Source organism: Adelges cooleyi, unplaced genomic scaffold (genome assembly GCF_023614345.1).
Source record: "Adelges cooleyi isolate 19-005CV unplaced genomic scaffold, UGA_ACOO_1.1 ACOO_flye_CR_arks_rails_tigmint_CR_PRNA_376, whole genome shotgun sequence".
NCBI lineage: Eukaryota > Metazoa > Arthropoda > Insecta > Hemiptera > Adelgidae > Adelges > Adelges cooleyi.
Window position 1 is genome coordinate 3286497 of NW_026096053.1, and position 72089 is coordinate 3358585.

Sequence of the window (72089 nt, forward strand, 5' to 3'; positions counted from 1 at the left end):
ATTATTATGTACTACCGACTCGATCTGATTAGGTATACAATGTGTATAGCGTAAAGTAGCGAGGGAAATTATTATATGATAGATATCTAAAGTCTGTCGGTAAATGCGTGACGCACGCTGCTCTAGTCGGTTGTGAGTGTGACCGGATGGGCAATTAGCATAACGCACGGTTTTTCGATTTTAAGTCGAAAAAGTAGGACTCGAAGGGTTGTGAGAAAACATTGACCAGCGCCACAATACTAATTTTCTAAAACGAAATGCAATAATGAAACTTTTAGTGTAACAAAAACTACATTTTCCATGTTTAGGTCACCTAAATGTTTTTATTTGTATTATCTTATAGTAGTCGGGCCATAAGTCTATAATAATTATAGTTAAGCTAACAATATCAAAAATTATATCATCTTTAAACATATAATTCTTCACCAGAGATTTTTAGATTACCTAAAAACTTCCTTAGTGGTGGTCGATTGAAGACGTTAAAATTTTTTATCAGGTTATCTACGATTTCGGTACAACCATCAGACTACATACTTCTCTATGGAATATTTTCTCGGTTAATTTGATTCTGGTTTTGTCAAGTTTAGTGAAAAAGAGTTAACTTATATATTTTTTTACGGATGTTAAATAATAACCAACCCCCTTAAGGTAACTCATTTGCATATTATATAGCACCCTGGGCGATAGTCGCTTATATGTCTGCCATAACTTCCGCGTGTCCTGATAATTTTACCCACAAGGCACAACAGTAATTATAAACGCTATTATACGCCCAAGACACTTGACTTGTTTTTGTTTTGAAATCGCGTGCGCCGTTATCTAGTATTTAAATCGTTACTCCCCCGTTCAAAACAGCTTGAGGGTAATCCATGTGTATCGTGTAAATTAGATTTCGGTAAAAACCCGAAATGGGCGACTAATCGATTGACGGCAGTGGTCTTACAAAGAAATTTGACGGTTAACAACATGTACTTTGTACAACGCAATAAAATTAAATAAAGTAGAAACACTTGTTAAAATATGTAAAATACTCCGCTGTTGTTTATTTCTATACAAATAATTAAACTTAAAAAAATTATCAAGGACATGCAAAAATAATTATAGATTTATTTATTTATGTAATTTCGTATAGGTACATATGATTATGAATGCTAGAACTCGTTGAAAGAATTTATATGGAGGCAGCATTCAACAGTGTTGAAAAGTTCTGGATTTTAAAATCAATCAAGACTAGTGTTGTTATTAGTTATTAAGTAATTGTTATGGGAACATTATTGTGGTTGGCTCTTTCACGGACCGATCAAGTAGGTAGTTAGTACATGCTTAAAAGTGTACAAATACTGTGCAAACAACCGGAAGTGAAAAGAGATCGGAAAAAGGGAGTGGGCAAAACAGAAATAATTAAAAAACTAATTGCTGGGGAGTGAACACGATACGTTCTCGCACCCTAATAGCGGTGACGCATCTTTTGGAACCAATCCATGCAGTCTTATGTAAAAGGCGCAGCGAGGTCTACAGGCACAATATTGTGCACGTTGCACCCTATCGTTATGTACATTATAGCAGATACATATAGACATTCATCTTGTAGTTTGTCGATTGGTAATACTATTTATCCCATACTTATATTACCTGACACATGTTTACTGTGAGCTCTTGGCTCGGATAGTTCCAAAGACACGTTATATCGAATTTTTTTCTGTAATTATTAACTTTTCTATAAAGAATACTGTGCTCGTCTGGAGATCCAAAATACTCCTAAACGATTATAGGTGTTATTATATAGTAATTCAAATCTAACGGGCATTGGTTGTACGGCTTAGGGTTGATCGACGCAATGTCCACCGAATATTATCACAGATTATATGAAAATCTGTGATATTATCATAAGTATATATAAAAAATACATATATATCCATATATGTTTTTTTTTATTATTTAGATAATACAAATATACTGAATTAATAATTAAAAAAATATATATTAAATATAATTATTTAATATTATTATAATAGTTTAATATAATTATTAAAAAATTATATTAAACTACAAATGACATTATTCGAATTTGAACAAAAAACATTTTTGTTGTGCCATGACGACATTTCTTAAACAACTGAACCGATTTATTCACGTAGCAAGTCTATTGATCAGAAATCAAACCTGAAAAGTACTTTGTTGGTTCAAAAATTAAAAAAACTCACCCATTCCCCTTAAAATCTAAAATAGAGACCCTTGTGTAAAACGACATAAAGTAAAGTGTCTCCAAAATGGAAAACTACCGAATTGCAACCGTTTCCAGAGAAAACGAGTGTCTTAATCTTGATGAATCACTCTGTATAACACTATTGTGCTGACGGCATAGGAGCAAATCGATCGGAAACGAAATGTTTTCCCTGTTCCCACCAACGACAACAACTACAACGCCAAGGTTCACGGGTGGATACTTTCAATGGTCCTTTCTCTATCCGCTATTCTTCTCCTGCACAACAATCGTACACACACATTCACACATACACACTTAACTATAAGATGATAAACGAATCGGTCGTTTATCCGAAACCCTTTAGCCCGAAAAACTAAATCTGATATCCAATCGTTTTCTGCGCCAAAAACGATTTTTAGTTATTTATTTTTCCTCTCTTTGCCCGCACCGTATACCTACTATGTTTGTACAGCGGTTGTGATTTATTCCCTAGTAAATTTTCTTGTTTCTTTCATATGTTATTTAGTGTATGTCCGCGAGCGCCACGAAAACGTTAAATCTATGTTATATTTATGTTGGATTTTAAATTGGAAAAGAAAAATAGAGCAGAAAACCGTCAATACCGATTGTTACTACTGTTACTATATTTTATTATAATGTCGAATAGCCGACTAGAATATTTTAGAATTTAAGCTCTACATAATAGGGCTGGGGGTGGGGTTGAGATTCTAAATACCTTATATTTAGTGCTACATTTATTTTCATTTCCATAAATCTCTTACTAAAAAATAAGTGTAAGTATTTTGAAAAGCGTTAATTTTAAGTTTTAAAGGTTTTCATTATCTCAAGCCACAAATGCTGTTAATATTTATAGGTATTACTTTACGGAGTACTAGGAAAACACAAAAAACATTTTGCGGTAAACGTTGTTTATCGAACGTGGTCGTGACGTTGCTTTCAACTGCTTACTGCAGTAAATATTTAGTCCGTTTTATGAGCGTTTCAACCCCAACACACTTGCTAAGTAGTTAGTATACTTATAATTTATGGGAGGCAAGCGAATAAATCACAGATCGACGGTTGTCTTCGAAATGCGATTATTGGAAAACGTTTTAAACCAGAAAACGCGTTGTACTTGATTTCTTCTTAGTAATGTTCCATCCGACTTAACCGCATTAGTGACATGCCCTCATCCCCACGACTACCCCCACTAGCTAAAACATATAATATTGTTTGTTAGAATTGTGTTTTCTGTTGTTAGAGTATAAGAACAAATCAGCTATAACAACAATGAGAAAACACATTGAAAACCCAATAAGCGATACGCACAAACGATTTATTTTATGACTACGAACCTATAATATATTTTTCAAATAGAAACTACAAAAAAATTGTGTGGCTATACAGCAGCATTTTATTACTCTTTTTTGTTATATACATATATTTTACATTTCTTTTCATTTCTTTTTTAGTCAACTACACAGTTTCTTGTTGAAAATATCGGTATACAGTGAAACAATTATCGTAGAAGTCGAGCAAAAGAAAACTTTAACGTTCATGAATAATTTATGTTTGTCCAACAAACTTTTATACGATAATAGAGTGAATATTTTAAACCCGTTGCAGGAGATTTCACATAACATTCCCATTTTCTAGATGCTATAATATTATATCTGAAATGGTTTGTTGGATATTTATATTAGATCAATACACATTTCAAAGGTGCCCTTTAAGTTACTAAAAAATGGCAACAACAACAATATTTAGGTCTCGTTTCTGGGAGAATATTGATAATGTTTTTAAACAAACTATTTAAATTTTCATCTTTATTTTTTATGAAAAGTACTAAACGAATTTGTCATTAACGTGTATTAAATCGTACCTATATATATAATAATAAACTATTTATTTTCAACTGTTCCATCACCATTAGAACTACACTCGTCACTGCGAAACACCATTTTAGGTTTCATTGTCATAATACAAAAAATAAACGAGGTCAATACATTAAGTATAATTTCAAAAAAACAAGTTTTTCACTATTTGAAAGTATAATATATTTATTCTTTTCTCATTTTGTTGATGTGGCTTAGTAAAATTGTGTATGTTATCAAAGAAATGTTGGAAAACAAATATTGTGCATTTATTCTCAGTAAGTGAACATATTCGATCACATATTCCATAATGTATTTCAATATCAGTTTATAACTTTCTCGAATGCCGCAATAAAATATGTCATACTCTATATTATAGTCCAAGTATAACGGTACACCTGGGGCCAGTTAAAGTTGTGTGGATGTTACATAAAAAATGTAAAAAAAATAATGTCGGGCGGTTAGGTTGGTGACGGGATAGAGTTTTTTTGCTAGAGATGTAAGTGATGGAAAAGTAGAAGCTCCTATAATGGATGAATACAAATTGCTGTTTATAATAAACATTATGGACGGGTTTCTTTGAAACAAGGCACAATTCAGCGAGGGCATAATTTATATTTGTACATGTTAAATAAACAAAATTAGTTATTGTTTTGTAATCGCACTGTCATAGACGCATTTTTTTGGTATTGTTTTAGTTAAATCGTTAAAAAAGATAAATATTTTTTGGGAAAATATGATCTCGTGCAAATATAATAATAGTCGAACACGACATAGGGTAATATTCTGAAGAAAACGTGGAGTATAGCTAATGTAATCGAATAGTGTGTATTAAAATAAAAGACCTATTTTTAGTTTTTTATGGGAAAAACACCGTTTACATGTGTACTGAAATTTACTTAAGTCTTAACGATAATGGTTTGGTTGGTTTTTGTAAAGTCCTTAAAAGTTCCATTTTAAGGTAATGGAAATAGTTTGAAATTTAATATTGAAATCGATACCATGATAAGATTAAACGATAAAAGTACAGTTTATACTTCATTTTTAAAGTCAAACTACGTTTAAAAAGACAGCCCATTATCTTTCGGAAGAAAATTGTTTGCTTAATTTTTAAAACTAATTATTTTATTGGGAATTCTTTCTTCGGGAATTTATACATTTTAAGGAATACTTCATTAAAAAAATTAATTATACTGTCTTATGTTTTTTATTTTATCCTAAGTTTTGAGAGATGTGAATTGTTTTTTGGGTAAATTCACAACACACAAAACAATATTAAATGAACTATTTAATTTTAATAATTAAATATTTAAAACATTTTACTATACTTTATTTGGCGAATAAAATAAAATAAAACCACTATTTAAAATGTATTTTAGAAAATGATTCAAACCTACAAGACATTGAAAATACCACATAACACTTCTTTTTTTATACAAAATTTAGATTGTACCAACATTAGAGAGTGAATTTTGATGAAGTTTTATAGAAGAGAATTTAGAAAATAAAATAAAACATTCCAAAATAAAAAAAACCCTAATATTTCGGTGTACTGTGTTATAATTGTTGATCTAAAATATTAAATTGTCATCATTCTTTTTATAAGCGATTGAGGGGCGGACGTTCGAGGGCCAAGTTTGAAAGTATTTTTTTGAGAGCTTTTACAAGTTCCTTTGAAAACAAAACCGAAGAAAGGCCGTAAACGGTTTAACATTTTAAATATTGTTTGCCAGTCAGACGACAGTCGCGACAAGGGTTTGTCCTCAAATACACGTATACGGCGACTTTTGCAAGGCCGACAAATGGGTACAAATCGAACAGACGGTGGCGGCCCAATGATAAACGACCGTTTAACTGGCGGCCGTCTAGCCGCGGGGCCGCCGCCCTTATAGCGTAATGGCACCCCCGTGCCGCGCTATGGTGGCGGACGGCTGTCAATCAACGCGTGCCGCAGCTCCCGGACGTCATCGTGATACACTCACCGCCTTTGCCGTTGTCGTTGTTGCCGTCACCGTCATAATAGTATTGTTATTATACCGTGTACAGGGTGGTCGTCAAATACGCGTACATTATGTGTGTGTGTGTGTGTATTCTGACAGACTTACATTCGAATGGTCGCTTATCGTTTTTTTGGCTTTTGGTCCAAGTGCACTTGGCCGTGGCTCTGACCCGGGAATCGAACGGGGTTGTAGCCTTGGTCCTGCCCCGCCGTCGTCGTCGTCACAGCCGTTCCCGAGAGGGTAATATAATAATCCCGGGCACGGCCGAAAAAATTTTGGGCACACGTTGCCCCGTACATACACAAGTGCGCCGTTACCATGGTGACCGTAGCCTTTGCCGGGGCTACCGTGTCGTCGCACCAGCGCTTAAACGTTGTCAACGTGCGAGCGGCCCGCGCCTCGACGGCTGCTGCTGCCGCCGTTGCGGATGCGGCTGCGGCTGCTACCAGCTAGGCACCATGCCGGCCGGGTCGCGACCCCGACATTGTATTTTTGCAAACCGCGCTCCACCGCCACCGTCGCCCCCAAATTCACCGTCGACCCTCGTCGCTGCAGCCCAATCGCCTTGTCTTCTCCACTTTAAAAATCTGCCAGTAAAAATGTATATGTTCTTATTTTATGGTCATTGAACAACTAAGAAACCACCGTTTTTTTTAATAATTAATAAAAATATAATTGATTGAACATTATGCTTGGCTTCGTTGCGACGCTGAGAAAGTATTAATTTTTTCCTTAAACTCGTGTGATAGTTCTTTAGTAAGCAGTCAGTAGGCATTCTTTTATATTATGATTGTTATTATAAATATCATCTTCTGAGCGTTTTTACGATGGTTTTCTTTGCAGTGTACTGACTATTCAAGGTTTAGTTGATAGGGATTTAAAATTTCCGGCTTTAAAAAGACTTAAGTTTAATGAAGGGAGGAGAGTTGTGAATATATTTTTTACCTAAATTAAAAAAAAAGGATTTTTAATTGGGATGTTTATTTGTTATATTAATATTATGTATATGGTTGGTCTATGTAGCTACTTGATAATTTAACTAGATAGTTGAATTATGTTGGTCATAGACTGTTGACATATTTTGCAAATACTATCTAAATTTGACCGATTAATAATGTTACATTTACCTTATTATCATACATAATGTTTATGATTTATTGGTATTACATGGTAATATTACATAGTAAACATGTTTAAATCAAAATTCACTGTTGGTGTATAGTGACCTATAATTCTGTCGTTGTGTTGTTGAGAGTCCTCAAGAAAAATAGTTATTTGATTTGTGGTTACACAGGTTTATTATGTTACAATCAGCCAAATAGTTAGAATTATTGCATTAAAAAAATATACACTTTACTTTAACCAATAATTGTAGTTTTTTTAGAGAAAACAACTGGTACGATTATATATTATAAAATTGATTTATTCACATATCGACTGAAGGTGGTTGTACATTTCAGTTGTTAACTTTTAATAACGTGAACCGTTATTTTTATCAACTCCAATGCGATGAGCTATGAAAAGATTGATTAGTTTTATTTTCTATTTTTGTGTTTGAACCTCCGCTAACTTTTTAACAACCAGGCTGAGTTTCAAGGCACTTTTTCACTCCAACTACTGTCGCAAATTTGTTGACAGCAAAATAATAATAAATGTGTATACAGTCATTTTACGAAAAATGTGTAACACTATATTTGTATTATTACAATGATTTTTGAACTGTTATGCTTATACCTTGCATACAAAACGAGTTAGGCAAAGTATACAAAATATTAAATAGTAAACATTTTTTTATTCGTGAATCATATTATTTTTAACCCACCAAATAAAAGATAATACATTTATTATTTTTAAGCAAACAATTATCTGCGATAATATCAAATCAATTACATAAATAACACATTAAAACATATATTATTATGCATGTTTATCTTAAAATAAAACTAATATTAATATACTTTTTTTTTCTTTAATAGCTTTTTAGTAAAAATTAAAAAAATACTTTAATTACTAAATTAATTTAGCTTTTTTATTTGACTACTTTATACTATTCACACATCATATTTTATAACCATTATTGTAGTATTTACACTTAAAAACTATAATGAGTATTATTGGCAACCCATCTGTTGGCAGTTTATTGTTTCTCTTTAAGCCCAGTGTTTTTGTTAGGGTACATAAGGAAACTAAAGTTGTTTTCTTTGCCTTTTGTGTATCAGTGATGCGCTCTAGCGGTGAAATTCACTTTGATTTTTCAATGATAATTTTGTTTAAAAAATCCCAAATTGTGTCGTGCCAGACAAAATTAGAAATGGTTTTGATCGAATTCCTATCAACGATTGAACAGAAAACTAAATTAGATAAAAATGTCTTTAAACGAACTTATTAATACTTTAAGTGATAAAAAGCCAGAATAGTGGGATGAGAACATAGTGGGGACGGGGAGGTATTACAACTGAAAGTGATAAAATCACTTTTAAATAAACGCTTCGGTGCGAATCAGTAGTTAGTAATTTCAAACCAGTAAAGTCCAAACCAAGCACAGTAAGAAAGTATTAAAATTAGATGCAGTGTTAGGCCAGTCAAGCCAGTATATTATATAATATTGCGAAGAAATGAGAAAGACGGTTCTAAATTGGCAATCCGCCTCATTCTTGCAGTGGGTTCATTTGTAGAATAGTATTTGACTTTGCATTTTTACTTATAATGATTTTTTTAAATGTTATTTTATAGGTTTACTTAAACACTAGGTGGCTTAAAACATAATAATATTAATAGTTTCTATGGGCGTAAAAAAACGTTTAGCGTGTGTGCTACATAGTTTGTTTACAAGTTTTACATACTTCATACTAACAAAACTAACATAAAAGTTTTTGCAGGGAAAATGAAAAGTTATAACGCTTTTGAGTTTTGACAAATTATTAGTAGCTTCAAGGCTCTCTAAAACCACCCACATTTTTTTTTTTTGTAAATAACTTAAAACACTTTTTCAGGTTTTTTGGCTAATTTTTTTTAAAGAAAACTGTAACATATTAACTAAAATCGTTTACAGCTAAAAACTGTAAAGCGTTGTTATCATTTTAAATTTAAATATGCGCTCGGAATGTAATATAACCGTCAATTGGTTTGGTAAACCTTATATGTATATGGTATCCTTATATAGGATCATTAAATATCATTTTTAAATGTTTTATTTTCAAAATAATATATATATATACCTACTGGCCACTCATTCGCTAGAAGCTCACTTAAACTTAAAAACTTACAAATTTCTTTTATTTTCTATGCTTTATTTAATCAAGAATAATTTTACTTTTAACTATAAACATTATTTTTAGCTTCATTGCGGAGCTAAGAAAATATTAACTTTTTTCTTAAATCTTCAATTATTGTATTTTGAAAGTCTTTTCTTATGTTATTGTTATTGTAAATTCCACCTTCGCCTTTGCGTTATAACGATGTTTTTTTTTTGCAATGTACTGACTAAGGTTTAATTGCTAGGGACTTAAAATGTTGAGTATTAAAATAACTTTAGTTTAATGAAGGAAGGAGAGTTGTGAAAATCGTTATTATTATCCTTCTTTATAAACCCTTTAAAATAATAACAAAAGAAAAACTTTTTTGATAAAGACTTATAATACTATATATTGCGTACGTGTGTCGTTTTCTGCCGAGCAATTAAAACGACTTCAGTCAAACTTAAACGGTTATGAAAATCGACACGTAAAATGTATAAGTTTTGGTTTTATAGCCATTAAACAGCGGAGAAAACCTCGTTTTTTTTAATTGATATATTTAAAAAGCAACAGCAAATATTGTTGACTATACGGTCAATAAAAAGCGATGTGTTCTTTTAACATTGTCAAAATTCATTAAAACCACTTTTTTCTTAAATATTGCCTATACAAAACTCCTTATAATCTGACCGAATGCAATGCCTTAATACATAGGATAGTTTTTAGCAGCAAATGATTTATTTAAAATATTTATCATATAACATTATATTTAATACATTTGTATATCTTAACTATTAAATGGAATTTTAATTGGGATGTTTATTTGTTACTATAAATATATATTATAAAACTCGATAGTGAATTATGTTTGTCATAGGCTATGTTTTACATAGTTTGCCACTACTATCCAATTTTGAACATATTACTATGTTACGCACATTTATTATTTATTGGTAATACATGGGAATATCACATAATTAGTACAAACTTTTAAACCAAAATTCACTGTTGACGAATAATTTGATTGTTGTGTCGTTGAGACATAAACAGTATTAGTTATTAAAGTTATGGTTGAACCGATAATGCCAATGCCACTTGTAATATCAACTACATAATATCATAATGATCAATATTTGAAGTTACGCAGGTTTATAATATTACAATCATCCAACTAATTAGAATTATTACATTAATAATATATGTACACGTTAATTCAACCAATAATTATAATTTTTTTTTGTGCCTAATAACGGAAACAACTCTGATTATTTAGTTACATTTTTAACTAAGATATTACGCTATATGTAGACTACAAATTATTTATTAAATGTATTAATGTAAAAAATGTTTTATATTTTTTAATTAAATTATTCCATTATATACTGTAGGTATATTACAAACGAAATATGTTTGGTATTTTTAATTATGGTATAGTTGGTACGATTATATATTATAAAACTGATTTATTCACATAATATCGACTGTAGGTTGTACATAACTTTTATTAACGTGAACCGTTATTTTGCTGATAAGAAATATATTTGTTTTATTTTTCCGGTTTTGTGTTTGGAACCACTATAACTTTTTATCTACTGAACAGAGTTTTTAGGTTATAATAAACATTTCGTAAATCAAAACTTGAACAATGAACAAGTCCATTTTTTCGAACATTTTTGGACCGTGTCAATTAATTTCCCGGTTTATTTATATAAGCTTCAATTATATTTAATTTATATAATTTTTTCTACGAGTTATTTATTATTATTATTTATTTAAAGTTATTTTGGTTTATTTTAGACCTAAAAGCCTGACAGAATTACGCCTACTTAGAAAGACCAAATTTCAGTTTTTCAAAAATATTCGAGTTATTTGACATTTTTACTTGGTTTTTTAGGAAACCGATTTTTATTTAGAAGATTTACTTTCTTGTAATTTAATAAACTAAAATTGGAAATTTTTCAATACTAAAAACAACTTTACATAAAAAAGTAAAAAATCAAAAATCCATTTCCCACATTACTTAGCAAAGTAGCCAAAGAACTCATATCTCTTTATAGAACTGAAATATGGCCATCCTAAGTTGTCGGAATTTTGAGAGACTTTTTGGTATACGTCAAAAAAAAAACAGACCGCTTTTAATCCTCTTAAGGAATAAATTTAAGACACTCTAATCTACCGCAGAAGACATCTTAATACACATTGTTAAGGGTTTTAGTAGCTAAATATAATTTGTAACATAAATATAGATGGAATTCCATGTAAAAAAAAAACGAGCCAAGTACTTTACTTCATGGGTGAATTTTAAACGAGTATTAATGACGCATCATTTATACTATAATCAGTTCATAAAAAAAAAAAAAAAACAAATTCGAATAGATAGTATAGTACCAGTTACTACTATAAACAAAAAAAGTGATTAACTCAGAATCAACTTTTTGGCAATTATCACTTTATTGATTTCAAGCCTTTAAATAAAATAAAATAGTACTTGGATAATATAAAGGAAAATTATCGAGCATTATTTGTAAATTATTAATGTTACTCTTCTTTTTCAGATTATAATATTGGTAACTAATTTCCTATGACCAATAAGTTGGATGAAATACGTTTTAAATTAAGGTGTTAAGTCTAAATATTATAACCCCTAAGAATTGTCCACTAATATTATCGGTGAAATTATAGAGGTATAAACTTATTAAAAAAAAATAGAAGCACTTTAAAAAGAGCCAGATTTACCTATATATAAATATAAATTCGAAACAGTTATAATTTCCCAGCTCCCTTTGGCTCCCTTAGGGTTTTGTTAATTTTTGTTGTACGTTTGTTCTTTAAAACTGGTCAATTGAGTATCTGTTTTTATTTTACCTATTGTTAAAGGGCTTTAACCCGTTTAAATAAACAAATAAATATTGAGGATATTTTATTGGCATATTGTTATGATAGCGCAAGCGTGTTTTTTTACTTGAACCCTATAAGGCAAATTGTGTATGCAAAACGGGTACATTAATGCATTTAAAATTATATTATATTATACAGAATGTCAGCACATAACAGCTATCTATATACCACAACTTTTGCTGTAACATTATGCGTTGTGGTCGGAGAATTTACTGGATTCTCAGAAATAGTAAAGGAAAGCGTTTGTTATTATAAAAAAAAAATCAAATTATGTCAGCTAATATTAATATGAATGTAACTCTCTCTCTGGTCATAAACTTAACTAATGCGGTTGAAATTAAGGTTCATATTATGTTAGATTTTTATTTTCTTTGGCGATCAAAACAAACAACGCATAAATAGAAAATCTCAAAGCTAAGCAAACCTAAAACTTATGAAGATACATTATTATTAATTATATTTTATATGCACATTAAATCCAACGGAATTCTAAAATCTATTAACTGGCGACCTCTAGTGGTAGCAAATTGCATGCAGAAAATATCACACTGTTGATAAAAAGTGCATACGGTCTGTTTTTTAAGGAGTTTTGTATAGGCAATACTTAAGAAATTAGAAGTTTTAATAAATTTCGACTATGCCAATTAATTTACCGGTAAACTTGTAAAAGCTTCAAGGTATTATTATTAATTTAAATCATTTTTTTTATCAATAAAAGCCATTTTGGTTTATTTTAGACCAAAAAGCTAGACAAAATGTCGACTACATGGGATGGTCCATTTTCACTTCTGAGATTAGAATTCTTCAGCTACTTTATTATGTTATGTAAGAAGAATCATTTAAAGATTTCAGTTTTTCGTAATTAAATAAATAAAATTTGTAATTTTATTTGTTCTTGTATTCTTATCTGGTTTCAAGCTAGTCCATTCCACTCTATCCTGGAGAGCTCAGTAAATCGTTGAAATTATTAACCAAGTGTCCCGAATCTTGGTGCAAGTTTAACCTATAATAACTAAGAAAAAACAATCTGGGCTCTACATCGAAGCTAAAAAACAAAGTTAAGCTGTAATAATTTAGAATAATTTTTCTGTATATATAAAAGAAGGAGTTTTGACTGACTGATTCATAATCAACGTACAGCCTAAACTATGATAGCTAGTGACTTGACATTTTCAGGGTATGTTTGTATTATATTCTAAGCGTGCAATAAGAAAGGATTTTAAATAATTTTCAATCTATGTTTTTTTTCTAAAATTTAAAATCGTATAAATAATAATAAGACTAGTTGAGTAAAGATGGAAACTTAATTTTATTATCAATCTAATAAATATTTCATAAAAAAGTATAAGTTAAAAGAGCGTCGCACCGCGCATTTTAACGGAGTAAAGTATAGGCAATTTTTTACAAAATCTTAATTTAAAGGTTAAACTGTGATGTGTAATTATTAGCTCAATAACTAAGACTCTATTTTGGTAGTTAATTAAATTTTTGGACTATCACAGCCACATACCCGTTTTCTTCAAGAAACCCGCCTTGCGCAGTTTAATTTTACAAAGGCTGTAATCAAAACTAGGAAATCAAATTTTCACATAATATAGACAACAACATTGTCTGTGTTCTACCATCGCCCTTTTTTTTAAATATTTCAACCAGTTAATGAATAATAATTAATTAAGAAAGGATTTTTTTGACTATTTTAAAAATAATATAGCGTTGGTTGTATTAGGTGTATCGAAAAAATACGGATGAATGAACACAGATAATTTTGTCATAAATAATATGTAAGAATTTCTTTCCTTAACTATTTATGAAGCCTGAGAAAAATTAATCCACGCAAAACTCAACTCAACGGAATTTTTTTTTTAAATCGCTGTCAAGAATGCTGTGATAGTCCGTAAAATAATTTAACTACTAAAAAGGAATCCTAACAACTGAACTCACAGTTACACATCACAGTTTAACCTTTAAGTTAAGATTTTGTAAAAGATTGCCTATACTTTACTCCTTAAAAATGGGCGGTGTGGCGGGATTCGATACCGACAATTTTTAAGGAGTTTTGTATAGGCAATATTTAAGAAAAAAGCGGTTTTAATAAATGTCGACCATGTCAATTAATTTACCGGTTAAATTGTATAAGCTTCGTGGTATTATTTTTAATTTAAATAATTTTGTCTATGAGTAAAAGCCATTTTAGTTAATAAAATAGTACATTTTTTGTCCATCGCACAGGTCGAACCAGTGATTCGACCAGTAATCTGAACACAGATTTCAATCCGTTATGAAGTTTGCAAGTCCTAAAAGGTAATTTTTTTAAATATATATTTTTTACTATGAAGAAGAAAACTTTAAAATCAAATTTGTAAAGGGTTAATATTCAAAATTGAAAAAAGTGCTCTGTAGGATCCCAAGTAAACTTTATGACGAATTCAAATCGCATTACTGGTTCGGCCTGTGCAAAGGACCAAAAATGATGTTTTTTGACTGAAAAAAACGACCGGTATCGAATATTCTTAGTTAAATATTTAAAATAATTACACAATACATAAACAAATTAATAGTAACAAGTTAATAACATACTATGTGACGAACAACATGGCTTCCGTCCTGAACGGTCTACGTTGACATGCAACATGTTTTTTTCGAAATATGTAATGGATGCATTTTCTGACTGTGCTCTTTATCTTGACTTCTCGAAGGCCTTTGATACGGTGAATCATAAAGCCCTACTATGTGTCTTGAACAACGCTGGCTTTGGTGAGCCGTTATTATCTTGGTTTAGATCGTACTTATCAAATAGAAAGCAATTTGTAAAAGTTCATGGAATACGATCTAGTGTTACCGACGTCCCTTCTGGCGTTCCACAAGGGGATCACCTCTCTCCTATGCTTTTTTCACTTTTTACTAACGGTATATAATAAATAATATAGTTTAAAAATAAGTTAAATAGTTTAGTTTAAATTTTGTTCCCGTGTGAACTAGACCAAAACAATTTTTACAGCAAATCTTCAATGTTTTTTTTAGATTTTCTCCAAAATAACAAATTTAGACTTGTCCCCTTTTATCCAAACAGCGCACAGAGTTATTATAATATTCATATTAGAGCTGGCGCTAAGAAATATTCTTAGGTAGGAGGGGGGTTGTCAAAATGAAAAAGACAACTAAAAATATAGTTAGTTCACGCCTAAGAAAACTAAACTTTTAGCTGAACCTATCTATAAAATATTTATTTTTTATTTTTTGTCGTTGTAGCTAGGTATTTTGTTTTATAATACAAATTTATAGAAAAAAAAATTTAAGTTGTATAAGTTTGTCTTTAGATAAACTGTTTATTATGACATTTTCTCTACTTTTTTCAATATGCTGAACACTCCAACGCTTTATCGTTATTTTTTCTGCTTTTGTCGCAACTTATTTTTATCCGCTAGTTCCTAATCTAATTTGTCTAGTTCAGTCACATCTTGGCATTCTTATTTCCATTACTTCCATTTATTATTCAAACCTTGTGTCTAATGCACAACACTTAATTGATATTCACCATTGTTATAATCCTATATAATAGACGAAAAAAAATGTGTTTTTACCTACCTTAAAAGATTGTTTCAATTTTTACAACACTGCAACAACTGTACATTTTCGGGATCCTCTTATATCATCATCAGTAACTGGTTCTTGAATAAGTAGATGATACCGATACTTATCTTCGTAGATTTCCTCTTGTCCTAAACTAGAAACTTCAAAAATAGTTATCCAAAACTGGTCATCGAACAGTCTACAATTTTAGTAGATTATTCTCAATTCAAAAAGGTAATGTATGCGTTGCCATTTAAGTTTCAAAAGTTGATATAAAAATAATTAGTTTACAAAGGGGATAGAAACATAATAATTTGTGGAAAATTAAGGTCGCATTATATAAAAACTCTATAAAAAAAAATGTAATTATTAATTAAACCCAGTAATATACTCAGTGGCCTATGATAAAAAAATCACCCTGTATTTGATCAAAATTCCATGATTTCATTTTCTAATTTCCGTTCTGATTATTTGGATTAACTTCAATTTTAAAATATATTATATTAGATTACCTACGAAAATTGTTTAATGTGTTTCATTTTTTTGACCTAAAACTAGTAGCACACTCTTCTGGAGTATATTACCATTGTATTTGGTGCTCCCATCCCCACTAGGAGCTCTGCAAGTACCCTGTACATGGTAAATTCGCTATACTGCGAGAATAATAATAAGTCATGTTCAAATTATAATAGTATTATTATTTGCTTTTATTTGGTAAGTCAAAGTAATTATATTAATAATAATATTGGTAGTAAAATTGAAATAAATATTTTTTCAACGTTTCAAACATTAAATACAGTGATATTATTTTGCGCTTAAAAATGTTAAAAAAATATAAAAATAATGAGAAGTTATCGTAGGTTTGTGTAAATTATTTAAGTCTAAGTAATTCACTTTAATTATATTAACGTTTTACTATAACGAAGGCATGTATTTAAAATATGATTATAAGTTGACTCTGAAAGAAATTCCACGCTTGACTAGCACTATAGTGCTATATTTCTGTTAATTTTTAAGTGTTAATGTTAATACATAATATAATAAATATTTTAATTATGATTCATACTGTAACCACAAGTAAATCTTCATTTTAGAATTATTGTTATCTTTGACCGTTTATGTATTTTGTATACTCTCTTAATTTTTTAGTTAAATGGTTGGTAGGTATTAAGCTTTAGTTATAACTTATAATTACTAGATTAAAATTATACATTATACTTAAACAAGTAATGATTATAATATTCGGGTTTAGCAAATAGTGACAACAGCTTTGACGTTTTAGTTAAACCAATCATAACTACAAAATGAAATACATTTATATAAACTATGATGTACATAACCTATTATAGCTGCTTTTAGTTAACTCAGCTGTAAATTATTTACTAAAAATGTGGTAGGTATTATCAATTGTTAGGAGGCTGGTTGGATTGTGGTATATTTATGACTGGTCTATTTAAAATCGATTTAACTGTTGGTGATTTTTTATTAACTGATATGAAAAGAAATTAGGTATTTCTATACACGAACTCACGATGACTTTTCAATCGCTAGACCGCGTTCTTCTTTAAATTATTATATAATTAAAATTTTAATGTACGGTTTGTAAATCAAAAGTCGTTTTCAAAATAAAGTTATTGATGAATGACAATGCTAAAAAGTACCTAATAAGTTTGAAAAATACAGACCATTCCATTTCATAACATAAAAGTACCTTTTTATACTAGTTAATAGTTAAATACTTACACCGATTTATATTTTTACAATCGCACTGGTTGAATTTGAATTTCTGCTCTAAAATATTATTACAATTATTACTGTAGTGATATCAATACATGTAGTACAAAATATAAAGAACAAAACTGTTATAAATATCTACCATGAATGATGTAGCTGTGTGCTTCATAATAAATATTTTTTAGACTATCGTTTTTTGTTTGTTTTGGTTTGTTGAAATGCGCTCCAACAGATAGCACAACCGGCGCAATAACTCAAGAGTGATCGAAGGACTTGGGGCACAACAGATGGCGACTTAAGTCAGTTTTTTTGGTTAATTTAAAATGGCAAACGTTAATATTATATTGTGTACATATTAATGCAGTGTATATGGGTGCAGAGCAACAGAACGAGCCAACGCAACACGCAAGTTTTAAACGAGATTTTCCCCACAAAGGGGTGTTTGGAATTTGGTCATTAAATAAGGGTTTTAATTTTCAAATACCATTTATAAAAAATACAATGTCATTACAAAGCAATTGCATAGGTACCGTGTTGAAAATGTGTACAAATAGGTAACCGTTTAACGTGTACTTCTCATTAACAAACAAACACCAACGTCTTAACGGCACACAGTCGCATGACACAAAGCAGTATCATCTAAATACACTCACAAAACACATTGCCTGTTTTTTACTATGATTTCTGGTCTTTCCAATTTGATCCGATCACGTAACATGGCATTTCCGCCCTAGTTAAGTACTATACTTTTTCTGCTCTAAATTAATTCTCAGAGGTTGAGTATTCCATTTGAATGATACACATAGGTACCACCCGAACGAACCACACGCAGTTTTGCCGCCGATGGCTTTTAGAATCGTTTAAATATTTGTATTTAATTTTTAACTCAATGCATTATTAGGCTTAATATTGACTTCGTCCCTACTTACTGCTCTTGTCGGTACAACGATAGGTTCGGTATATTTGATTAAAAAATGTAATTTTTTAATAACGATATAGTCCAATTTAATGACTTAAAACGACAAATAGACGACAACGACTTGTTCTTTAAATTTATATTTTATGGTAATTTTTATTAAAATAAATTAAAATATTGTTATAGAGTGAAGAAACCCTCGGTATTTAAAATTTTATAAAATGTATTCTTGAAATCAAAACGATAATACAGCATTTTAAACTAAAACATCTTGATAACAATATATTATGTAAAACATATTTTACGAAATGTTGAAAATTGTTTGTAATGTGGACAAATATATTTTATAAATGTTTATTTCGTCAAAAAAAAAACCCCAGTACAATGTGATCTGCAGGAATAATTTTAACTAATATTGATAAAATCACTTCCAAATAAACCATATGATGCCAATCTGTAGGCGGTAAAAATGCATATACCGGTAATAGCGTTGTAATTGTTTATTTATTATTTGAAATCACGGACTTAAGTCCAATTAAAAGGAATATAATATGACAGTTTAGGTACAGAATGAAGCGAAAAAGGAAGATAGAAAACATTTAAAAAAAAAACTATAACATAATTAATTAATTAAAAGTGAGAGAACAATAATGACAATAATGTGCTTAACATTGTATTTGAAGTATTAGGGCGTGGATACGATTCGGTTTAATAGTCTGTCTAAAATAAATTGTTGTCGCCGTTTTCTATACATTATAATTATTAACAACACAATAAAACTATTTACAAGAAACATGTCTGTTAATTCACTCCCAAATAGCAACCTAGAAATTTACTACTAAGTGCAATTTTCCCCTATTATGGTTAGCCTCAGTCTAATTTTCTGACCTTAAGTCTTTATATGAATGCGTTAAAACTACATTATGCCTAATTAATATTCCATACACATTTGGAACAAATTTATCTATTATAAAAATGTGTACACTTATTGTTGGTGGTTTTTCTCAATTGTGAAGGGTAAACTTTTTAAATTTGTAGCCCAATAAAGGTACGATTTCTGATCCATATACTTAAAACATCAAAGAAATGGGTTTAGCAGATTAGATAAAATATTGTAGACTCAAAAAGAAAAAAAAAAATAATAAAACACACCATAAAGCAATTTTAAAATAATCTTTGAAAAGTATTTTTGAAACATCGAAATTCTAGCCGAAACAATTTTAAAAATGTTAAAAATCAAAAAATTATTTTGTAGAACATCTTGTTTTTTTAAATATTGTATTATACATATTGTAAACACATTTTTTTTGTTGTGTCGGTATTATGTAATGTGTAGATTATTATAATATATATATATATGACCTTAGTTCATGCTGCGGTTTTGTTTGTTAATACAATTTAATAATAAAAATAAAACAGTAATATATATGGTAATATTATCATTTGAGATTTTAATTTAAATTATTTCATTTTTTATTATTGTTCATGCCTTAAAATATTTCAATAAACTTTTTATATTTTTATAGATAAATTATCAAGCTATAATTATAAGTATAGACGCTTAATATTATACATCACTCGTTGTTATATTTTAAAATAATGATGTTTTGACGTGAAATTTCCAAAACGCTGTAGAATCGTTTTGGGCATATTTCAATCCAATTAAAATAATATTTAAGAAACCAACCTTTTTGAAACAGTGTAGGTAAATTTTGCGCTAAGACATCTTTATAACAGGCGTAGGTATGACAACATTATGAAAATTTAATAATTTTTTTTGGCTACATCGGAATACTTTTTTTACAGTTAGTATGTAATTTTTCAACTGTTGTTGTTTTAGCGTGAAATTAATATCTATGATTCTCTTCGCTTGAATTAAGTTTAAATTATTTTTCCTTGTACAACTAAGTATGTTGTAATAATATTTAAAAGTGCCAGTAAGGCTTATATAAACAATAATAGTTTTTCTAATATTATATATTGTTTTAAATAATTATCCGCCACGTGTTGATCGCTTTTAGATGTGAGTTTAGTGTGACAGCTATACTGTTTACTAATACCATTTAATCGCAATAAACAGCTACTATCAATGTTGTGTGGTCATTTTTTTACTACCTAGTTATTATCTATTGCAGAGATATCGAGATTTAATATGGGTCGTCGTACAACATAAAAGACTAGCATTTGGGCATCACCACAGTAGTCATACGCCGCTATTGAACAATACCACAATGCACCCAAAACGGTGGCAAAGGTTTGTTTGGCGGCGGCAATTTATGTTTTCTTTTTTAAACCTCATGTGGTTTTGCCTAGATTCTCTCCGTCGGAAGTATAGTAAGGTTTACAATAACGCTTAGGGATAATGATGTAACATTCTTGCGTGACATCGTATTGATACCGACTTTTTTATACACACCTATACATGGCAACTATGCCGGCACCACTCTTAATAGGCTAAACGTCCCGGAATACAGATTCGGGCCCTTTTGAGAAGGCAAAAAAAAAAAACGAACATGGACTTGTTTGTTGTTTTCTTATATAGTAAAAAACGTACGCGGAACATTAATCACTGAGATTCGTAAGTTTTTGAGGGCGTCTGGTGTCGCATTTAGAAGGAAAAAAAATAAGGTTGCCTGTATGTAAGATGTATCGCTATTCGGCTTAAATACATTATTATTATTACACGGCTACTTCCGTTTTGAAGATGAGCTGTTAACCCGTGGAGGTATAGTAATAGACTTAATGTTATACAAATGTACCTGGCGACTGAACAGATACACGGCAATTGACCGCATTGGTCTGTGTGTCACTGTTGGATTCCCATTGCTTGCTTGTTACATAATATAATATTGGTTATACGACAAGAGGTATTTAAAAGAAAACTGTCTTTCAATAGTAGGCGAGCAAAATAACATATAAACAAATCAAATTAAACGAGTACAAATATTTAACCAGGTGGTCGTTGTCTTAGACATGGCTAAAATTGCATACAACTTACCAGAAAGGTACGGCACATACCGGCGAAATATGTATTAATAAATTATACTATGTACGCTACTATAATACTATATTGATTTATTAATGTGGTTTGAAAAGTGTTATAAGCGTTTATTAAACTCGAAAAAATAATATATTTACATGTTTTGTTTGAGCTCTATTTAGCACGACTTAAATAGTGTAAAATTTTTTTTCTTTAATACATGCATATATTAGGTATGTACTATTTTATTGATCAAATGCGATACATTTACATATATAGGTTTATAATACATGAGTTACGGATAAGACAGTTAACGATAAATTGATTATCATCGTTTATTTTTTTCTTATAAAAATATTCTGAGAACATACTTTTATATAATACATAAAATATGATACGATCACACCCACAGACATGTCTATATTACCTATTGGTATTTTAACGTAGGTATAATATGTATTTAGGCTTGTTTGATACAACTATTAAGCTTGATTTATTCGAAACACTCAACACTGATTATACACTTTATGATTTAACCAATGCCATCGCATTTGTTGCGACTTTTTTTACACCAACACCATATCCATCATCCGGGATCTACAAATATGAACATTCTCCATTTACGTTTAACTTATAAAGTCCATAATATAAATATTACTATGTCAATCAAACGAAATGCAGTTGTGGGTTAAGAGATCTTGTAAGTACCAAAACAGATAGGTAGATAAAAATAATTCATATAATGACAATACCGAACAATATTGATTTAACATCATCCTTTACTTGATACAAAACGCGAATACAATAATAACAGTAAACAGTTAGGTGTCGTTTATGCGTTTACACCTTAAAATAAGACCAATTTGCCAGCATAAGATGTCTAAATGCGGTTTGGACAGCTAAGTAACGTATGAAATTATAACACTAAACGTTACAATAATACTTAGAACAGAAATCTTATTATAGATAAAAAAAATATTAAAATATACATTTACACCCTCCTCGTTTTTTTTATCGTTGCAAATCTAAATAGTATATAACATTAATACATAGACAATGAGTACGCTTTCCGGGGCTTTCATATGCTAATAATTGTGAATGTGTTGTACATGTTTTTCAAATTGTACTTGGTGTGAATTTTTTTTTTGTAAATAGAAACTATATAAAGTCAAGCACGAACAATCGCCGGTTTAATGTATTTTAAAAGGTTTGCAGTCTTCATTCAAAACCAACATAACAATATACTCGGTACTGGTGAACAGCGATCTATACCTGATCGTCTAAAGTACATATATCAAAAAGAACAATTTTTTTTGTGTTATTGAAATTATTATATTTTTATAATTATTAATAATCGCATTTTAATTATATGTTTCGATAAAAAAAAAATGAATACATAGGATTAATATTGTTTTTGTATACTTCATAAAAAAGTATAAGATCTATGGGAGAAAATATGAGATTTGGTAAAAAAACATCACAGACACATCATCAGCATTATCTCCGTCTGGACTGCGACTTCTTCGGAAACGTTAAAACCGCTATATAGAGGTACAGGCACGTTTTACATACGTTTGATTTTTACTACTGCGAGTAAATTATATATATATATATAATTTAAATATATTTCAAACAGTTATGCAGTCTTTATAAATCATATTGATAGTTGATACTTAATTAAATCTATCAATAATTATTGATATTATAACTTACTTACGTACTCGATAAAATAAACAATGTTTGATTTAAACATTTGGGTCGTTCAATGGTGTTACTTCTAGTTTTTAAAATATACATATTTTTGTTAAATTGAGCCACATTTAGTCATATCTTTCATTATAAAAAAAAGCAACTTTAATAAATAAAAAAATATAGAAAACACTGAATATTCATTCAGTGAACTTGTATATTTTTTCCTATATATTTGTTTACAAAAAGCTCGTTATTTCAAAATTAAAATACAAGGAGATAATATTCAATTTTGAAATGAACGACCCATTTATTAATTAGATTTTACGATTAATAAGTTAGTTTTAACTTTTAAACTTTAAAATGACAGAAGCCACTTTTAGTAGAGCTATTTTATTTAATACTAAAAACTAGGAATGGGATTTTCAAAAATTAGACAGACCCTATTGTTTTAAATTCTTGAAAATGTGCTATACTAAACGATAAATAAATATGTCAGATATATAATTGTGATTTAATGGATTAATATTTATTACATTTAAAAAAAGAATCGAGTTAATGCTGATTACTAAAAAATAATAACATTTAACACATCACACTCAATCGTTAACTGACAGTAGTACATATAATCACTGCTGTTAACACCTGTTTGTAACTAGTTAAAAATGTGTTGTATTCTTTTTGGTGTTTATACAATAATTAGTAATTATCTGTTTTGTTTGGCTTCACTCCGTAAAAGTAGGGTCGAGCACCCTCTTCCCTTCGTTCTCTTTCAAGTCACCACCATTCTTGTCTCACCCTTAATAACATTTAGCAACTTCTACTTTGACTTACCTCCCATATTATGTTTACGTTGAATTCGTACTCACATCTTCTATTATCGGTATTTCGTTTTCTTCCCTGCTCCAGACGAAGGAATATACCAAATAAGATTTTTTATCTGCGTTATTTAAGACCGGATTTGTCTATGTTAATTTGAGGCACTCAAAATCATAATAGAATTTGTAATATAAAAAAAATAAAAATACTTATTCTAGATAAGTGTTTTAGCATCAGAACACCGGTTTTTATTACCAAAATATTAGGCTGACTAATCTGAAACTTCTGTACATAACACGTAACAACTTTATATTTGTAGTTTGAATTCAATAAATGAAGAAATTTTTTGGACTTATAGTTCCGAAGATACTTCAATTCCATCTTAGACGGCCGCTGCCCCTCTTCTCTTCTCCTACTCTAAGCGTTGCAATAGAAACGTCAACGAAGAAAACAAAACCCGAAGTCGTCAACGCCGGTAAGCTGCCTTCGGTAGAGGATTTTCCCACGTTATTTTTATTTTTTTTACTTAGCTGAAACGCACAGCATATCATATCGCATAATATTATTGTGTTTATTGTGTTTAGGTCGGCTCCTCCATATATAAGTACTGACTACAGCCGGCCGGTAAATTTGGTCGTTACCGTTTTGCCTGTAATATAGTGTGATCTGTCATCGGCAAACCGACATCTCGGAAAACGGATTTGCGGTTCTTCTTGGGACCGCACAAGTAGAAGACGTTCACCGGGTTTTCCCGTCCGCTGCCGGACACGTTCCCCGGCCAATTGCCCGTTTTTCCACGCTCGTTAGTCGCGTTCGACAGGACTCTAATCTCTAAACGGTAGCTGCTGTCCGGCGGGCTCACGGTCGAGTAATCCTCTTAAGTGGAAACCGATAGTGGTACCCGAGGACGACCGTAAATAGGGAGCTAAGTGCCCGACAAGTAGTAACATTGGTAACAACGATTTTGGTGGTCGGATATACTATCATACGAACCGGATGAAAAAATTACACACACACTCCAGTCCATTGTGTCAATGTTTACATTCGTCCGGCGACCGTGAACGCGTGCGTAGCCTTACATGGGCTTTCTTATTTCTTTCACTCCTTTCCGGCCGAATCTTTGTACACTATATTATTATGTAGGTCGGGCCCGGAGGAAATCGAATTTAACGTCGATCTAGCGGTTCCCAAAACGGAAACGGAAAATTAACAACTTTACCTCTAGGCCGATTTAAAATGCTGTCACTGATACTGTCAAGAAATCTGTGTGAAAAAACTTATTGATGGACTCTTCCGTCCGCAATGTTTGAAGGCAAGCATAACCGCTGCGCAATTGTTATTGAACAACAACGGTATAGTTTTTACTATTATAATATGGGCCTTATAAATACAACGTAGAATTGCTGACCAGGCTTAGTGTTGGTACAAAAAATTGTTCCAACGGTGGAGTCTTGACTGAGGAGTGACACAGTTTATTAGTATTTATAATTAAGGGGAAAAAATAAGCCATTCCCCCCCCCCCATTTTGTATCGATTTTTGTCTATGAAAAAGCATACAAGTCTTATGACTTGTCGTATTGTCAGTATTGTATTGAAAATTTTAATTAAAATTAAAAAAAAAAACAATAATTACAGTAAGTTAAGCAAATTTACTCAGTGTTGAACATATTGAAAATAGTCAAAACTATATAGATATTTTGAGCACCCAATTGAACAGTTTTGACTTGTTCGAATTTTTTAATATTATTATTATTCAATAATGATAATTATTATAACTTAAAGAAAATGAAAGCGGGCCGATTTTAAAGGGTTTTTTTTATTGGCAATATGTAAGAAAAAAGGTGTTTTAATAAATCTCGACAGTATCAATTTATTTTAAGGTAACGTTCTATAAGGTTCAGGGTATAATTTTTAACTTATACAATTTTTTCTACGAGTAAAAGCCACTTTGTTCCTAAAAGAAACCAACTTAGACATAAAAGACCGATATTCAAAAATAACTGTTTCATTTATTTTAAAAGAACAATAAAATGAATACTAAAAATTTGAGAAATTCAAATAGGATTTAAACACAATTTTGATTGAAATATCAAAAATCGATTTCCACAATAACAAAAAAAAGGGGCCGAAACTCAAATACATTTACAGAATCAAAATCGGACCATCCTAAGTAAAGAAAAAACATCCAAAAAATCTACCTCTTTGAACCCCTTAAACAACTACCTATTAATAATAATTATAATTTAAACAGCTATCATTTGCCTACAGAACATTTTTTGAAAACAGTCAACTATAGTAAAAAAACCAATGGACTTTCCGGAAAATAATTTTCATATGAATAATATTTTTTGACTGTTTTTATTTTTCTAAATTTCACAATGCGTACATTGTACTTGAATTTTCGAATGAAATATCGTTTTTTTAAAAATTATAGTTGGTTGAATAATAGGAAAAGAGGCGTGGTGCGTAATGCATTTGTGGAAATAATGATAATAATTGCACTGTGTGTAATTTAATCTATCCATAATCCACTTGATAATATAATAATATGGGACCCGACGAATGAAAAATATCATACACACTATTCATTCTAGAACAAGATTACAATATCTATGTATTAAGTAATTTTAAATTGTAATCTGTATGAACACAGAGAGCCTACGATTGTATAATTACTTATACTTATTATAAACAATTAAAATGTAATATAATAACCAAAAAGTTTATTGGTAATTGTATTTATGTAAAAATAATTTTATGTTACTATGTATATTTTTATGTATTGTACTTATAAGTATAGCGTACGCAGTATCTACATAGTATATATATATATATATATATATATATATATATATATATATACAATAACCTAGCATTATAATATTATATACATACATGAGTGTATAAAATAATTTTTATTTACTGTATAAATAATATTATTATGTAGCATGTAGGAAGTAGCTTTCAGTTGACGTTGGAAGAGTTCCAGAAATACAATATATTTTAAGTGTAGTTTTGTCTCATAAAATAAAATTTATGTTTTGCTATTGCTCTTTGACCTAATACCTTCGACAAAACCTATAAATATAATATTACAACTGCGTTAAGCTATTATGTTTGATTCACTTACTGTAAATGACTCATTATTTTCTTCGCCCACGTAAAGCTTATTATTGAATGGGTAATATTTAAAGTGTTTTGTTTTTTCATTTAATCTCTTACATGTGACAATACAGATAGATCTGAAGCTGAACAAACTATTAGATTCCTCGTTTTATTTACTTTCCTCTATATTCAATGTTTTTTTGTGTATGGATATTTATCAAATGAATAATGTTCTTCATTTTGTTATAACAATTGTAGTGACTGTGACAATAAAGTTACTAATAAATTATTAAAAACAGGAAAGCAATTATATTTTGAAAGTAAACAACAACATCAGAATAGTAGGTATAACTTTTTTTGGCTTCGATGTGATAGCAATTAGAAGATATTGGTTTATTTTGTTATCATAAAACAAAATATTTGCTTAACATTTATAATATTCCATACTTTTCATAAACAGAAAAACGCTAAAAATCGTCGACTATAGGCCGTCGCATTTGCTAGCCACACAGAACATACGTCGTTTGTCCATTAGGAAAAGAACACATTAATTTGCAAGAAACAATAAATCAATCTTAAACTAAAAATAAATGTTACCACGACATAAAAAAATAATAAACACCCAAAAAATTTAAACTATTGCTCGTATTCCTTCTTGTGGGTGTAGGACCAAGCGCCGCGCCGGTAGCGTCTTGGTATTGCTCTTTGCTGTTACTTGCCGGAGACTTCCCCTCATTCGCCTCGGCCCATATTTCACTGTCATCGTTATGTTATTATCGTTGCCGGCGAGGAGAGGGCGTACAAATTTTTAAAGCGTGTATTTTGTCGCCATACAAGTGTACCTAGACACGGCCGGAGAGCGGTGCGGCGGGGTCATGGGTCGAACAATACCAGCTATTCGGTTGACCATATTATATTATTACCGCGGGAGGAGAACGCGTACGACGTGTAGGTACCTATAATATACTTAAGTGTGGTGACCGGGGGTAGGGGGGGGGGCAAAAAAAGTTCAGTTAAGCAGCCGTGAAACGCGTTAATGTCCGTGCACATTCCGCCGTTCATGGTAAACGATTTGATCGATGGCGTGACAGGCGGCGCAGTCCGTGCGTGATTAAGTGGAAAATGAGCGGTTTCCTCGGCCGGCCACGGTCCTTATGGGTTTACTTGCACACGATTTTCGGGGGGAAAAAAATCAATTAACCGTCTGCTTATAAATAATAATCACTGTACACCTATACTCACGCGCTTATGCGACACCCCCATCCCCCGTCCAATTAACGAGCGATTCGAAACGTAATAGGGCTCTATTTTTGTTTGGAAAAAGAAAAACATAGGGTAAGTAGTAGTAGTAGTAGGTATACCTACAACAGCAGCTACCGGCGGCCAAGACGAGATGATGTATAATCGGTCGTGATCGGTATAATCGTTTTTTTTTTTTTTGGATTTCGAGGTCGGATGGTATACGGCCGTCTTGGGAAACACAAAGGTCGTTTCGGTCTGCTGTAACGCAATATTTACCAGTGTCTTCCAGTACATTAATAATAATAATACGTAATTAGGTATACATATTATTTATGTGTGTATCCAAGGTAACAGCGGTGGAGCGGTGACGCTTAATGATAAAAAAAAAAAGTTAAGACACCTGAAAATCTTAAAGGAAACCTCCAGCAGCCAGAGTTGTCCATCGTTTGAACAAAAGGTCATCTAAATGATCGTCTACGGTCTAGATAACACTTTTCGACAGGAAGTCATTCCAAAATTTTGTTTTAATATATTACTCAATTAGTTGTTTATAAGTGTTTTTTTCAAGTATTAGAATATTTGAAAATATTATTTTGTATAAATATAATATATTCTACATTTAGAAAATATATAAAACAAGTAAATGCAGTAAGACAATTTTTTATTCGTATAACTTCTTATTCAAATACATTTAAAAAAAAATGTATCACTTTCAGTTATACCTATCATTTGTACAAATTATAATAACAAACGAAGAAAACCAATATCTTGGCATGGAAACCGAAAATGCTGCGTTGCCTTGAGCGGGTAAACCCTTCAAAAACTCGTCAAAGTCCTCATAAAAAAAAAGCAACCCAAAATCAGACTCTCCCCAAAAAAAATGGTCGCCCCGTCCGTGACTTCATCAACATACTAAGTTATGAAAATTGCACGAAAATAGTCTTAATATGTTTGATTCGTTGAACTAATAAGATTTATAGAGTCAACGGGTGAGACCCACCTCCCACGATAAACTCTAAAAAAAAAAAACACCATTAGTCATACTATATACTCACACCGGTAAGTCGGAGAGTAGGTATATTATAGTTTTCAATTTGCGTAAGAATTTTCAAACTATTATACTGGTGTAAACTTAACGCGCATTGGGCACGGACAAAGAAAAAACAACCTCTATCGGTTGTGCGGGGGAGTGACGGTGATTGTTGTTGTTGTTTTTTTTACCCGGGAATTCTCCGGCTGCTCCAGGAAGTTTTCCAATTAAAAGCCATTACTCTAAGAGAGTTTAAAAGTTAAAAGGCGCGCCAGAGACTGTTTTTCAATCAGCCGAACAACTCTGGTAAAAGCCATAGTGTACCGCGCGACGGCGTTGTGTACCTCCGTCAGAGGCCTTTTCTCTGAGAAAAAAAGGCCGACCTCCCCCCCTCCCGTGTCCCACCCCCTAACCACTTGTACGCACTCGAATTCGGGTAAATAAATAAAAAATAAAAAATCCTAAAGGATCTCAATAATATCGGTGGCGGCGCGAGAGCTGCTGTTGTATAAGGGTTTCGGCCGCATTGAAATCAAACCGTCGATTGATAACGCTGCTGGTTACTCGCATGATTAATGATGGCCGTGGCGGGCCCGAAGGGGAAAGAAAAGGCTGTGGTAAAAATAAAAATAGGTTTTGATTCGAGAAAAAAATAACATAACCCGAAGACTTTAAAACGTTGTACAATAACGCAATTCGGAACGTGTAAACTGCAAAAAAAAAAACGTCCCCTAAGTCGAATTTGGCATGATATGGCAATAATTATAAATACCATAATAGTATGTGTATTTTATTGCAAAAGCGAATCATAGTCCGTATAATTTAATTTTGATTTAACGAGCTGTTTGTAAAATAATGTGTACGAAAAACAATACAAGTATTCATTCGGCGTTTTCTATTTTTCATTTATTGGAGTTAGGTCCATCACAATAAACGACAAATCGTCATTTAATATATGTTAATACAATTCTATTAGTGAACCGTTTAAGAGTGTATATATATCCTTATAGTGTACAGTACACGCTTGTGCTTCCCCCTTTTTTGTACACTGTGAACGGATTATGGTGCGACGAAGGGGCACCGCGTAGTCACTTATATACCGATGTAATTTAAAGTTGTCAGTTACCGCCTCGACTTTTTCTCGCCCCAGCCCGCAACACGTCCGTTTTGCCACTACAAGTGGTGGTGGTGGTGGATAGTTAATTTTCGAACGGGAAAATGTTGACAAACGGCGCGAGGCGCTTTTCCGGACAACAATTAATAATCGTGTCAAGTATTTTTACAACGAGGAAAAATTGGCAGCGCTCAAGTCCGCCTCAAGACTCGACAAGCGGATAGTATTAAAATGCGCAACGGGTTTTGACTATTGAAGAAAAAATAACTAAGACACTAAACGCCATCGGTCATATTTAACTATAAAGTCGGTTACACGAGCCCGGTAAATGTCGCACTGTTGCTAGCACATGTACAATATTAAAAAAAATGTCCACCCACACAAGAGGAATATAGTGTAATGGACCTACATTGGAAAATATATTTTTTGTTTTAATTATCGATATATTTAGAACATCACGGTTTTATCAGTAAATAAAATATTTTAGTTATTACCTACTTTAATGTTTCAGTACTATTTCCCAACATTATAGGTTTACTTGAAATATTTTCAAAACACCAAACAAATATAATATTCTACCAAGACGTCATTAGTGACCGACTTGATCAATTGCCATTTTTTTGGGGATAGGCTTAACGACGCCATCCCACACACACAATCATAGGACCAGTGTAAATAGCAGTGAACTCCTTGTGATGACATAGTTTTTTTAAAACAGAAGTACAAATGTTTTATTTATATATATATCTTGTGAGTTGTGTTAATTTTACTTACCTGTAAAAATTAGTAAAATTATCCTGGCTGGATAGGCTATTTTCTGTGTCGAGTGAGATAAGATTATTTGCAAATATTTATAAGTTCCAGCACTATAATAACACCTACATATGTAACCATATTATAATATTGTACATTTTATTGTTCTAACACAACGAAATTCAAAGTTTCCTTAGTATAGGTATAATTTATTATCATAAAGTTAAAATGTATAAAGTAAGTACTTTGTATACAAATGTTTTATGTCAATTTCGTACTATATCAAAAGTTATTAAAACAAAATTATAACGCCTTATACGATTTAATTATCCAACACTTAAGCAAAAAAACTAACTACTCGATTCCTGCCTTAGGGCTTAGGTGACTATTAAAAAAAGTGGTGTTTTACTGAGTTTCATATTCTATATGTGTATACTTTTTATTATTATTAAGGTGCTGATACTTTCAGATAATTGTATTTAAATACACTGTAATAACCGTTAACATATTAATATTGTCTGTTTATAGTTAAAAAAGAAAATATAATCATAAAAACAGGCTCATATATATTTTTTAAAATTATATAATATTTATCTTGAATATATATTATTATAATCTATTAATTTTTTTTCCCGGTTTTGGTTTTCAAAACATTCTGTACATAATCGAATTTCCTACTTTTCTATTTTTATAATATTACTATAATATTATCTTTATGTACAAACATCGGCTATTATTATTGTTTTTGTTGTATATAAATCCATAATGTGTTAACAAAATAAAACTCAGACTAGACCGTCTAATAAATTGTTCGCAAATTTCTTTACAAATGACAACTATATAGTATTATTATTATTATCTTGATTCGTCAACGACAGCAACAAGATGAATTTATTACAATATTTCGATACAACTCGATAAAAATTGTTTAAAATTTTTTTTTTATTAAAATCATTTCTTATAGGTACACTACGAGAGATTTATAATTTGTCATCTATATAATATTAATTAATTATAATTATTATTATATAATTATATATTATATAATATTAATTCACATATTTTGTATATAATTAGAAATATATATATAATTTTTACAAAAAAAAAGATAATAATAATAATCGATATTGCACTTGAGAGAAACTTATCTGCGTACAAAAAAAAAAACGTAAAATTGTAAATTAAAAATAATAATAATAAATAGTCGCCGATACGCGATATAATAATAATAATTATAATAAAAACAACAAAATAAGAAAATCGGGAAATAAGATTATCGCGAGAATATGCAGAGAATGAAAATAATAATAATAATAATAAATAGAACAATAAAACAAAAAAAAAAAATTATAAAATAAAACAACTGGATATTATATTGTTTTTGATGCGTTTAAATATCGTGTACATACTTACAAAACTAAAACATAATAATAATAATAATAATAAAATAAAGAAAAATCACAGACTCTGGGTTAACACATTTACAGAAAAATACAATTATTACAAGTGTAATATATTTATGATTTTTTTTTTAAATTTTTTTTTTTTAGTAGGCGTGTGTACAAATGCCAATTATATTATTATAATATTTACATTGTACATAATATCTATACAAAAATTCTACTTTGATAATATTTACAACGAGACAAAAAAGTAGGCAAATCATAATAATATCTATAATATTTTTACTAAACATACATTTACATATTATATAATATCTAATGCAACATGATGAGTTTTTGTACTGATTCGTGATTTGTGTCGAAGGAAAATATTGCCAGAAAAGCGTTGACTCTTGACAAAAAAAACAAAAAATATAAAAGATAGAAATACACTATTTAAACCGATACGTTTTATATAATAATAATAATAAATACTTAAATATTAGAAATATCGTAACGGGTAACTCCTAGATAATAATAATAATAATAATATATCTATATAGGTTTTGCGTCGTCGGACAAACTTGTGTACGAAACATATATTTTATTTATACAAAATCAATTTAAGATTATTATATAGTGTAACGGCTAAACTAAATAGGTATTTAAGCGATGATAATTTTTTTTTTTTTCGAGTAGGTAAAACAAGCGCGCCGAATAAATAAATTTAGAAGATAATTTTTAAAAAAAAATATGCTATATAATATTATATTAAAAAGAAAAGACTCGGATGATGCAATTTTATAACATAATAATAATAATATAATAGTTGCCGTGGTGGTGGAGGGGGGGGGGGTTGAGGGGCGGTAAAAAGTTATTAATTTAACGGTTGTAGTCGCGGTCGAGCGGCGTCGGCAGCGGGGTGGGCGACAAGCGCAAGCCGCCCGAGCGGGAACCGTTAAATTAATAATACGAATCTCAGGTGGTCAGGTGCGTAAACGGGTACGGGGTGCCGTACGGCTGGGCGGCCATGTGATAGTGGTACGGCACCATGTTCATGCTGGCCATCTTGTGTTCCTTTTTCCACTTCATCCGCCTGTTCTGGAACCATATCTTGATCTGCCGCTCGGTCAGGCACAGGGCGTGCGCGATCTCGATCCGCCGCCGCCGGGTCAGGTACCGGTTGAAGTGGAACTCCTTCTCCAGCTCCAACGTTTGGTAACGCGTGTACGACGTCCGCTGTCGTTTGGTTTCGCCGTTGGCGTTCACCGTACCTGAAGCAAACAAACGTAAACAATACATTAATATCATAATATAATTATAACAAACGATAACATTAGGATGGCTAAATTTGAACTTGAAAAAAACAAGTTAACTAAGAGTCATCTTTTTATGTCGTTACAAAAACTTAACTTTTAGCTTAAAAGAATAAATTAATCTATCAGAATATTATATTATATCAATCATTTTCATCAACATTTCAGGTGGTTATTACAAAATATATTGTAAATTTTAGATCGGTAACGTTGCCAATACCTGTTTATTTTTGATATATTCAAATAAAATATTATCTTTTTATTTCAATTAATACGTGTCTGGTGATAGAAATTGATTTATTATTTAAGAGGACTCCGAATCTATATTTATTAAGGATTTCGATTTCGGCAATTATTTCAAACATCTGCGTGACCATATTTTTGATATGAAAATTGATTATAGGGTCACTGTGTTAGGGTAACTGTACTCTGTAGATTGTAAAAAAAAACCTTCAACATCAATAAAAAAACAAAAACTCCAGTTTCTTATCCACAACATTAATAATAATAGAAAAAATAATTTTCGCCTATTTAAATACATTTCATGTGGTATTGTAAATTTTTACCAATGGCTAAATATTGCATTGTTTTAAGATGTAGATGTTTGATAGTCTTACATATTATTATAAGATGAATGATTAAAGTTCAAAAAGGTTACCAAGACTAATTTAGAACTTCTTTAAGATTACTTTTTTCGGTAAAGTTACAGCTTGCAAAGTATTTAATTACGTATTTATGTAGAGTTTTTTTTTTCACAGGCGTTAAGATGTTATATTAAACTTAACCACATTCCATCGGCATTGGATTATAGTTAGTTTAGGCACCAAAAAACGTTAGTGCGACGCACAAAATAGATGCTCTCGACGATTATGATATTATTTTGTACTTTCTGTATAGGAATTCAACTCGGTGCTCACGCGTAGTACAAAACAATAGCGCATAATTATCATCTTATTGTTGTCGTAGTATATACAATATAATATGAGCTTGAAGCGGTGTATAGCCCGAGCTAGTTAACCATTGAAACGGACGACTCCCGCTCATTGACTTCATTGTTGTACACAACAACAGGACAACCGGTTAAACGGCCTGACCAAATCAAGACGTATATTCTCATAGCGCAACAGGCCACATAAGACCTGACGAGTTGACGTTGTAATTAGGTATCATATTATTATTATAAGTGCGCGCACAAGCATTACTCCGGTTTGCCTATCCGAAACGCCTTAAACACCGCGTTCGGCTCAAGCAGGAAGACAAGAAGGTTGCAAATTTACCGGTCGTCCATCCTTGGAACCCGACAACCATGATTATCGCTGTTGGCTGTTGACACGTTAATTCTGCATTCCTCCCCCTTCCCCCCCCCCCAATTCAGACGACACGACTTAAGTCCCGGCACAGTCGAAGACGTTTAATCCCACCGGAATCAGCGGACGTGCGTTTTGTACGCATTCCGAGTGACGAACAACAGGATATAAACATACATGTGTGATACGGATACTAGACGGTACTAGACTGTCCCTGTTTAACGCCGAGACGTTTACCAAACGTCTGACTTGACGTTGCCAAAAAAACACCGTCCGTCTCGTCTCGGCCCGTCCCTTTCCGTCTCCAATTATCGAGATGATAATATATATCTATTTAATGTGTGTTTTCATATTCGAAAAAAAAAATTAATTTTTAAAAATGTTTAAGTACGTTTTTTTAACACCAACCGACTCGCTCGTCGGTCACGTATCGTCACCAATTGACGGCGGCGGTTATTATTTTTAATTTGTTTTCATTTTTTCACGCCGTCGTCGCCGAGACGCCGACTTGTCAACGTGTCTTCCTCGACTAGCCGGTGTGACAGCAGAACGTCTTGGCGTATATTAATTATGTCGGGATGTGTGATTTTCAAAACGTCATAACCGGACCGCGTGTACACGACTCCTACAGTGGCATTCGCAATGATAATTATTATATTAAACTATTTAAAACGACGGCGGCGGTGGTCGTACAAATCGGCTGGCATCATCGACGCGCCCCGTCTGAGGTTTTCTTTTTTCTGGGGTAGACCCGGTTAGGCGTTTGCCTGTCTTGAACCGACACTAGGCAGCAGGACTTGGATCCTTCGACGCGCACACTATACTTGTTCAGCATTATATTTTTTTTCTTTATTAAAAAACGCACAACGTTATTTACTATATACACGGAAATAACCTCTGACGGTATTTAGCGCTGCTTTACCACCACGTGTCCTGTGCCGTTTGTCGTCGCCTTGCCACAGTCCAGCTGGGTTTTATTCGATAACAGAAACTGTGTTATTTCTACTGCTGGTAGCGCGTGTAATTCATCAACAGAGCCGTACTGGGTGTAGTGGACGTTAAATAATTACCATTTTAAAACATTAATAATATTATCCACCCTGTACATCCGGAGGCCAAAACGCTCTTTTACGTGACAGCAAATTCAAAAAGCACTTTACCAGTAATATACTGTAAGTAGAGCGAGGGCGCAGCGGTCAAAAAACCGTACCTAGTCACGGTATCGTGCCATCCCACCCACCTAAGTAGTCGAACGGGGCATACGGCCAGTGGTTTTCAATCGATTGTCTAAAACCATGGTTATTATAATATATCATTTGCTTTTGCAAAACAGGAATTTAACTTCACAACAAGTACTGTCATCTAACACCAGTTCCCAGAGTACTCGACTTAATACTTTTCACATGCCAAGTCTGGACTCAGATATATGAGATAATAGTTGTATAAAAACTGTGTTGCCTTTATTAGTAATCTAAAATTTTTATTTAACAAAGGTCGTATGAATAATATTTAGTTTTCACTATTTGTTAATCTCGGTCCGAGAATAGATTTCACCAGTGTTGTTAAACTGACAAAAACAAATACATTTTTTTTTTATACCACTTGTCGTCACGTTTTAATAAGTATCAAAATTTATATGTCTTATAAATCCGAAACGATCATTGTCAAACGATAATTAATGCACGTTCATTTGTGTGTGTGCGTACTAGTTTTCTTTTACAAGCCATAAACCGTCTAAGTGGCATCATACTTTCCCGGCCAACGTTTAATAATAATTTGCCAACGCTCTGTCAAGTACAATAATATACAAAGACCAAAACGTTACAACGCATTAACACTGTCGTCATCATTACACGTCGGTTTTAATTATAAGCGGTCAAGTAATGAAATAGTCAATTTTTTGTTTGGAATTTAATTGAATAATTCCAATTATTTCTTTTATGTCCATACAATATATTGTACATTGATATTAGCTACATATTTATAACGCTTTTGACCGGGCCGTGTGTTCGCCGAAAAAGTTTATTCGTTTAAAAGACCATTAGCAAACTTGGTGGCACTCGGGTCAAACACTGTGAGTTGTTATAGACTATATTATTATAATAAATTGGAATTGTTAAACAATAATAATTACACATGTTCGCGCTCAGACCAATATGGAAAAGCGGACAATCGTGTTCAATGTGAATCTACATACCGACGATTATAATATGTTATTGTTAACGGTTGTACGCTTAATTTTGATTGATGAAACAATCTAATCAAGTCAACCCCTAATTTATATTATACGCCCGTATTATTCCCGAATGCCAAACGCATCCATATTATACCGGACGGATACTCGATAACTGTGAGTGCAAGCATGATCAATGATCAACACCGTTATAATAATTATCATGCACTGTAACAACATATAGCACTCACGCCGAGCAATAGATCCGGTATACCTACGGTGTTAAAACAAGTTTTTTTAAATGTAATGTAATGTATTTTGCCGCTCCAGCTTCTGCGGTGCATACTTGAAACGGGTATATCCTACCAACAGCCATTTTGGTCATAGCCATGTTTATTAGATACATGTATACATTGTACATAAGTAACCTTCTGCAGCCATAGGATGACTTGCACTTTTTACCGGCGGCCTGCCCCCCGATTTTGGCTTCTGAAAGCCCTTCAGACATATTAAACGCCGACTCATCTTCGGTCGGCCATCGGACAGGTAGGTAAACAGTTCCGGTGTGGGTTTTTTATTGTGTGCACGCTACCATAGTGTGTAAGTGTATAAGAGTACCTAAGTGCACATACGTTCAATCTCTTCAAAAGTGATGCCGAATATAATTTGTTTTTCGGAGAACGTTTCGCGTCAACAATACGGTCGAGGGCGACGGGTAAATGGAAAACCGCGAAAAACGTCTAGCGCTAAGGGTTGAGCCCTAAGAGGGTAAAAAAAAAAACAACAACACAGGAACCCGGAAAGAAGAGGCAATGGCAATAATGTTGTACGGTAAGTGAAAACAATTTGAGTGACAGTGCCGGCACCCTTGCACCCTTATACAACTACCACCACCACCGGCCCGGGGGTGTATATGTGCAGTGTACAAGCGTTGAAAAGAGAGTCCTGGACAGTTATAAATGAGCCGACGGTATGTATATGTGTGCATGTACAACAACCATCGGCATCACTTCAGAAACCTACTCGCTGCCAGCCAGTATAGTGTAAACGGGAAGAACGGGATAGGAGGAAAGGATAGAGCGACACAGAGAGAGAGAGGCCAAAATAATTGTTTTTATCGGGAAAACTCCAAAGACGTTGCGCGTTGTCTCAGGTATATATATGAAATCATATATAGAAATAGTTATCCGGATTAGGGTAAGGGGGTAAAAATTTGACAGAAGCGGTACTCAGCCTTAACCCCACAAGGCGTCGGGTAATTGAATGCGACTGCTGCCCCCCCCCCCTGACAAGTTACACCAAGTATATATAATAATATAATATATGTTGTGTACATATACCGGGTAAAGCACAGGCTGTGGCGTAGTATAACGTCACGTATCAAACGGCAAATTATGTCCCTGTTATGACACGTGGTCGGACAACAGTTTTTATATACTTGTAAGTACAACACAAAGTCATAAACTTGTGTACACGCTCTATGACCGTAGGTACATGTTATTTGCACTATTCGAGGCAAACCGAATTAAGGTCCAATAGCCGTATCGTTTACGGAAATTCACATTACAAATAACAAAGCTAACCTTAATATTTATTTTACATTTTCCTCACACGTGACCCAGCTGAGACTTTTTTTGCGCTCGCGCTATCCGTGTGTCGCAATAGACACTTTGGTGAATAAAATAACAAAACAAAAATGTGTATAACTTTAAATATATATATTTATATTAGCACAACATATAATGACGTCGGTGTAAACGTTGCGCGTGCGGTACACAAGCACATAGTTTTTGTGTTATTATGCACACAGTACCTACGCGATAATAAAATTACTTAAATACCAAATAATTTTGATATGTAGGTATTATAAATCTTACTACATAGCTGGAAATAAACGGCGTTCTTCTCAAAAATAAACATGCAATAGTTTGCCAAAAACAGCAAAGAAAACGATTTGATCAAGATTCGGATTTACCAATGGCTTTTACATCATCTGTAACCGACAAGTGTCGCCTACAAAAGCCAGGACCGTTTTGAAGAGCATCCCAGATGTGCGGTCTGGCCAAAAGTCATGTTTTCCAAAACTCATTCCTGGAACGCACATGACCTTTGTACGCTCTTCTACACACACTATCAGGCGCTAAGATCAAGCTCTCGATCATACGTTGAGAGATAACCTTGTTGGTTATACGACGTGCCCAACGAAGAAGAGGTGGAGGGAGAGTATAGTGTTCGAATGTAGGATTAAAATAAAAATTAGTCAAGTTAGTTGCTGTCAAGTTAGCTGGACTGTGGCCAACTGAGGCAGACCGTTGTATGCTGCAATGTGAACCCGTCATCCGCGAACAGAGTAGCGATAATATTGTGCTTATCGCCGAGGGAATCTCATAAGATAACAAACGTTTTATTTTTCATAAACAAAAACAAACACTTTTTCTTAGGTTCTATAACAGATATAGACAAATTTAGCCCAACGGTAACGCCTAAACCGGAGCAGCTGTGATTGACATAGTATAAAAGGTCGATGGCGGACAGACCTACAGTTTTATAATATATGTATATATTTTAAGTTTAGGTTAAGTACTTTAGCAGTCGACTTCGATACTGTATTGTGTGTGCTAAAATAAATATTTTGTAAACTAGCCATCCTACAAGGAAGAGTACTACTCGTGGCGATATTATCACATTGGCCAAAACTGGTTATCGACTTGACGCATAGTTATGCAATGACTTAGTCGCTTCAATCGCCGGTAATCGATTATTGATTTATATGTTTTATAAAGCTTTAAAAATTGCCCCGATGAACGCTAAATGGTGTTGGCCGCAAACAGACGGCCAACAAAGTACAAATTGGCGATTTCATATCACATTCAAAAAAAAAAGATTACGGTATTATACATAATATTATATGCCGTCGGGGTGCAATATTTCATGGCTATAATGTGCGCTCGTGTAAACGGTGATTTATTTTTGAATGCAAAAGTCATAAATAAATTAACTATTAAAGCGATAGTGCGCGAACAAGTGTTTGCAATTTAAATAACAGCCGCAATGATTGGCGACATCAAAACAGGATTACCTACATTAGAATAATGGTATGATATTACACTAATCGTAAGTTATATATAATTAATGGCTCGTCGGTGGCGACTTAAAAATCATTTAATGGTCGTTTGTACACGCGGGGTCCGGTCAACCCGGATTACATATTATTATTATATTTTACATTAAATGAGTATATAAAAATGCAATAAATCACTCCATATAGCGCGGAGTCGGCTAAGAACCGCGCGCTCGCACACAAGACGTTGTCCGCAACGTTTTTTAGCATTTGGTTAATATGTTTTTTAAAACAATTTTTTAATATTTTTTTTTTTTATTAATAATACTCATTGAACTACCAAATACAATACACATTGCGGTCGATGTAAAAAAATCGTATGGATTAAAAACGAAAACATTATTTTATATTCAGTACCAACGGGTTAACTGCTAACCCTAGGACTAGCGGCAGTTACAAAATGTTGATTTGGTGTTTAACCGTTACCGTTAATACCGTAACAGATCGGCGATTGCTTAATTTGTTTGTATATTTATTATTTTTACAAATGTTCAACTTGATAACCTATTAAATTTCTGATTTTGGCGCGCGAGTACATGCGCCATCAACGACAGCAATAATTACAAGAAGACCCACTTGCTTGTTATTGGTATTGTTTTTTTTCTTATTATTACCATAAAAAAAAAAAATACTTTAACCTCCCGTTGTGCAAGCAGCAATAATCCGTCCGGTATAATAATTACCGGCGGTCGTGTATAATAATATGTACACGGTACCGGTTTACTGTCTCATAAATCACACATGGCTTACACCCTCGGGCCTGGTTGAAGTTGTATCTATGCCAATGTTATAATATACCATAGTATATTCTAATATCTAAAAAAAACTACAATGATTATTGTAATAATAATTGTTGTCGTGCGATTATTGTACTAGTTTGGCTTTATAAAACAATTTAACGAAATAAAAACAAGTAAACACGGTTTGTTCGGTTCGCCAGGGTTAGACCGTGTACAGAGAGTTTAGGGTGTATGAAAAAAAATATATATAAAACATAAGAAAAACATATATAATATATCTAACCGGCGGCAGTCGGAAAACAAATTTATGGCGTTTAGATTGGGTTTCCGGGTTTCTTTGGCTGTCACTCGGGAGATATCTCAGTCAGCATTATATAATATATATATATAGGTATAAATACACACAAACACCGTATATGTACGGTATAAGGAGGGAACCTGGGGGGGAAGGCGAAAGGGTGTGTGGGCAAGTTTCGCGCGGCGGCGACTTAGGAAATTTACGGTTTTACTCGTTTCGTACTTGGCCAAAAAGCGAATAATAAAGAATAAGTGCCCCGTCGGCTGACCCCTAATAAACGCCATGTGCCCTCAGCTTCCCTCTTGTGTATATAATAATAATATATAGGTGTATGTAATGTTTACAGGCGTATCGCGCGGGGGTGGTGTCGCCGCTAATAGACCGGCAGGATTCGGCCGGTCTGGTCTGTACAACAATCATGGGAATTGGTCGGTTTGTAGAGAGCCGTGTTGCTGGTTTTTTTTTTAGGGTCCCTTACGTGTACGTGCTTGGTGTTTTTTAGGCCAAAGGGAAACGGTTTAATTGATACACACACGAGCTCACTGTGAGTATACTACACACTGCTGCTGCTGCTGCACCCGGAGATCGTAAATCAAAAATGAGATTGACTATGTGTATTACATGTGCAAGGGGCAGTACACGACGTCGGTCTGGATGTCTAACAATAATAAAAAAACATTTAAAAAAAAAAGAGGAAAATTGATTTTTTCCTGACTGCTTTTTACGTTTGCGGCAGAGTTTCTTTTATTTTCTGCGTATGATTTTTTTTTTGTCAGTTCCTCCCGATATGTCTCTTTGTTTGAAAAAGGTAACCGTAACCAACTGACTTGACCGACCGACGTCGTGTAAGGGACAAGCCGTCTTTGGATTTCGGTAAACAATAAAACAAATTATCCCTCGATCGAGGGAACCATAGTATATACCCTTCGTTAATAGACCGCATTCGAATAGACAATAGCGGTACTAGCCGACCGGTACAGTATTTCATACAGTATATTTTAATCGATTAGTGATTCAGCCATGAGGAGCGTTTCAGGGAATCTGTGGACTGTGTGTAATAAGTCACAAAGATATAAGCAACACTACCCAAGAGAAGTGATCGCAAGTCAAAATACCTATAAAGACGGATATAATGCAAAACATATATGAACGAATTAAAAAAAAAAATTTTCAACGTAGTAACATATCAAAGTAGTTATAATGGCCTTGAAAATATTGTAATATTATAACAGGATATATTATGATGATTAAAATATGGAAAAAAGTTTGCAACTGTATCTATGAACAAAAAATAATTCATCCAAAACGTCTTGCTTTTAAAAATATATAAATAACAAACATAGGACTTAAATTGTTATAGTTTTAACTTCTAAGACAAATTTAGCAGGTAAAATTGATTTTCTGTGGAAGCGAAAATTAAGTGACATGTTGTATTTAAAAAAAAAAAAATTAAAATCGGTAATAATTTTAAACATTTTTACATAGACTATTGTTCTCAATTAATGAAATAATAATATTGTAAATGATTTAATTACAAAAGTAATATTTTAATTTTAAAAACAACTATTGAATATCAACGTATTTTTCAACGCAGAATTTAGTACTTAAAGTTTTATAGGTAGGTACAAATGTTTTCTACATTATTACAATTAGGATTTAGAACTGTTCATACAAAATTAGTTTTGATTGGGGTTTGTCTTTAGATTTTTCAATATTGGCTTTGCTTTTGCATTTTTCTACCCAAGAAATCTGGTCCGGATAATTAGGTTGGGATTTAGCTGAAAAGCTGTTCAAATTATTTTGATGATAAAACGTCGATATGCCCTTGACCTGTTTATTATTAAACGTTCCTGTTACGTTTGATGTCTAGTGTACTTGTATAATTGTTTATTTGTATTGCATAGAGTAAGCGGAGTCCTTTTTTTATTTAAAAAACTTGGCATTTCCCATAACGCTATTGAAATAAAGGAACATCGGGTGACGTTTGGCGTCGTCAGTTATGCACATTAGCACGTGGCTCTTTCGTGGTCGCGTCTGTCAGCGTTTATAAAATATTATTATATGTTATTGCTCGCAGCAATATTGGTCAATGCGAATTAAATGTGGCCAAATTTCGCAACCCGCACAACGTGTGCGAATCGCCGACAACATAATATTTATAAATTTAAATAAATTCACTGGTATTATAATATCTCAGCTTAGCTGTACACTGAGCGGATCTACAACGCGCCCGCCTTGTCGTGCTTATCCAATACATACATGTATACAGGGCGATCCATCTGATGTAAAACGATCGTTTTGCTCGGAAAATATGAATATTTAAAAAAAAAAATTGTTTTACGTACATCCCTTATACGTAGAAAAAGTGTGGACTTGGTTTTTCCAAATGGGAACACACGTTTTTAATTCCATAAATATGTAGGCAAACAATTTTAAAAGTTCTTAGCGTTTGAATTTTAAATTTTCTTCAATAACTTCGTTTGCTATGGCGTTGTAAAGATTTCAACTTAAGATCAATATTCGTTCGGTTTTCACAACAGTAACAACAGTTTCCCGACAATAATATTGACCCCGTCGATAACACTGCTATCGCTACTGTGTTTCAATAGGTAGACAAGGGGAAATGTAATATCTTTGCAAAGTCATAGCGAACGAACGGATTGATGAAAATTCAAACGCCAACATTTTTTTAATTTGTTTCCATTAAAAAAAAAAACAAGATCCATACTCGTTTTACATGTAAAGGATGTAGGTAAACATTTTCAACGTATTAGATTTACAAGCATAGGAAAAAAAGTTATTAATAAAGTATTCACAACATATTTTCTGAGAAAACGAGTGTCTTACATCAAACGGGTCACCCTGTATACACAAATGATGTGTGTAGCACGAAATATTATTATCATGGCCCACGCCTCTGTTCGGTGTATAAATCATTCCGCATAACACAAACGCACATACAAAAAGAAAGAAAAAAGAAATGTTTGAACGTTTTTTTTTTTGTTATTTAAAAAATTATTATTAAAAGAAAACACTTTGCCAGATACTCGCGTACACGCGCGTCGCACACGGGGAGGAAAAGTTTTAATTATAACTCATATTATTATCATGTGTATCAAGTATATACAAACATATTATATTAGTTGTTCGGTCGCCAAAAAAAAAAAAATAAATTCCGGGATTTGATTATTATTATTATTATTTATTTTTTAACCTTTTTATCGTATCATTTTCGAAAAACATAAATCACCGTGTCCTACTACACGACGGCGTCGACGACACTCTCACAGGTGTTTATATAGTGTTTACACTTAACACAGTATACACACACACAACGATTTCCGCCGGCGTTAAAATTTATGACGGTCGTCCCTCTGCCCGTTTGGGCGGTACGATTCTTTTCCTTTTCGGTTTTATCGACATTATCGCATCTTGTACAGCTCGGACGACGTTAAACGTTCTCGATTGACACTCTACAACCCGACCGAGATCAGGTTAAGGAGTTCTGTGAGTTTCGATTGTAAAAAAAAAAAAAACTCTACAATATATTTTGTAACCACGGTCTGGTGTTTTTCAAAGCCTTGGCCTAGGACTGTCTTCTAATCTGACGACACGGGCAAATTTATTTGAAAGCAGCTACCAAAAATTAAAAGTGTCAATAAGTAATTATTTGGAATTACAAGCAACGGCACTTGTGATAAAAAAAAAAAAATAAAACGCCTTAGAAAATAACGGCTTATATTCGGTTGCGACTTGACGTTGATAAAGATTTATAGGTTCCTGATCGAGAGGAATCGTTTACACTAACGTACCTACTACCTAAATAATATCTTAGGTCTTATTTACCGCCCATCTCGTTGTTGCCCAGAAGGGAACCGCTGTGTAGTGTTTGGAATCTTAAGGGAACACCTACAAAGATATGAGTGAAGGTCAAGAGTAATCAGTATAAAAACATTTGGGAAGATGTACTTGAAAGAATACTAAAACGCCACTATCAAAGATAAGCGACTAATTTAGCCATTCTTTTAAAACTGCCATGCTGAGCGGTTGGAAGGTGATCTTTAGTTTTGTGTAGTCGACAATATTTTGTCTTCTATATTACTCGAAAGATACAAAAATTAAATTTGTTAAATATAAATCAATATAGGAGGCAACATTGAACTTGACATTGTATCTTAAAATATACATATATTTTATAAATAACTTTATAATATAATCTTCATTATTTAGAAAATTAAAAGATACTGTAATTTTGGCGCTTCCCGACCGGATCGACAATCCTCGAGGGTTGTTCAGTACATTTTAGAGTTGGCACGTCGTTTATTAAATGGACCGTTTAAGACAAATGTGTTGATGGTAAAATAAAAAATAAAAAATATATAACAAGCTTTAGGTTAGATTGAAATATTATTTAATATACATATTATTATTATTATGTTTTATCGTTATTATTATTACATCGATGCCTCTCTCCGCATGTACATCATATACAATATAATGCCGTATGGGCTGCTGCTGTGGCGGTAATATCTCTATTAATGTTATATTATATTTAATTAACGCCCGGCCGAATAATTTATGATCGAGGGACCGACCCCGTCATCTGCGCGATGAACACATTATAATATTTGTTACACACACACACACACCGAAGTCGGTCCGCGGCCACGGGATTCTGTGTGTAGTAGCTATGCAGCCGATAATTGGGCTAACGTTCTTCTTCTTCATCTATTTTATATGTATATATTTATTTTTATTTTTAACGTTTTGTACTTACTCGATAGTAATAATGTGCGTACACAACTGCTGTTTGCCGCCCGTTTGGCGCGTTCGTCAAAGGAGGATCCGTTCGCCGCCAGGACAGCACCACACTCGGGCACGGCACATTTAACCTGCCGGCCCGATTGACTTATAGCCCAAGTATAATATGTGGCCCACACGACGGAAAATTTAAACCACTGTCTTTTTTTTCACTCGAAAAATCCCGAAATATGCTTTAAATTAGTTTTATTTTTACACGGTCTTTTTTTTTGTTGGTTTTTTTGTCAATGACATAAAACAAACGCCGACAGTCGTTTGTTCGGAACGGGCGTAAAGAGCAAGGAAATAAAAAACATGTTAGAAACGACAAAACGCCGAATTAGGTACTATACCGATATTATGACGGAATAGAACTAATCGTTTAACAGCTTTGTGGTATTTGGAGGGGGCTATTTAATTTGGCTGTCCCCCGTGAGGTCTGCGGTATTAATTAAAATCGAAGGTCTGCAATCATAAACAACTAGGGCGAGACCGGCGGAGTGTCTCTGTCTATATTTGTTTAGAATTTTATTAACAAATAATTTTTACCGTAACACACAAACGAGTCGAATTTTTTCTTCTTAGAAAACAGTATATAACCTTATGAATAAATATAATATCGATTATGTTTTTTATTAGCGTTTTACTATTACTATGATACAAATGCGTTCAAGTAATCTTTTACTTGAACGATACATTGCATCAATTAACTTTTAGAATCATTTGTGTAATGTCCAATAATATTTGTAGGTTGATCTTTACACAATATTGTTCACTAGTTTCGATGTATAACTAGAAAGGTATTGTTATTACAATGATGTGTTTCTATTTTCTATTTTGTCTGTACCCACGATATCTCAACCTCTAAACCGATTATTTCATGTAGCAATTCTATAGATAAGAAATCGTACCTATGAAGTACTGTATTGGACCAACAATGTGTAAAAATGTGCCCCTTTTGCCCCTCATGTTTATTAGTTGGTGCTTTTTAGTTATTAAAGGAATTGCTAGCTACCAGATGTTAAAAATGTAAATTTTTTTAGATATTATAATATACGTTTTCACTTATTTTTCCCAAATTCTTGATAATTTAATCTAAACAAAAAACCGTACTTATACTCTTAAGCTAAAAAAATGGACATTAAAGGGTCAAAATCGAGAAAACAATCTACATATTTTTCAACTTGGGATTACGGCGTACTAAAACACTTGAATCTACTTGTATCCAAGTTAATGCTAAAAATACAATTTTAATGACATCATAGACAGCGCTTGTATATTTACAGATACCCATTGAAAGCGTTAACTTTATCACTTTCATTTATGATAATAATTATTGTAGACCTGTGACCTCCGTCTCCCCGATATGCGCTTATCCCATTATGGCCCGACCCACTGTAATGGCTATTGTAAATTTCCTATTATCGAGATATTACCCGTTAATCTGGCCTTGCTGAGACGTCGCGATTTTGGCTACCGTTTACGGTCGTAAGAACTGTTCTCATAATATAATGTATTACTAGACAAGCGATATTGTGATTTGTAGATATTTGTTTTGTGACACATTGTCTATTTATGATATCGGAATAATTTTACATATCATATAAACGCGTTCTCGTCTGATCTATAAATAGTATATATACTACAGTACCTATAACCGTCTCTGGATCAGGTCATGTATCGTTTAATGATACACGACTAGGCTCTGGTAGTCGGGTTTGGCTGTGAAACGCTCGGGGGGGGGGGGGGTCGGCCGAGAGATTGGCGTTGATAAAAATCAACTTATAATAGCAATAATAATAGCTTGCCCGACTCAAACGCAAAAGTGATTTATGAATATTATAATAGAAAATCAGAAAGACTCGTATATTTTGAGCTACCGTATATGTTGGTTTATAGTAAAGACTATATTATAACGACTTCATGGCGGGTATATAATGTGTATTAGACTTGTTCAAGTCGATCCGAATCAATTAGGATAACATTATAGTCAAGGGGCATTAGCCACGCCTACCGAAAATTAACTTTTAGACTGCATAAAATATACATTTGTTCATATGCACTAAATGCATGCACCAGTCTACATATTCACAAAAAAAGTAAAATAAATAATTGGTCCAATTAAAATTAAGGTTAATATATGGATACATTACATTTCTAGTTGGAATAACTACATAAAAGGTTTGGCCAACATTTTTTTTTAGTTTAAGCGACTATACATTTAGTTGAGTCAACTATTAATTTAGTTATTCCACCTAGAAATGTATTGTGTCCCTGTATTAATATTTATAGTTAGATCACCGATGTATTTTTATTTCCCCCCCTTTGTTTTGTGAAGAAGAGAGAGATAGCTGCAAGTTCATAATATGTTAAACAGCCTTTCTAGTCAGATTAAATTCAATCAACCCGAGGAAAATCGAACCTCGCTCTGGATAGACTCTGGTAATGAAAGATTGTCGTATAAATATTATTTTCTCTTTGGGAAACCTACGGATGTGTTTGTCCGTTTGTTTTCTCATTCGTCGCTGCCGGTTAGGTTATTTATATTAATAGGTTCGGCCGACAACATTATCATAACAACCAGACCGCGGTATAGCAATGGCTTTAAAAAGATTACACTACCGATTTAAGCCAATTTGTTTATAATAATAATAAGTATTTTTGAAGCTGTGAACAATAATTATTATCATCGTAGAGAGATTCGAACAATTTCTTAAACTTACGTGAATATATACGGCCTTGTCTATTAACTTGATTTTTTTTTTTTACATATTATTATTGAATTAATCCAATGTTGCCGATAACCGATGATGACCCGTCTATTATATGTACGAAGACGGTTAGAGATGAAACGGCAGTGATTAAAAAAACCGTCCAACGCCCATTTAATTAGAGCGCGGAGAACGAAATAACAACAACAATAAAATACAATAATTATTATACCATCACCTAAGCCACTAAGTTACATAACAAAATAATAAATTAACATTATTTTTGTTTTAGTTGTATCACTGTAAGGTTATCGCCTATCTCGAATTCTAAAAATAAATATAACAATAGTTAAGTAAAGATGTATTTACTATTTTTCAACGCAACATTAATATATATATTTTCTATAAATTTTTTTAAAGTTGTTTATTATTTTATTTTGATATTATATAATGGGTAAATATTAGTAACAGTTCTTTTATGGATAAACTATTAATCACTATATTTTGTTATATTTTGTGAATGAAACGACTACCGTGTAACATTGTAATTTTTTTCATATTTATTATTACTATTTTAATTAATGTACTATTAAATTCCCAGAATGTAGTATTGGACAGATTAATCATTTACGATGTGTTTGTCATGATTTTGTTTATTGGGCGTAATGTATGTTAATCGAATGGCATTGATTGAGTTTGTGGACATAATATACATTTACAAATGATCGATTCTCGGTAAGAACACATCATAAGAAACTTAAGGATTTCTCAGTATAACGTTATTAACGGTATGAATTATGCAAACGAATATATCGGTTGAGCATCCAAACAACCTTATTTCCATATTTTAAAATTACAGATAGTAAAATATCATATGGCCACTATTATAATATTGAGAATGTAGGTAAAATATTTATAAATGTTTCGTTGGGACTAGAAAGACAAAATTATAAGCTTAATATATATTTTTTAAAAATAATCAAATTTGCTAATAAAAACCGTAATAGTCCAATAAAAACATGTGTAGATTTAGAAATAGTAATCATTTCTAAATCTTAAATCTACTTGGCTATGATTGGCCTAAAGACGCCAAATAGTGAGATATATCTACTACTGGTCGAAAGGCGGTTTAACATTATAAAACAACAATCATTTTCTTCGGTTGTACACAAAACGGTTTGTATTAGCTGTTGATGGATATCCATCTTGGCCGTTTCAGGCGCGTCTCGACAAAAAAATTCTTCACGATGGCGCCTTATATCTTTTGTGTAGTTGCATATGCAGCCGTACACGTGCACCAGGATTTTTACCATTCGCCGACGACTGCGGTGGATAATATGACTGACAGGCGGAGGCCCGGTCGACTTAGCGGCCGTCCCACATATATACAATTTAATACAGTATAAAAAAAAATATATAAATATATAAAACAAGTACAACCCGCACGGGCTTACCCTCGTCGTCGAATCGCCCCCAAACGTCACCGGTACATATGTGCGGATCCTCCCCCCCCCCAAAAAAAAATGTAGCCTTTTTGTTCTTTTTTTCCCTATAAATATACTATTAACGGCGTTAACAATATAATAAAAATACAACAAACATATCATATAGCTTATAGCGTGCGTATATCGACTTTGGGGCGAAGCAGATGCGACTTTGAAAGGGGGGAGGGGGTGGTTCTGTCTAGCCGTTGAAAAATTGTCTAAGCGCACCTGCTGCCCCCCCTCCCCCCTACGACCGAATTTGCGGTTTTTCGGATTTAACCGAGTGCGAAAAAATACATTTGCACCCTTTTCGGCGACCCCAAAGGCCAAAAAGCACAAATAACAATAACAGCACTACTAATTTAAACAACACTGGGGATTTTATGAATTTTTCTTTTTACATAATAATAAGTCGTATTGAATGTTAAGCTCGAACAGCTACTACATAGAAATATATTACAACGAACCGGAATTGACAGTGTTAGTGTGTTGAAAATAGGTGCTATTAACCTTATAGGTATAGTGGTTGTCTAAGACCGCTTCAGTATGGACATTATGAAAAAAAAAATACCGGTTATTACTATTTATTATTCATTATGATTTTCGCACGTTTTTCGACTGTCGATTAATTATTACACTATAGTTATATCGACTATTTGAGTATAATATATTATAGGTACACAAGTTTTTAATAATACATAAAAACATGTTCCTATCAACATATAAGAGCATTCGTTTTATCTCAACTGTTCTAGTCAGGGAATAACAATTAATTTTGCATTTATTATTATTATATATGTAAACGACCCGGATGATTGCCATGTTGACAAAGTGTTCCGGGGGATTGTCGCTGCGGGAGGGTTTTTTCTTCGAAGGGTGGAAAAGAAAAAAAAACAAAAAATGGAGACAGAGTTTTTTGATGTTTGACACGAGCTCAGACGATATACTTGTACATTATTTTATTATACGATGATCCTAAGGGATCGTCCGCTCCTTGTGTACGATATGGAAACAAGAACCGTTTTAAAGAGTTATTACTTGGGACAGTTCGTTAAAGTCAATTGCCTCACTGCGAAAACGAGAGAGCAAGTAAAAAAAAAAAAATATTAACGCAGGGTTGGCCGGTTCACTCTCCCTTGCTGGAAACAACCGGCTTTGTATTATGTGCTTGACCGCCGTTTTAATAATAAGCCAAACCGATGGGGAGGTGCGGTGGTGTGATTGTATGTCGTTTTAACGTTATTTAAATGTGTTAACACTTGGGTTGGTCTATATAATTAATTGAACGGCTTCGACAATCGTTTTAATATTTTATGTCCAACTATGTAGGATATATATTAGTCGTTTTGCAATAGTTGTATCTTATTCAAACACCAGACCAAGCAGAGATAATATTGACGGGATAATCTTTCTTTAGATTCACATAATTTGGATTTACAAAATCATATTATTTTCACTAGTCTTGTCCATACTCGGTTACATTAACGACGGCAAAATGTTTTTAATAATTTGGCTATAAACGATTAATAATTTAAATCCTAGTTCATATCCGTATCGTGTCTTTAGTACTGATTTTCTTACTTCACCTTAACAAAATTCATAAATTATAGTTGCTATTAAATTTGTTAAAATTACCTATCTTGTAATAGGATTTCTTATAAGTTCCAAGTTAAAAAATACATACATTATTTATTATGTATAAAATATTATATTTTATCGAGAGTTGAAAAAATGATTAACATTCTTAACAATATGTTATTCCTAACGTCTAAGACTCGTTGTGTGCTCAAACAAAACAAAAAATTTTAAAAATACGACTTGACACCAATAACTAGTTTATTATTAATTATATTTCAAAAGTCGTTTGGCTAAAAGTAGTTAGTTTGTTCGACAAGCTGATTTGCAAATATTACTGGTTATATCGCATTTTAATGACATCATAATTACTGGTATTTTATTTTTTTTATAACTAAATACGGGTAATAGTTTGGTTTTTTTATATAACAGAGCTGGGAAAAAATCTTGCCTAAATCTGTGTATCACTACTATTTCTACTCTATCAAACTATAACACTACTATAGATAGTTATTTCAACAATAAAAATATTATTATTTGTTATTTTACATTTTTTTTTTTTACTTCTAACAATTTTATTCTGTCCTAGACGATTATTTTTATTATAGAAATAACAAGAATATCACTTTATTAAATAATAGACAGAATGATAAAAATTGTTATTTAGTTGTAACTTGTAAGACGTTTCAAGTATATAAAATTATTTCAAATATAAAGGCAACTTTAGAGTTGTCAATGATACAATTGAAAAAAAAAATAGATTCAGTCAGTTTAGCCGTTGGTTTACATTTTTCATGGAAAACACCAAAATTAAAAACAATTATTTTCTTAATATCGTTCTTATATCGACGGTAGAGATGAGATCATTTGATCGTTAAGATAATTATTGTAATTTAGGTAATTAGAAAAAACCATTTATCTTTTTTTATTTGACAATATCTGTCATTGGTTTTGTGTCACTTTCGACTTAATATGCATGCAAACATGAAGAAATACTAATTAATGAAATTATTTGATGTTTGGCGCTAGTACAAGTAAAATGGTTGTACCAAATGAAAGCTATTACCTACGTTTCCACGGACTTAATCTAAAGTTATGAATTTGGAAAAATTTAACTAGTTAAACCATAAAATAGACGGTACTCACTTTGTCCGAGATGTACTCGTTTCATCCACGGATAGATCTGCGGCGGGTTCTGGCCAGATCCTTGTTTGCCGGACGCCGGACCGTTGCCGCCAGGGCCGTTGGACGACGTGGACGATATTGACGAGGCGGGCGACGAGGACGTTTGGGACACGGGTCCCTGGGCGCCGGGCGACGATCCGGCCGCGGACGCCCTAGCTTTCATGGACACTGGCGGCGGCGACCTGGCACCCGGCGGCGCGGACGTGGTCAAGTCTTGTGGCGAGCTGATGCCGTTGGGCGTCGCGGTGGCCGTCACCTCGTACTTGCATTGGACGCCGGTCGCGGAAGGCATGCCGCCGTTGTTGTTCAACGACGACGATATGGGCGATATGGCACCCGGCGACGGCAGGCCTCCGGCACCTCCGCCGTGCTGCAGGTGCTGCAGGTGAGCGCCAGCCGCTGCGGCCGCGGCCGCCTGTAGCCTCTGGTGTTGCTGCTGCTGTTGCTGGTGGTTCACCGAATGCAGTTGCGTGTAGTCTATCATGGACGGCGACGACTGCTGCATGTACTGCGATGCGTACTGCTGCGGCGAGTAGCAGCCGCTGGCCGGCGCGGTGTTGTACACGCCTTGCGCCTGGCCGTAGTAGTCGGCGGCGGCCGGGCTTCCGGTCTGCAGCGGGTCGACCACGGGCGAAGTGGCCGCTCTGGCCTGCTGCGCCTGGCTCTGCTGATAGCAGTTCATGAACTGATACGAACTCATGTTCATTGATGCGAATTTACCGTCGGACCGACTTGCGCGACCGAATCAAAAGTGTCTTGTGTGTTTTCCGCAACTGACGTACCGGTTATATAAAAAAAAAAAAAAGAACAACTTATCAAAACCGAACACCGTCAAGTTTCGAACATCTTGTCTCGATTGGCATACGAAAATCGCGTCGTCATAATTTTTTTTTTTTAATTTAGTTTTTATTCTCGATCGAGACGAACAAATTAAATATATTAATCGACGAACGATGATTATTGCGTACGATAGAAACGAATAATAAAATATAATTATTATTTCTATATTCGGACGGTGCGTGTCCACGTGCTGGTGCGGCGTTAACGTGCGTCTGCGACGGCGAACCGCGTTCGGTGGCGAGTGGAACAGTACAGAGGAACGGCCGCGGAGGACTACCAGTGGTATAGTGCAGTAGTTTTTAGTTACCGCCCGACAACTTCCGACACTACTGGAGAGCACGGCGGCGACGGCCAACGAGTTTGTGTGCGGCGCGCAACGCGTGTGTGTGTGTGCGTGGAAAAAATACGTACCACGGTCGCGCGACCAATGGGAGAGCCGCGTTGGCCGCCGCGGTCCTACTCGGATCTGGCTGTCCCTGGTGTGTGCCTACCGCCGCCGCCGCCACAAAGTGTTCCGCGCGCGCCTCGGACGACGCATGAATGAACCGGTGTGTGTGTGTGTGTGTGCGCGCAATTCGTTCTTGTCTGCGGCGGCAGCATAGAACGAACGGCGGAGATGTCCGCTCGGCACAAACCATTCTACGGCCGTGTCCGTGTTGTTGCCGGCCGTCAACTACTCTAGGCGTTTTGGATAGCGTACTAGCCGTACCGTTTTTTTTTAGATGCACTAAATGTGATTTTCCAACTTGTCTTTTGAAAAATTAAATCATATTGAATCATATATGAATTTATTTCACCCCAAGTCGCGTGGAAGTACATTCAAATTTAAGTTTAATTATAAAAGTTTATAAAATTTTAATAAATAATTCTGTTTAGTTGTTGTTTCTTAGCAAACCGTTATAAACTTACCGGTTTTATTTTCAACATAAACGATTTTCCGATTACTTACATAAGGCGATGGGTTTTTTGTGTGTAGCTTTAGAACCCCCCCCCCCCCAAAAAAAAAAATTATAGAGATTCTCATCTACCCTTAGCAGTTTCGTACAATGATGAGATTTATCTTGTAGGTAATTAATAATAAAATATAAATTTCAAATTTTGCTTATTTTTTTTTTAATAACTCGCTGCTGAATAATCCCAATTGTTATTACAGTGTTTGTACATTAAAACACTAAATACAAATGGTAAATAATAATAATTATAAATCAAATATTGTTGACCTCGATCATAGGTAATTTTCAAATTTTCAAACGTATCGCCGGTTAAACGATTCTTTCTTGACATAAGTTTTTGATTTAAAAAACGATCCAAAGACGGAAAAGTTGTACTACACCTTAGAAAAAAATCAATGGGAAATTGATCTCAAATGATTTGTTCACAAAAACAATCGAATTATTGACAAGTATATGTATCGATTGTTCAGCGTATGTGTCTGTTCACTGATCAGTTAAATAAACTATTGTTAGCCGTTCAGTTTCTTCATTTCCCACCCCCAATATTTAACCATATTTTTAGTTTCTTAAGGGATAATTTATAATATAAGATACCTACGCGGGGATGCTGGCGGGGCACACGTGTACAAGAAGTTTGTGTGTTTGTCGATTGGCGTTTCGTGATGTGTCTTGCACGCATATGTCTTGGCCGGATACACAGTATAATAGTATGTAGATCTGACAGCCTTTGCGAGGAGGTGCCACGATCCAAGAAGATTTCGGCTAACTTGGACCGTGCCCGACCACCCTCGTCTTTGACGGCATATCTTACTAATTATGTGCGAGCGCGTGCCCCGTATAGTAGTTTATAATGATCGTCTTCGGGTCTGGCTCAGCCTTAAGTTTACCTTTGGCTAAACTTTGTCCGGTCTGTGCGCGTTTGACGAACGACCCGTCGTTTGTCATGCACAACCGTAAGACGTTTTGCACACGTGCCCGATCGAATTGACTTGAACAAGTTTGCACAGAACGGTTACATTTTTTTTTGTACCGAGCGCATAATTCAACATAATATGACACACAATTGGCTTCACCTAGCTGTTCAGTATTTTAATAATGTAATAGAACAGCACAAATAAAGTCGCCAAAGCTTAAAAAGAAAAAAAATGTCACTACACCGTTACCAGCTTAACATATTTACAACCAGCGCACACTAATTGCACACTTGTTACTATATTATGGTATAATATTATACAAACTAGTGTGAATAGAGTTACACTGAACAAAATCTGATAAAAACTGCGATCAATTTAACTAAAACTTTATCAATAAAAACAATGTGTTCAATAAACAATTTATTGATTTGTTAGTGAATAATGTCAGTTTTAAGAATGGATTATTAATATAATATTTTGTTGATTTCAGAAAACCACTGTTGATTTACTGTGTTTAATTATAGATGATAAAAAATATGGTATTGACAAATATTAAAAAAATAATAATAAAAATATGTATTAAGGTTGTAAAAATGTTATTTAATTGACAGATTAATTTCGTTAAGACACGATTTGTTTTGTAAAATTGTACAATATCCGTTTACTATTTCAAAAAATAAATTTTTAACTTAAAATATTTTTGTGTACTTCATTAATAACATATTTCTCATTCGATAAAATATATCCTATTGTCATAAATTAAAAATTCACATTACTCTACAATCTTTTAAATAATAAACCGCAATGTGTGTGTGCAGTGTGTGTCTTATATACATTACATGCTATCAATGTGATATACCGTCTCTGAACGGTTCGGCTGATAACAACAGGTGGATTGCAGTAAAAAAAAAAAAAAGAAGTAGGTATATAGGTCGCAAGAAGATTTATAGCGCTTACAGACATTTTAAAAGGTATACTTATTATTCTGTTCTTTTTGCAACCCACCAAAACGATTGAGTATCTCACTTCTACGGTAGCGTTTAGGGTGACGATTCTGGATTTTTTTTATTATTTTTATTACTTTAAGATAACCGGTTAGGTCGCACGTTATACCTACAGCAGCTGGGGATGAGGTCCTTAAAAAAGTGTCATTACTGTAATTTGTCAGCGGCCGTCGACCGTGTGTTGTGCTGCGTTTAATATGATGATTATGATGATGAAAATACTATGCCGGTCGCGTTTAATAATTGAAATGAAATAACGGGCTCGTCTTGGAAACAACATAAAAAACAAAACGGGCCGACCTCATAAATCACTGGGCATGATGTGTGACTTATTAAAATCGTAGTAAAAACGAGGATTTCCGAAAAAGGGGTAAACGACCATTATACAGCCCTTTGACGTCTTGGACGTCAAAGGGCTGTTTAAACTCAAATTCCCATAACGAGTCCGACCCAATAAAGGGTGGCCGATGTATACATATGATATAATAATATTATGTTGTTTGAATGTGTATTACGGATAATTGCTATTTTGTACAAATACAGCTGTTATAATAATTGTCTTAGCTAAAAAAACTTGGCGATAAAATCATTATTATTATCATATGAAATGATAAAAACTAATTTGTAATTGTTCAATGTTAAAAATAATATTAAAGCTAAAAAATATGTAAATATTTATTCTTGTTTGAGAAAAAAACAAATAATTTTACACCAATCGAATTGCAATAGGTTCTTGCTGTAAAAAAGTTTAACTGCAGGTAAACATAATTACTTTTTCATTTCGGAGACGTTAAAAAAGCGCATTTTTTCTCGTTGAAAATTACTGAAATAATAATGAATCGGTAGGTAGCAAGTATATTCGACCTTGTGTGTGTGTATACACCGCGGTTGTTTTCTAAAGGGCTCGTCGCCAGTATGGGGTCATTGCAAACCATTACCACCCCAATGTTGCATTTTATATAATATATATACACACACACAAGTTATTGTCTGTACATGTATATTGAACTGTTTTTGGTCTTTTCAATAATGATTCACACGCAGATAAACTATTCAAACTATTCACAAAATCTAGCAAACAATATTATCTGAAAAGCAAGTCGAGTTAGGACATTATTAATTACTGGACTAAGGTGAAGATATAGAACAAACCATAGATCATAGTTAGCGTTTTGCTAAAAACATAATATAGTACTTTTTTTATTGAATATTTATAGACAAGTAAGTTGACTAAGTTTAATCCAAAGTGCTGCCAAGTCAGCGGTATTATATATGAATATAATTTTTTTTTATTATTGCTTATAACTTTTAACTATTTATTTTTACAATTACTAACTTAAAACATAAGTATCATTAGTGCCCGTAAGCCGGAATCAATAAAAACGAGCTAAAAGTACTATTTAAAAAAACGGTCCAATCTATAGATAAAAAGTTAATTAAGAGTTGATGTCATCTGAATATGTATTTTTAAAAAGAAAAGTTATAATATTATTATTATTATTGCTGTAAGTAACATGGAATGGTTTAATGGTGGAAAAGGGTCGTCCGGGTAATGTATATAACACAATGTAATAATATGGCAAATTATTATTAACGACTTAACGATATAATATGGTTTTGCGCGCGGGACATTATAAAGTTAGCCGCGCCCTAATCAACCGTAACAAATTGTCTAAAACAAAACAAAAAATTAATACCGAGTAAAAAAAAAAATTCTTTTTAAACTATAAAAACGGCCTAGCTTCAGAGTGAGTGGAAAGGCGCTCGTTTCCGGCAAAATGACCAGATGCATGTCACATGCTCTCATACTGCAATATATAAGAAGCACTATGCCCTTGATCTCCGTTTGCCGATAAATTTCTCAACGACCTAATAAAACGGTCGTAAACAACGGGACCCGTTCTTTGGCAGTGTATACACACGCATATGTATATTATATTATATTATGTGCTACACGTTGCTCCAGCCTCTCCCGCCATACCGGATTCCCCCAATGTGTTAACGATAATTATATTAAACACTAAAAAAAACTGTTAATCATTATTTAACTCTCGGTCGACTCTATAATAAACAGCAATATAGACAGAAATCTCAGAAAATCCTGCAAAATAATTAGAAATAGGAAGTGTAGTTTTATAATTTTTTGTTTATCAGGTTTTTTTAAAGTGGGATTTGTAAACGTTATAACTGGTTTTATGTTCTTAATTTCTTTATTATACATTTTCCATGTTCATTAAGAAAAAAAAAGGTTTAAAAATATTTAAAATTGTTTATCCGCTTATCCGCAGAAATCCTTATTCTTGTATTATAATTAATGTAAACGTTTAAGTTTTAGCATTGGAACTAAGTTTTGTGTGAAAAATTGTCTGTATTCCTACCCCCCCCCCTTACCCCCTTGTCTGACATTCCAACTCATTTAAGTTTACAGATTAGTGTACAATTTTTTCGTAAACATTTTGAAGTCATCGGTAATAAAAGCGTTTTAGGCTTGAACATTGAAAACAAAAAATTCTCGAATTGATTAATTAAAAAACAATTTAAATGTAATACATAATGATCTTTTTTTGGGGGCAATCAAAGCGAAACGAAAACAATGAAAAACAAAAAAAAACGAAAGTGGAAACGAAAAAAAAAATTCAAAATGGTTTGTGTGTGTGTGTGTGAGTTGTTTGCCTGTTGCGAATATTCATCCATCTTTTATGTATTTGACAGCCCTTCAACGGTGCTGGCGGCGGCCGAGGGAGGTGGGGTGTGTGCCAATACCGGGGCTTCGTGTCATTAGTCAATGCGCACACAAGTATACTTATATATATATACATGCGTGTGTGTATATGCTGTTCACAAAACTTGAGTGACAATCCGCCCCTTCCCTTTTGGCAGGGCGAGAAAATTTAAAACCCGAACCGCGTACGCCACTATATATGTATATATAGTATATACTATACCACCACCACTGCTGCTATGCTGTACTGTTGTAAACGCACTTTTACAACATTCGAAATGAACATACAAAAGGAATTCTCTTAACCGAAGGGTCTTTGTTGTTGTTGTTGTTTTTTTTTTACACTCATTTCGACACTAATGACATTTGTGCAACCAAATTTTTGGCGTGCTTTTACGCCCGACTTTACTTCAGTAGTTAATACTTTTAAACGTTTTAGCGGCCGTCGCAGCCTCAAGACGAATAATTAGATGTGGCCGTACGGCGGTGATGGATTATTTTTATTATAATTTTGTACACCTACCTACTGTATACTGATTTATATTATACTGAATGGGACCCCCTAAGCAAACGGGCGGGGGAGAACAACCCTCGCAGTCGATAACCGTTTCTACTTTTGTATTAACCGCGGCCAAGAAATTTTCATATTTACATCATTTACAATGTACGCGTCGCGTGCTGTCGAAGCGCTACACAGGGTGCGACTACAACAGCCGGACCGTCACCATATAACTATTAACTCTATATATATATATATATGTGTGTGTGTGTGTGTACCATATCGATAGGCTGTGATCTTGCCCCTGCGATCGGTTTGCCAATATTTTTATGGTATATATTAAAATTTAAAACCGCTATTCGTGTACTATGCTTGTGTGTGTGTGTAAGGTATACATTTGATAGGCCGGGTTGGGTTCAAGGGTAAAGTCTCAGAGACTTAAACGAATGTGTATGTTTTTGTTGCGGTATACTACCATTTCGAATATATAGTGTTCAGCGACGCCAATTTTTTTTTTAAACTCTAAGACAATGTGTGAAAAACGTTGAAACATAATTTTATGATTTAATTAGAGACGATCGCAAAATATAATTAATTTTAAATCAAAATATTTGTCGGCCATAAACAGTAAACGTATATATTTTAACAACATGTTCACTGTTTGTTGATGCTATTTATGCGAGTTAGGTATAAAAGCAACATGTGATATTTTGTAAATATCAATTTGACTACATTAATAAAATCAATTTTTTTTTATACAAATATCAGGATAGACTATTGCTCTAATTTTTTTTTATAAAACTTAAATAATGCGTACAGATCTGATGGATTTGCTAATGATACACGGCCTGCCACAGAATCTAAACATTAGAATAAAAAATCATTTTTTAATGGTTTTGTTTACGTACACACACGGTAACGATTTATAACAATTTCGGGTTATATGCATGACGTGCGTGTGGCCGTTTAAAAGCGATCATAAGTCATTGTTATTCGTCGGCATAGTTGTATTAATATTGTTATTATATTAAATTATATATATATATATATATATATATATATATACATTTATTTGCTCAGGGTGCTCAAAAAAACAAGGGGCAGCTGATTCGCCATGCAGGGTGGTAGGTTTAGATTGTACCACCACAGAGTCGTATACTCTATAACCCGACGCGATCCGGTCACGGTGTTTCCGCAGGGATAGTGTCTGACTTCGCAAAACCATTAAGGAGATAACGTCCCTCAATGTATGTGCAACACCATTGTTCTCCCAGTGTAAACATATCGTACAATATAAATGAATACGACGATTGTAAATAATTGTTTTTTGCAAATGTTTAGGTTTTTGTCAAATTAAAACACTACCCGTTTATCATATATCATACTTAGTATTATACAAAAAAAGATTCTGTTGTTTAGATACATAATATAACTAAAATGACCAAATAAAAAATGAGCTGCCCAATATCACAGAAAAAACCCATAGTTTGTCTAATTAAATTTTTAATAAAATCAACTGTCTGTTTGATTTTTTAAAAACCAAGCCTTGTTCAATGTTTATGTAGTATTACAGTTATAATTATTTTTGACCGTAACTATCGAACGCTGTCGTCTATGGTATAATAAGTAAGATTTATTTTAAATTTGATGTAACCAAAATACGTTAGCCATTTTGCTACACGTTAGTAACACATAACCGACTTACAGTAAACAGATTAGAGTGTATATATATATGTATGTATATTATATTTAAGATTTATACAGTGGCCGTCGGGTCTTGTCGTGAAAGCATATTCACGCGAATGTTTAAACTAATTGTGTTCGGTCGAGTGGCAAAACTTGTATAATACAGCCAATGAGTTTTTAATGTTGGTCGGCCTATGAAACATACCATCACTTTTTTCTAATGCGGGGCAAAGAGGTATATAATATATAATAATATTATATGTATAACGATTGTACTTGCCGCCATAACGATGACGACGATGACACTGTGAAATTCAGCCATCACACTGTGTGACCCACATGCATGCCCTAAACTGTAGATCCGCCCTTATGTGTATATATTTGGTTTTTTATATTATTGCAATTCCTTAGTGGTTTAAGCAAAATGCTATTTTTTTTTTAACGTTTTACCTAAACAATATAATTAGCGTCATTTGGGTGTAACTATAATCACGAGTAGGGAAAAATTATTTCCATTTAATAATTTGACATATTAATCAAGGTGGTGAGAATCAAAATGGTGTTAAAGATTTTACAAAATGAAAATTGCAATGTGTTCGATGGTTTGTTTCAATACCCGTCTCAAAAGTGTATCCAAAAAATTACAAACACAAACCCAGATTAAATAAGGTCTACCAAATATTAGGTTATAATTAAATCTATATATAAAAAAAAGTCACTTGTATTCTTTCGGTTTTCATCATTCCAGTTTTAAGATGTTATGTGTTACACAGTTAACAATTCAGTAAAACACAATTTTTTTTATTTATTTCTCAAAAAAAAAATCTGCTTTTACATTTGTCCCATTTGTTAACTCACCTTACTCTAATTAACTACAAGGCAAGGCATTAACAAGTTAATAAGTTTAAGTTATTAATTTTACTTCACTTACTCTGCTAATATTAACGTTAGAATAACGTTTTTTTTTAAATTTTACACAGTTGTTGGATCTTTTGTATTCATATAAACATCATTAAAACTTATTTACTTATTAGTAAAAAATAGTTTAGCAATATTAATGAGAGAAAAAACGTTTTTTCAATGGTTTATGGTTAAACAATTTTTTTTAAATTTATTTAATTTCATCATTGCTGTCTGAGCCTTTTAAAGTTATTAAATATGAAGTATTATTTATGCGTTAGCACAAAAAAACGTGGTAAAATTAATGTGTTAGCTCAAAGCTAGTATTATTATCTAACCTGAGCAGTTTTTAAGTTGATATAAAATCGTGTTTCCTTTAAAATATATTAACGAGTAAATAAAGGATAAATTAAATGTTTTGATTAGAAAAATGAAATAAACCAAGTAAATTTTGAAAGCATAGGAATATTGGAAAAATATCATTCGAGTTACTAAGCTAGTATTAAGCTAACCATTTACCTCGACTTGCCTTTTAAATATTATTGACTTAACATGCATGTATCGTTCTATTAATGTTAATGTTCTACAACATAGAAAATATTATACTTCCTAATACCGTGTGATTGTTTTCTAGATGAGCGTTAATCAAAGTCCCAAGGTATAATATTATGTTAAGTAGCTGAATGCAGAATTAGTGACTACGGTAAGAGACTTGAGCGATACTGACACACATTACCTGGGAGATCACGGTACGCACAACTGTGGTGCAGCTGCCGGTTTGAATACAACAATATGGTCACGCAACAGCGGGAGAGCACATAATATATGTGTGTATATATTTTATAGATTATGTGTACTTGTAGAATATACACCCTGTATACGACTATAATGTTGTCGTTCTCAGTATTGACAGAAAACTGATATATTATTATAAGTACAAAAAATAAAAATAAAAATATTTAGAAACTGTAAAACAACGTCACACGTTCGGATATTATTTTGTTTAATTGTTTTTTATTATTAAAAGCACACAAACACACTTAAATGGTTATAAATAAATATAAATATAATATATCTCACAAAATACAACATAATTTTGATTTTTTTTTTTTTTAAATAGTAAACGAAAAATAAAAACTACATATTTTGTAGGCAAAACATAGTTTTCATATAATCTTACATGATGACTTTAGTCCGTTTCACGTGCATTGTACAGTAGAACATTATGATAGTTTCTAGGATGGATGCCGGGCCTTAATATTTTGGCCTTTATCGATGACAAACGTCGGACAAATTGACTAGACATTTTTTAAGCACCATGCAGTTATGATGGGTTTATGTGAGTACAAAGAGCGCGGCCGTGTATCAATAACCGTGCGCTTGCAGAGGCGGTGGACAGTAGTCAGATACCTAAAAGCAACACACGCAAACCTTATTAGTGACCCAATAACAATATAATATTATCATTAATAAACTGAGTGTTATGACCTAACCTATAATGACGTTCTACAACATCGTTAAGATGTGTAAAAAAAAAATCACTCAAAGAACTACAAGACAAATATTCGCTCAAAATAATTTCACTTTACTTTTCTAAAATAATAAAAATCTTCACTCTTATTAATAGAAAACTTAATTTCTTAAGGTAAATAAAATACCTTAAACGGTTCATTTGCTCATGCTTTAATATGTGTTTTTACTTCAGCCCTTTTCTAGTTGTTTCTGGCCAATTACTTTACTCCCTAACCTTTGCTCGCTTACACCCTCATACCCTTGTCACTTATCTCTTACCAAATTTCTACGACTACCTTTCTTAACTTAAGATTTTATTAAAATTTAGTTAAGGTACTCACTTGAGATTCTAGAGAGTGGTGGTGATGGCCAATCGGTAATCTATGGAACTGATCCGGGTGATCGTACTGGAAAACAATAAAAAAACAGACATTTGAAGATCATTTGAACTTTTCTTGGACACGCATATGCAATTACTCACGTCGTTGTAAAAGTTTTGATGGAAGTCGGCGGTAACTGTGGGCGACCACTGACCACTGGCAAGTACGTCGAAGTTACCCCCGTAACCGCCGGCGTAGACTTCTTCTTGCTTGTTCGGTTGCATCGCGGGATAGGCGTATCCTTCGCCTTGAGCTAAGTTGTTGTCGACGACCGGATATCCTGAGACGACCGGTTCGCAGACAAAGCCGCCTTCGGGGAATCCGGCCAAGTCGGTTTGCGGCGGCAGTTCTTTGTGGGATTTCTTCGCCTTCATCCGTCTGTTCTGAAACCATATCTTGATCTGTCGCTCGCTCAGGTTCAGCTCGGCCGACATTTGCTGCCGCTTGCTGCGCACAATGTACTTGGACGTGCGGAAAACGGTTTCCAGCACTGCCGTCTGGTACTTTGAGTACGTCTGCCTCGACCTCTTGCCTGAAAAATCAACTTATATGGTTATATATACCGGCAACCACCCGTGCACCGTCTATCGTGCGAACGCTGGAACTTACCTTTGGCGTCCAGAGGAGCTTCGACGGCGGAGTCTTCGACGGCCTGACACGGTTGCATACTTTGGCTCCAGCCGTGGTACATGGTAGCGGACATGCGTATGGTCGCTGGTCGGATTCCGAAAACCGACTAACCTATAAATCAGTGAGCCGCGCGTACTTGGTGACCCTAAGCCCCGCGGGGTCCGGGGTCCGGCCAACACTATACAGGGGCGTAGGGGTAGATCTATGCGTGTGCCGGCACACGAGGGGCTTGGGGGGGAGGGAACACAATGAACTCGAAAAACAGAAATCGTGTGTGTCTCTCCTTTTGTCACCGGGGTCGGTGTCACCCTTCGCGGGCCATGTGTCCCCCGTTAAACGCTCGTGACTCCCACTGTATGTTTGCTATTTATCTGCCGCCTCCCGGTGCGGTACACACGCGCATACATTGCCGTATATTATTATATAATAGGGGAGAGTGCGAATTTTCTAGCAAACACACAATATGTGAGTGATTCATAATAATTTATTATATGGGCGATATTGTAAAAATTTTGTTCGAACGGCCATACTGCGACGTGCACGCTTCGAGTAACCGAACGGAATGGATTTCACGCGGAAAAGTCCACCTCTCCAAGTGCAACAACCACCCTGTACCGCATTCGCTCGGTTAAATAGATCACACACGAGACGTATACAGCTGTTAGTTTTAGTGGCCGAGTGTCCGGCATGGGCTTGGGATTCTAAAAACTATAAAACTTAAAATTAGTGCTACAAATCAATCATAAAAAAAAAAAATGTAGGTATTTTAAAAAACCTTTAAGTTTTAAGGTTTTTAGTATCCCAAGTCCCCTCCCCCCGATCTCCGTCAATGGATCTTCGTTTGATCAAGACGCGATAATATTTCGATTGTGAATGAAGACATTTCAAAACTGTACAGATTGTATACGAGTTGTGACTTTGTTTTAATACAATGGGGGGCAATTCCGGGCACTTCTTCGAAGCAATAATTCATGTATAATACACCGACGGCGCACACCCCACTGAAACCAATTTGTTAAACGATGAAAATAATGCACTTATGAGCGCGCATAAATCTTTATTTTCTTCGCCTCAGACTCGGTTATAGCTGCAGTGCGGCGGTACCTGTTCTTGTGTGTATACAATATACAATAATAGCTATTTAAATGATTGCACTCGATTGAAATTAATAGAGTAAACAAAAACACACCGCATCCGTAGCTACTGTGCCGTTTAAAATATAGTATAGTAATCTCGTTAATAATATATAGATACTACACCCTCAAGTAGAAATAATCACGGTGTCACGTGTACCTACTTGTCCTATTTTAAAGAAGCATCACGACACAATATATATTATAATAGCTTGCATGTTTTGTATTGATATAATTATAATATTCACATTTTGATCGCTAAAATATCAGACGTGTTGCGTTTTCTTTGCTTGCACCAAAAAAAAAAGGCAATATAGCTGTTACTGAAAAATACAAAATGTCCTGTCTTATGTTTTGGGTTTCAGCGGCTGGAAGTGTGTAAAACGAATTACTTACAAACTTGATACTACAATTTCGGTTATTTGTTTTCACCGAATCGGTACCGATCACCGCCGACATAAGTACCGGAGTGCGAGGGCGGTTTTTTTGGATACAAGCCACATGCGGAAATAAGTCAGGGGTCAAGTTCAATTACACGTTTCGTGTATTTATGTATATTTTATAATTGCCGGACGAGGGTCTAACTCCGTGGCACCCTTTTTACAACGACTCCGCAGCTTCGAGTCTCTATATACAGGGTACCAAAATTGTTGACTTTGGGAATGAAATATGGTTTTCAAACATACAGCAAAATTTGTTCGTGAAATATATTTTTATGTTAGATGCATCAGTGTTATTAAATATTGGCTTTGAATTGTATTATGGTATATGTTTAACTTAGATCTATAATAATATAAAATATTGATGATGATACTTAATAGGAATAGAGCTGTTATAGAGCGCCCGAATAAAAATACTATGCACTCGTTATTGCTATGGTTAATATAAATCAAGACATTTGTTTCGCCAACGCCGTCCGTTTAATACTGATCCTATAAGGCGTTCTCTAAGAATTATTATCCAGCGCGTTCCCCTTTCGGTGTCGACCGAAATGGCTGTAATTAAATGGTACGTACACGATTAGTTTCGTTTATGTAAATCTGTCGTTGCGGACTTAAAGGAAATCTCTATGCAACAGTTGTCGGTCCGTAGGGATTTTTTACGTACAAACCAGAATGACATAAACGTTGTATGGCTTTACCGACACATAATATAATATAATCGCATGTTCTTAAAAAATTCAAATCTAACAATGCAATAATCAATAGTTATAACATTTAAATACAAAATATTATATTCTGCTACTTAGACAATTTATACACATAGCATAGCGCGTTAACCATTACGTTGTAGTAGGTGATAGATAACGTTGAACTCCTCGAAATAATAATATAATATAAGAAGGTCGGTAAGGTGAGATGTCGACGGTAAGGAACATCTGGTGGACAGTGATAATAATATAATAACAATAATAATAATATGCGTTGTTGTCCACGTGTGCATCGGCATTGTATTAAAAATAATATTTTCTTATTATATTATGTACATTATGCAACCACCTTCACTGGACGTATGACACATTATAATAATATTCACGTTGTCGTTAAAACCCAAAAAAATGATACATTGCCCCTGTCTTCTTCGGTTTGTACATAATTGATGCGATTAAACGAAATTCGAATGTACAGCTGTGCAATTGAGCAATGACTGCCTAATGCGCACTAGTCACCACTAAGTAGTGGTATGCAAAATTAATAAACGTGTCCAGTCTACATAAGTGTTGTAGCACTAAGCAATCATGAAGATATAGTATTATAATATATTATACTAGTGAGTACTAAAATATGAAATTATATTTTTCCTATACATACTGCACTAGGGTTAAAAACAGAACTCTAAATTATAAAAATGTCTTATTGCTACAACTTTGTTTTTTTTATAAACAAATAAGTGTAAAATATTTATGTCTTTATTCATAGCATAATGACTTATATTATATGACCTTAACTTATTGACTACAATAATATTCTATTACATAACACTTATAAATTTTTTGGTGTTGGTTGACATGATTTTTTTTCCCTCTGAATAATCAAATGTCGCTCAACTCAAAACCAATCACGGCTACCGCACATATTACTATTCGGTTATGTAGTTTGAGAACAAAATATTATACAATGCAAAGGCGGGTTTGGCCGGAAAACGAATATCTAGCCAGACCTAATCGCGCGTTAAGTCCACCACGCCATATGTGGTGTAAATTTTGCGAAAAATCAAATAGACCGAACGAACAAACCTTTGAGCAGCACATGGCGGATTTTTTTCTACAATAAAATATGCATCTACATATATTATTACATTTATATCTATATTGTTGTAAGGCAACGTCCGCGGTCACCCCGGTCGGGTTTAGTTTGATGTTTTTTTTTTTTTTGGATTTGTCGAGAAAAAAATTCACCCCAAAAAAAAAAATATTATATTCTACAAAACTTAGGTTGGGACAAAAAAAAAATACACACACACACAATTACTATTGTTAATACTATACCGCGGTTAGGTTATTGCCATCCGAGAGGCGACGGTCGGATTTTGCCAAGCGTGTGCAGCAATCAATTTATCATCGGACGTGCGGGCAACTGCATTGGCCTTATGTATGTAAGTGTGTGTGTGTGTGTGTGCGCCTCATACACAATTGTCAATGCGGTATCTAAATTGCGTTTCATTTGTAAATAAAAAAAAAAACTATTAACGCTGTAAAAAAATTATATTTAAAGGAACGATTTAAAATATATACTATTTGTAATGATTTTGAATTTTTTGAAATAGAGAAAAACCTTTTTTTTTTATTAATAATACTAGGTATATTATATATATATATATTATATATACCTAATAATGTATATTAGTATATTTATATAATACTCTTCGGTAGCCTAAACGTTTCCCGTGTACCAGTTCCGACCTTACATGTATTATGTGTTATATATCATGCACCGACTTCGCGGCGGGCGGTGCATCATTTGTGCATTACTTGCGTTATAATATTTGAAAAAAGGTCGTTTTTTATATTATTCTCTCAAAACCGCAGTAGCTCTTAAATTCTTTTTTCTGGTAAACATATTTTATTTCTTCCTTGTACGCGCCAGTTTGCCTTTTATTTGTATTTTATTTTTACCCGGTAGTCGATTGTCGAACAAAATTAAATTGATTTACACCCATCAACGCTAACGATCCGACGGCTTTACATCTCACTATAATAATATCCTATAAAAAATAGTTTGTATTATAAAAAAAACTCATCGGAAAAAATACTTTAACAAGTCGAAAACACATAATGTTACCATTATAATGACAATTTTTATAACATTTTAATAATACACTATATATAATAATATGACTAATCTCGATACATTTTTTAATTAAATCTACCTAACCTAACTTATTCTAACGTCTAATCGCTTTTTGAAGTTTACACATTCGATTCAAATGATTAGGCATATCTGGATTCAAAAACATCACACTCATGTGTAATCAGATCGGCTGACCTCGATAGTCTTTTAATTTTATACACAACTCAAAAGTCTAATAAGTTATGTATATTATAATCACATAAAAGAAGTTACTAAAATATAGTAAAATTATATTATTGTAACAATTATTGGTGTCTGGCTATTATAGGTACTAAAAATTTAAATGCCAAACTGCATCTGATAGAAATTTAAATAACATTTTTTGTTAAAACCACACTGCGTTACTATTTTTAACCATTAATAGAAGCGAGGATATGAATGGTTATAAATTAGTAAATACAGAATCATAGGTTTTATTGTTTAACGCTTAATTATTTTATTCAACCCTTTTTTAAAAAATTGAATAAATTATTATATTCGTAAACACAAATTAGCACACTAGCTATATATATTAGGTAATAACTAATAATAGTATGATGTTTAAAAAAAAATTTTCAAACACGATGAAAAAAAAAGTAATATTGCCAAAGTATGTTTGTGTGAGTGATTATATACTAGACTTTTTTTTTATGAACACATCTGTTCCGAATGTCAATGCGCCATAAAAAAAATGTATAATAGTTCATTTTAAACTTATTTTTCACACTTAGTAATGCGTTAAATAAAAATATATTCGTAATTAAATTAATCGCCAACGATTTTTTTATTGCTATAGCTACTATTTTTTGTCTGTCGAAACACAGTTAGATTAGTCGAGATAGCGACAGTTTTTTTCTTCTATTAGTAGCTTATTTTTAATAAGGTAAAATAAAAACAGTCACCTGAATATTGTAAAAAAAAAAAAAGAAGTTTTATTTGAAACTATGTGAATGATGTGTGGCATATAACTGGTTAACGGTAATACGCCTAAGCGTTGTTGTGCTATACTTGTTTGCATACAATATTAATTAATTATATAAGGGGCGTACGAAAACGATTTACAAGTTTTTCGGACGGTATTATGTGATGTCTTTATACATACATAATTATTATAATACTTTTTTTGTCATTGGTGTTAACACTATCCTATTTCATTATTATTAGCATACAATTGGGGCATATGAGTGCGGCGGGGCCGGTGCAACCCGGACTGTGTTCGACAACCATTCGCAAAAATCCCGTCCATCAATCACTGGTCACCGCCCCGAAAATGTCGCGGTTTCCCTCGCATTGTATTACCGTAGAAGAGTATATGTAGTGATGAAAAAAGTCTGACAACAATAATTATTATCGTAACCCTCCCTAGTATATATAATAGGTACGAATATGTCCCATTGCACATTTTACAATCCTTTCTGTTCTCCTCCTCCTCATGTATGTCAATATGCACACCATTCACACAATAGACAGGACTTAATTTATAGGACTTTACTGTACCTACATCAGACTAAACTGTAATAAAAACCACCACCGTGTGCACTGTACATGTATCATATGTCTAATATAATAAATATATACAAAATAATGGGCGTAGGTTTATAACAGTATCGTAACATTAATAGCGCCGTGTTAACTTACAATCATATACAATGTATATAGTTGTATATATATTATTAGGTAGGTTATGTCAATGCGATCCGGACCGTTCGATTAATGATCCGGAATGGGAGGTCTAATTAATTTGTCACACCGTCAAAACGTCTATCGCCAAACCGACACCGAGGCAGTTATTTTATTACATAGTTGATATAAGGCTCTAGCAATTACTAAAAAAAAAATTTTAATTAGAATATTGTCTAATATTTTCCAAAAAAAAAAACACTACAAAATTGAAATTACTCTAAGTGTAAACTAGTGCAAAAACCTAAAAAACTTAAACATTTTTTTATTTAAAATCCTGACCCAGTGGTTGGGTGTTACATTAATAGCAATTAAACGGGACATTTGCAACTGGAACGTTTCGCATTAAAACAAAAATGATTTTGTTTGTTTTTTATTTAACGTTAAAATTCTTCAGATACAAATAAAATATTATGTTTTATGTTGCAGTTACACCACCCCGTTTTCGGTTAGACACAAATAACATATTTGCCGGGTTCGAACACAACCATTACCGAGTTTTTTTGGGTTTGTTTTGTCATCCGAATTCACTGGAAAAACGGACTGGACGCGCGTCAAGACAACTTCGTTACGGATCTAAGTACGAAATGCACAGTACGGGGAGACGGTTAGGTGCCCTTTGGTAGAATAAAAATATGAAACTGATATC

General features: G+C 33.2%; 2 protein-coding genes across 2 annotated transcripts; both read right to left on the bottom strand.

Moving 5' to 3' along the window:
- Positions 1-32731: 32731 nt before the first annotated feature.
- LOC126840585 (homeotic protein Sex combs reduced) lies at positions 32732-54481 on the bottom strand. Its single transcript, XM_050576435.1, has 2 exons — positions 53220-54481; positions 32732-33822 (listed from the first exon to the last, which is right to left on the bottom strand). Exons 1-2 carry the CDS (start codon positions 53962-53964, stop codon positions 33527-33529), a joined length of 1041 nt encoding a protein of 346 aa, XP_050432392.1. The 5' UTR covers positions 53965-54481; the 3' UTR covers positions 32732-33526.
- A 10188-nt stretch (positions 54482-64669) lies between these two features.
- On the bottom strand, positions 64670-65379 carry LOC126840679 (segmentation protein fushi tarazu-like). Its single transcript, XM_050576572.1, has 3 exons — positions 65278-65379; positions 64766-65200; positions 64670-64695 (listed from the first exon to the last, which is right to left on the bottom strand). Exons 1-3 carry the CDS (start codon positions 65369-65371, stop codon positions 64670-64672), a joined length of 555 nt encoding a protein of 184 aa, XP_050432529.1. The 5' UTR covers positions 65372-65379.
- Between the last annotated feature and the right edge of the window lie 6710 nt (positions 65380-72089).

Coding starts and splice junctions, on each gene's coding strand:
- LOC126840585 (XM_050576435.1), bottom strand. CDS start 53,964: ATGAACATGAGTTCGTATCAGTTCATGAACTGCTATCAGCAGAGCCAG. Junction 33,823..53,219: donor ACGAGTACATCTCGGACAAA/GTGAGTACCGTC, acceptor TGTTTGCTTCAG/GTACGGTGAACGCCAACGGC.
- LOC126840679 (XM_050576572.1), bottom strand. CDS start 65,371: ATGTCCGCTACCATGTACCACGGCTGGAGCCAAAGTATGCAACCGTGT. Junction 65,201..65,277: donor AGCTCCTCTGGACGCCAAAG/GTAAGTTCCAGC, acceptor TTGATTTTTCAG/GCAAGAGGTCGAGGCAGACG. Junction 64,696..64,765: donor AAACTTTTACAACGACGTGA/GTAATTGCATAT, acceptor ATTGTTTTCCAG/TACGATCACCCGGATCAGTT.